The 72,089-nt window shown below is 35.7% G+C and overlaps 4 protein-coding genes across 5 annotated transcripts; 1 reads left to right on the top strand and 3 right to left on the bottom strand.

Annotated features, from left to right (window-relative positions):
* Positions 1-13,063: 13,063 nt before the first annotated feature.
* Positions 13,064-15,494, bottom strand: LOC122596918. The gene is made up of 9 exons (XM_043769562.1): positions 15,363-15,494; positions 15,152-15,278; positions 14,587-14,673; positions 14,422-14,506; positions 14,189-14,321; positions 13,900-14,114; positions 13,497-13,806; positions 13,312-13,389; positions 13,064-13,213 (listed from the first exon to the last, which is right to left on the bottom strand). The coding sequence occupies exons 1-9, from the start codon at positions 15,492-15,494 to the stop codon at positions 13,064-13,066; spliced, it is 1,317 nt and encodes a 438-aa protein (XP_043625497.1).
* A 10,543-nt stretch (positions 15,495-26,037) lies between these two features.
* On the top strand, positions 26,038-29,973 carry LOC122596317 (serine/threonine-protein kinase PBS1). 2 transcript variants are annotated; one of them, XM_043768868.1, is made up of 6 exons: positions 26,038-26,427; positions 27,811-28,058; positions 28,217-28,352; positions 28,792-29,050; positions 29,159-29,291; positions 29,379-29,973. In XM_043768868.1, the coding sequence occupies exons 1-6, from the start codon at positions 26,280-26,282 to the stop codon at positions 29,628-29,630; spliced, it is 1,176 nt and encodes a 391-aa protein (XP_043624803.1). In that variant the 5' UTR covers positions 26,038-26,279; the 3' UTR covers positions 29,631-29,973. The 2 variants fall into 2 exon arrangements, with proteins under 2 accessions (XP_043624803.1, XP_043624804.1); XM_043768869.1 differs by lacking the exon at positions 26,038-26,427 and adding an exon at positions 27,110-27,248.
* Positions 29,974-30,889: 916 nt separating this feature from the next.
* Positions 30,890-34,040, bottom strand: LOC122596318 (WAT1-related protein At1g21890-like). The gene is made up of 7 exons (XM_043768870.1): positions 33,764-34,040; positions 33,534-33,596; positions 33,283-33,399; positions 32,884-33,133; positions 31,855-32,013; positions 31,368-31,519; positions 30,890-31,249 (listed from the first exon to the last, which is right to left on the bottom strand). Exons 1-7 carry the CDS (start codon positions 33,955-33,957, stop codon positions 31,063-31,065), a joined length of 1,122 nt encoding a protein of 373 aa, XP_043624805.1. The 5' UTR covers positions 33,958-34,040; the 3' UTR covers positions 30,890-31,062.
* Positions 34,041-63,718: 29,678 nt separating this feature from the next.
* LOC122596157 (protein phosphatase methylesterase 1) lies at positions 63,719-70,249 on the bottom strand. The gene is made up of 13 exons (XM_043768687.1): positions 70,064-70,249; positions 69,860-69,944; positions 69,300-69,370; positions 68,993-69,107; positions 68,792-68,871; positions 68,615-68,699; positions 68,455-68,535; positions 66,325-66,419; positions 66,046-66,096; positions 64,974-65,054; positions 64,430-64,502; positions 64,265-64,342; positions 63,719-64,092 (listed from the first exon to the last, which is right to left on the bottom strand). The coding sequence occupies exons 1-13, from the start codon at positions 70,180-70,182 to the stop codon at positions 64,054-64,056; spliced, it is 1,053 nt and encodes a 350-aa protein (XP_043624622.1). The 5' UTR covers positions 70,183-70,249; the 3' UTR covers positions 63,719-64,053.
* Positions 70,250-72,089: the final 1,840 nt, after the last annotated feature.

Here is a 72,089-nt window from a genome sequence, read left to right on the forward strand (position 1 = left end):
AAACATGTGATTCTCATTAGCAAGACGTTTAGTAAGGTCAATTGCATGAAACTCGTGATAAATACCACTAAGTTCCCATAAATGTTTCAAACAATACGCTATTGAGTCAACTAGTTCCGACATTTTATTTGGCTCAATTATTATAACCACACCCTTCTAGGGCGACAATATATAAGTAGCATTACATCATCAACCTCAAACTAAAAAAAGAATTATCCTTTGGCTTCCATTATAATTTATAGGACTTATTACTTAACTATCTCACACTTCTTGCCACGCAAATGGAGATTAACTTTTCTCCTCCTATAATGTTTCAAATGGTGCACATTGGACTTTCATAGTACTAGATTTACTACAAATGACAAGTGAAAATCTGAGCTATCTTAAATTTTATGACATAGTCTACTAACATGCTTTTAAGTGTCTGTATTGTATGCTCACATTGACCATCTATCCATAATAAAATGTTGTATACGTGCCTATACTCCTTCCTAGCACTTGTTCCAATGTTTTCTCAAAATCGTGAAATAAATCAGCTATATTAGTTAAGAGTATTTAATACAGAAATTTCATGTTTCACTACCATCTCACTGTTATATAATCATTGTGAATCATTCCATCTTGCAACCTCCACGAATTTATCTAGGTGCATCGACTTTGCCCCATCATGTTCATGACTCAAACCTGTCGAGGTCAAACTTCTTACTATATACTCTACACGTCATGCTCAATAATGTGGCAATTAGAGAATCCATTCTTATTCATAAGGAAACGTACTCTTTCTTGTCAAGGGTCACTCTCGGAAACTTTGCGTTCAACCATTTTTTTCTTAGCAACTCTAACGTCTTTCTCTAATTAAGTTTATACTTTTCTCTCGACTTAGTATAAGTCAAGCTATCGTCAACGAAAACTATGGAACTTCTCTTACAAACGGGATCCCTAAGGTCTGTGAAACTTGTAGGATTGTTCGTCAATTCGGTAACTAATCGAGGACTCAAGGTGAACCTAACGCGCTCTAAAAGCCTTATGTGATGTATCTTTCTCGCCGGCTCTCGGTCGTTGTAATTCGGATGCATGATCTATTTTATCGAAGAGCATGTGCACCTTCGACTGTCGAATAAGAAATCTAATCTAGACATCAGGTAACGTCACTTGATCATTATCATGTTGGGTTTACAACAGTGGGTGCTCATATTAAAGGTTCCGGTCCTTGCATCCCGGCAGCTAGTAGATGGTAGGATATATTGGCCACCAGTATCACATCAGGTAATATAATAGTACGAAATTCTACTCGTCGTGACGGGGTAACTCTTTTGCATCGTGAGTAAGTTCATGGGAGAATCATGAGCAATCAGAATATTTTACTAGCTCTATCAATTGCACTCTTCAGATGTTGTTCAAATGACTTAGACTACAGCTCTAGGTCTTTACCTAATCACCATTTTTGTTTTTGAAGGGTTCAAAGAATCTTAGCATTGTATACTGTCGTCGTGTCTGCTATAGATAATCAATCCAATTATGTAACGTCCTTAAGATGTCTATCCCAAAAATGAACGAACCTATAGGAGATGTATGGTCGCTCAATAGTCAAGATACATCCTTGCTCAAATACATCAAATTCTATGACTCACCTATTTCCATTTCGAGTTTTATAAAAATTGATCAAGTATCAAGTTCAATAAAGGCACCATTAGCCATTTTAATTGTTACAACAACTACCCAAGTATAAAATTTTCACAAATAGCTTAAGTTTCAAGTTCGACAAACTCGTCATTTTCAACCTAAGTCTTATATCGAGTATTTTAAGTAACTATGTTTCACATTTAGTTCAAAAATTAAGTTAAAAGAAAGCAAAATCACCTACTAAGGCGAATAAAATTGTAGCGAAGTAGTCGTTGAAAAAGAATACATTAGACACTACTCTAAGATCGTTTGCAGCCTCCACATCTTCCAGGGAGAAGACATTCATCAGCGTAGGTTGGTTTCTCAGTGGCTCACCAAAACCTTTCCAATTCTAGCTCACACGGTGTTTTAATCACCATTGCACATACTAGTTTACTGCTTAGTTTCCCAATTTTTATTATTTATTTATTAAATTTTATCCCACCCGCGTTCTCTGATAAATCACAAGTTGTTTAGTATTAGTTACCAAATTTGAGCTCCTTATAAATAAATCTTCACTCAGTTGAAGGTATCATAAGTTTTAAGTAGTCATACTAACTGAAGATAATGATTTTCTGCCCTACTTTGGTCAATATTACGCTCATGACGAACTCATTTTAAATCACGTGGAGTCTCGTTTACAGCCTTTGGAATGGTGACAGTGTTTTTAGCATATTGCGTCACTTGGACCTGGAGAAATCAACCAAAGAAATGTACTCCTCGATCCTCTTCGGTGCAAACGTCACTCATATGATGTCGATTGGTCTAGCTCATCAAAACAGCTCATATACTCCATGCGCTCAGTTGTCTCAACTCTAACTCTACTGCAACCTTCTAGTGTCTATTAGTTTGAGTGTTGTTGCTCATCGCAGTTGAACTTGTTCCACAAGGATCAACATCGGTACAGGGAAAGTTCGTGTCATCATTGTAGCCATCTTTTGACTTAAGTGATTTGTTTCTCTCGCCAGTCTCCTCAATGTCTCTAGCCCTATCCCTTGGACCACTACGTCTGTTCAATTTATTTGGTTACATTGGTTTTCTTCCTTAGCATTGCTTCTAATTCCGGCTGTGAATTATATATAGGGGCGTGCGATTCCAACGTTAAGATAGAAGACTAGTAGAATGTCTCTGCGTCTTGCGTGTTGTAAATTTTTTTTATTTTTTTTTCAAGCATCGTATACTTCTGTCAATTTCTTACCATACGCGCACTCTAGATTTTCACTCGTATTAACTTCTTACAATTCTACTCATTCATGCATTTAAAACAATACGCAAGTTTAAGAAGTCATGTATCACAATAGTAGTTAAACAATATCATCAAAGTCAATCATGCAGTACAAAGTAATATCCAAATTAAACATTTCATTAATCACAACAAACGGGCAAGTCAAATCTGACCCCAACATCCAACCCACCATCCATGTATGTATATAGGGTGTACCAGCGGCTAACCCTCCACATGTCCAGTAAATTAGATGCATCGATCAAATTTTGACAGCTGAAGTGTGGTCCGAATCTAACACCTACATCCGAGGCACTAATGGTGTATGTATACAGGGTTTACCAGCGGCTAACCCTCCACACCCTTAGTACATCTAATGCAAGGTCGAGACTTGATCCTGATATGCCCTCAAGGTATTGGCAAGGTATGTATACAGGGTGTACCAGCGGCTAACCCCCCGCCTAACCAACACCCATTAAGCATACCAGGGTACCTACCACACTTTAACCATAGGGGCACGTTCAATGTTGCCAACAACTCCATAGGCACATATACCACACGAAAAAAGTTGATCAGGCTATTCTGTGATGATATATCGCCATACTTTGTCGCTAACAACTCTTCATTTCGCTGGGGACATAAGAATAGTAATAACAAACAATCTCCAACATCTCCTACTCAAGATTAAGTCACAATTGCAAACGGCACAAGCACTAGTACGAACTCACCACAATTAGAATATGTATCCTTGACTCCTAAGTGGCTAAGTAGCGTGGTACTAAGTATACAAAATCATGATCTCTTGATATATAACATTTCTCCGGGTATCCAATCATGTCAACTAATTTCCACATATAACAAGCTTGATTACCACATAAAGATTGCACAAATAGAATGTACACATAATACCTATTATGTATGCTACATGAGGTTCTTAGGTTATAGTCTAGGCAAATCCACCTAATTCTCTATAACCACGGCTCTGATACCAATCTGTCACACCCCGACTAGGGCGAAAAACTCGGGATGCGACGCATAGTACACGCGTCATGGATGTTACATTGAGTGACTAAAAGAATGCTCAAAATAACTCACATTTCATTTAAGATCAAACATAAATGTACAACATAGAATCAATATCCAACAAGCATAAATAAACTCCCGCGCAGGGGAAAGATCACTTAGGCATAATGCCATAGTCTAAGCATAACGCAACATTAATCATCACATAAGATATGCAACTCTAAATCCTAGTCTGAGTCTGCTAAAGGCCACCATGCTATCCTCCTTAGCCACTTCTAACTTGGTTAACTTGCACACCTGAAAGGATACTAAAAATCGTCAACACAAAGGTTGGTGAGTTCGTAAGTTTGTAATCATGCTTCTTTACTTGAAAACGTTTGTTTGAATTAGTTTGTGCCGTTAAGTATGAATACGAGAGTAACAATGTATGGATACGTATGAGTTGCACAAAGTCATATCATATAGTACCAAAGTATATACATTTTACTATAAAAACGATTTGTATCCTTTCATACCCATGAAAACATGTGAAAAGGGGATTATGAAACTCACCTGACAAGCTGAACAAGTACAAATGACCTAGCACAATGATCTTGAACACGGGCAATCAATGTCAATGAACAATAAGCACTCGAACAATCCAAATGTCACGCACTGTCACAAATCGCACAATAAGTACTAGAACTCCGATGTACATGTCTATGTCCTATACTAGTGTCTTAAGAAATGCCATTAAATTTTATATGTCCAAAAGTCATTTTACTAGTTGGTTTAATAATTCTTTATGACTTCAATTTAGCTAACTAATTTAAGTCGAATGGTCATCATTAATTAATTATGACTAATGACTAATCATATGTTTAATAATGTTTTTCCCCATCATTAAGAAATTATAGTTTAGTGATTTGATAAATTTGATGTCCACGTGAACATGAAATGGAATGATATGTCTCAACCGTCATATTGAATCAACGATGTTGGGCTGTAACTTTTGATGTACTTATTTAATTACCATGACCTTAAAGATGTAGTATAGTATAACATTAAATGGGTGGCGGCTGGTACTTGGCCAAATACAACCCCAACTTAAATTTTTCAATTACGGCCTCATTTTCAAAAGACCAATTACGACCCCATCTATAAAATACGACCTCCTTCAATCTGACTCATAAATTGTGACCTCATTAATTATGACTTCAAAATACGAGGCTGTATTCCTAGCCAAAATACGACCCTATCGAGCTGTACACATTTCAAATTATTTTTACTACCTCACAAAATAAAATTTACTACCCCAATTTATTTACGACCTCGTAAATCAGTTTGTGACCTCAAAATGTTTGCTACCTCATATTCAGATCTGGAATTTGTCATTTACGACCCCGATGACTTTTCACCCAAAAATCAAGTATTTGACATCTAACTCAAGATTTAGCTTGTGTTTTGTTACACTTGAAATGAGATTTAGGAGTGAATTAGCATGTTCAGTAAGTAGAGGGACTAAAAGTGTCAAAAAGAGGATTAGATTGAAAGTTTGTTACGAACGGTTGTTACCCGCTTCCTTTATATTGTAATATTGTTGTAATAATATGGATAGTTATGAAATAAACAACAAATTCTCATCTTCTCTGAGTTTTCTTCTATCATTTTGGTATCAGAGATACCAGATTCCTCGGATAGCTTCGATTCCGATCATCTTCCCCGGCGAGTCACCACTCTCCGGCGAATTAGGGTTTTAATTTTTCCAATTAATTCAATAGAAGTTGGGGAAATTAAATGGGAACACGCAATCAAACACAAGAAATGGAGAAATTAGCAAAAGTTAACGAAAGATTGAACAAAGAAATATCTACAACGCAAAATGAGATGATTTCTTTGAGATCAACCGTTCAGACCCTGTTAGCACAAATGGCGGAAATGGAGAAACAGCGACCAACAACAATTGTGAGAACAGAGGGAGGAGAAAGATTCAGCAACAATCGTTTAGCAAAACTTGAATTTCCACGATTTGAGGGGGACGATGTAGAAGGGTGGTTATACAAATGCGATCATTTTTTCTCAATTGATGACACACCATAAAATAGGAAAGTGAGATATGCTGCAATTCATATGGATGGAAGGGCTCTTTCTTGGCATCAGGCTTACATCAAATCGAGTGGGAAAGCCATGGATCAAATCCAATGGGATGAATATTCAAGATCCATCATGGCCAGATTTGCAGATTCATCCATGGAGGATGCCATGGGGGCTTTGAAGGCATTGACCCAAACAGGGGAATTAGAGGTATATTCTGATTAATTTGATAGATTACTTAATAAGGTGAATCTTTGTGAAGAGTACACTATTAGTTTGTACATAGAGGGTTTAAAACCTGAAATTAAATGTCCACTTAAAATGTTCCAACCAAAGACATTGAAAGATACTTATTCTTTGGCAAAATTGCAAAACCAATCTAATAAGTTGTTGCATCCAACTGTGGGGGTGGGAACTAGTAGCGATGGAAGTTATAAGGGATCTGGGATGAAAACTGGTCAATGGACCAATGCTGCTAAACAACCTTTATTGGCTACATCAATAAAACTCCTTCTAATGCTTTGGTCCCAAGAAGAGTTAATACCAAGTTTATGGAGGACAAGAGAGCCAAGAATGAGTGTTTTTATTGTGATGAAAAATTCACTGCTGGTCACACTAAGGTGTGTAAAGGAAGAAATCAGTAGTTTATAATTGAAGTAGAAGAAGAGGAGGAAGTTGATGAAAATTCAGTAATTGATAGTACCATGGTGACAGCAATAGGTCATAATGTTGGTACAATGGGTCAACGCAGTGGATCTGTGGTATAGAGGGAACCACAAATCAGTTTAAATGCATTAATGGGCATGCCTTCCTATTCTACTATGCAAATAGTTGGCACCATAGGAACTAGGAAGTTGCATATTTTGGTAAATAGTGGGTCTACCCATAATTTCATAAGTAAAGATTTGGGAAATAAACTGAAGTGTGCACTATTAGACATTCCACACGTCAGAGTAGCAGTTGCAGATGGAAATAATATGAACAATGGTTCTTTGTGCAAAGATTTCAAGTGGTTGAAGCAAGGGAATTGGTTTGAGGCTGATATGTTATTATTGGATCTGAACAACTATGATATAGTATTGGGAGTGCAGTGGTTCAAGCACATTGTGTTTTATGGAACTTTGACCATGAAATTCAGCATTAATGGTCAAAATTTTGAGTTGAAAGGAATTTCTCAAAATGGGGTCAGTCTGTGTTCTATGGAAAAACTCTCTAATATGTTGAATACTAGAGGAAATGTGGTTCAAGCACATATGTATGCTTTGACAAATACAAACAGTGAGTCTACTACGTATCAACCAATATTGCAGGGTGGGGGCAATAATGTGCAATTAGAGGCATTATTAGAAAAATATAAGGATATATTTGAGCTTCCATCAGGGTTACCACCAAAGAGGCAGTGTGATCACAAAATTGAGTTGAAAGATGAAAAGGTCAACCTTAACCTCAAACCTTATAGATACCCAAGTGCACAAAAGGACATTATTGAGAAGATGACACAGGATTTATTGGATTCAGGAGTTATAAGGCATAGTAATAGTGCATTTGCAGCTCCAGTAGTTTTGGTAAAAAAGAAGGATGGTTCTTGGCGTATGTGTGTGGACTATAGGAAATTGAATGATGCTACCAAGAAGGATGTTTTTCTAATACCTCTGATTGAAGAGTTACTGGATGAACTGCAGGGTGCTGAATTTTTTTCTAAATTGGATCTTAGGTTAGGATATCACTAAGTTAGGATGTTTGAAGGTGATGTTCATAAGACTGCATTTAAAACACATATGGGTCATTATGAATTTTTGGTGCTCCCTTTCGGCCTTACAAATGCACCAGCCACTTTTCAAGCACTCATGAATGCCACCTTTAGAGAGGTCCTGAGGAAATCCACATTGGTATTTTTGATGATATACTAGTATATAGCAGCAGTTGGGATCAGCATCTGCAAGATTTGGAAAGGGTTTTGAATTTAATGAGGCTTAATAATTTGAAAGCTAAGAAATTAAAATGTTCTTTTGGTAGTACTCAAGTGGAATATTTAGGGCATGTCATTGACAAACAGGGGGTGTCAACTGATCCATCAAAGATTGCAGCCATACAAGATTGGCCAATACCAACCAATGTCAAACAGTTAAGAGGATTTTTAGGATTGGCTGGCTACTACAAGAGATTCATCAGGCATTTTGGAGTTTTAGCTAAACCCTTACATGAGTTGCTAAAAAAAGAAGGGTTTAAATGGTCTACAGAAGCACAACATCCTTTTGAACTCTTAAAGCAGGCACTGAGCAGGTCCTCCAGTTTTGAGTTTGCCTGATTTTTCCAAGACATTTGTTATTTAAACAGATGCATCATCAAAGGGCATGGGAGCAGTTCTAATGCATGATAACTATCCACTAGCTTTTATCAGTAAGGCACTTTCTACTAGGCAACAAAATTGGTCTGTTTATGAGAAAGAACTGTTGGCAATAATAATGGCAGTGAAGCAGTGGCACCACTATTTAGCTGCAAAACACTTCATCATAAAGACTGACCATCAGAGCTTGAAGTACTTGTTAGATCAGAAAGTTGTTACACCTTTGCAGCAAAAATGGTTATGCAAGTTGATGGGGTATAGCTATGAGATTTGTTACAAACAAGGCAAAGAAAATATAGTTGCTGATGCCTTATCCAGGGTGCAGGGTTTGGCATTACTGCAAATGGGGGTAAGTACAATTAATTCTGCTTTATTGCAGAAAATTAAGGAGGCCTGGCAAAATGATTCAGTCACTAAAGATTTGATTTCTTCTTTGGAAAGGGGTGATATAGTCCCTAACAAATCTTGGGATGGAGAATTGCTCAAAAGGAAATCTAAATTACTCATACCCAATGATCAGTCTCTCAGAAAAGAAATTTTACAACTAGTACATGTTTCTGTAGTTGGGGGACATTCAGGCATCACACCAACTCTAATCAGGTTGAAGGAGATGTTCTACTAGAAAGGGTGTCACAAAGATGTACAACAATTTGTCAGGGAATGCTCAACTTGTCAAAGATCAAAGTATGAAAGGGTATCCTACCCTGGTTTATTGCAGCCACTACCAGTTCCCAAATCAGTTTTTACTGATATTTCCATGGATTTCATATCTGGCCTTCCTAAGGTACAAGGGAAAGATACTATTTTGGTGGTGGTTGACAGATTAACAAAATTTGGTCATTTTTTGGTCTTAAGTCATCCTTTTTCTGCTATGACTATGGCAAAAATATTTCTAGACAATGTCTTCAAAATTCATGGTAATCCTGTTACCATAGTCTCAGACAGAGATCCTATTTTCTTAAGCACATTTTGGCAAGAATTTATGAGATTACAAAGAGTGCAGTTGGTAATGTCATGTGCTTATCACCCTCAGTCTGATGGGCAAACAGAGGTATTAAACAGATGCCTGGAATCATACTTGAGAAACATGTGCTTGGATGCTCCTTTATCTTGGGTTAATTGGGTACCATTGGCTCAATGGTGGTACAATACCTCATGGCACTCCAGCATTAAAATGTCACCTTTTGAAGCCTTATTTGGTATTAAACCGCAACTGCACATTCCATTTATACCAAGTGATACTGCAATTGCAGCAGTGGAGGACTTGCACAGAGAAAGGGAAGCCATGATCAACAAGCTTAGAAATAACTTGGAATGCTCAAGAAACAGGATGAAGTAGTTTGAAGACAACAATAGGTCTAAAAGGGAATTTGCAGTGGGTGAATGGGTTTATGTAAAACTTCATCCTTTTGCTCAACAATCATTAAAAGTTCACCATAACAGGAAGCTCAGTCCTAAGTACTTTGGCCCATTTTTGGTGATTAAAAGAATAGGAGTTGTTGCTTATCAATTGGACCTACCTGATGAAGCCCAAATCCACCATACTCCATGTATCACTTCTTAAGAAGGCTTTGGGTCCTCTCCCTACTCCTCAACCATTGCCAATGGGATACAGATTCACATTACAACCAAGAGCTGTTTTAGATAAGAAGGTGGAAAAAAGGAATGGAAAAATGGTCATGAAGGTCTTAGTTCATTGGGATGGATTGGATGTTTCAGAAGCCTCCTAGGAGTTTTTGACTGATATGAAATTAAGGTTTCCTGGTTTTCATTTTTGAGGTCAAAAATCATTTAAAGAGGGGAGTAATTTTTACACTTGAAATGAGATTTAGGAGTGAATTAGCATGTTCAGCAAGCAAAGGAACTAAAAGTATCAAAAAGAGGATTAGATTGAAAGTTTGTTATGAACGGTTGTTACCCGCTTCCTTTATATTGTAATATTGTTGTAATAATATGGATAGTTATGAAATAAACAACAAATTCTCGTATTCTCTGAGTTTTCTTCTATCATGTTTGAGTTGTAAAATGTATAGATCTAGTTTATAAACATAAACTTGAGAATTTGACATATATTATTTACCCAAAACCATTTTATTTCCTTATTTTCAAGATTAAAGCTTATAAAAAAAAAACTTTAGATACAAAACATAAACGGGATTTAAAGCCAAGAACTTGCGATTTGGCCAAGAACTTGCGATTTGACCATGAAAATTAGTAGCAAAACCAATTTGGAGTATGGATCTAGTGTAGATCTTGATTTTGGTACAAAAACGTAAGTGGGTTTTCTAGAGAGAGAGAGAAAAAAACGAGCTAGAGAGAGAAAGTGGGCTAGCAAAATAGTTTGAAGAGAGAAAATGGAACTTTTTAGTGAGAGAGTGTGAGGTGGAAAAATGATAAGGGAAATGGGTTGATGGAAGGGTTTTGTCTACCCATAACACTCTCGCGAGACTACCGTCTTTTTCCGAATAACTATGTCATTTAACTAAAACTTTTAACTCGTGATTAAATAAAATATTTCATTGTCATAATAAATCATAATTTTGAATTACGATTGTAAGTCCCAACTCAATAGATGGTACTCTACTGGAGACACCTCTATGTCAATAGTGAAGTTTCTTTAAAATACGTTCACTGAATCTGGACAAGACCAGTTACAGTGAACAGTATACCAGGTTAATCTGGAAGGTTTACTTATTAATGTGACAATGTAAATAAGTAAATACAATGCAATAAATAATTAACTAGTAAAGTAAATGATGAGATAATATGTATTTTTCATGCGTATTTTATTTATTGATTATAAACAAAACTAGAGTTTTATCCCGCGGAAAACGCGGGTATGTTTTTAAAAATCGATTTTAGTAAGTTGATACAAAAATATAATTGAGAAAATAAAATAATTAGTTTAGAAGTTTAATATATTAAATAAAAACCAATTAATAAGACATATGAATAAATAGTTAGTAAATAGGGTAAACTAATGTATATCCATCATTAATACAAATGTATTTTAAGTTTTGTATTATTAAATATCTCTTATATATTTATTTAGATAAAAAAAAATGATTTTTATTAAATATACTACCACTCCTCCATAAAGAGAATTGATATTCGTACCATAGATTTTGATTAAGTTATCGTACTGTACAAATGAAACAACACACTGTACAAATAAATAATGCATGTATATTGTAGATCTATCAAATTAGATGGTACTAATATCATTTCCCCTACCTCAATCCTTTAACTACACTAGGGGTGTTTGGTAGGAGTGAAACAAAGAGAATGGAAATGTAATAGAGAATGAATATAGTGGGAAAGATAATCGATTCCGTCGTTTGGTACAAACAGAGAATGAATATATAAAAAATACTAAATTTTAAATAATAATCAAATTTAATACATATAACAACACTAAAACAAAAAAAAATTAAAAAATTTCCATTCCCATCAATTCTCTACATTTCATAGAGAATTGAGGGAATGGAATCGATTCCCTATTCTCGATTCTCTTTCTCATTCTCCATTACAACCAAACATGAGAAGTGTTTCTTATTCCATTTCCACCCTTTCCATTCCATTGTACCAAACACCCCTAAAACTCCTATCCTTTAAATACACTAAAACTACTGTTGTTTAATTTATTTATTTTTAAAGAGAACGCCCACCCTTTCCCCCAATATTTATGCTTCAAATAATTTCCATTCACATTTCCATTGTACCAAAGATAATCCATGTATGATGGTCGCAAGGATGGAGATCAAAGTCATGTTGTTCTAATCACAGACTGGTCAAAGGTTTCCAAGAAAACTGGCTATGTGGGGGGTAATGAACTCCGATTTGAATTAAATGTGGTGCATGAACCTCATGGGCCCAGTGTGGAATTCCATGTGTGTTGAAGCCGTCGATAAGGGAGTTTATGTATCATCCAATTCGTTAGTGTCCTAGGGGGGACTTTCTTTTGGTTACTACTAAACTTTGTATGAATCCATGCTGATTTTGGTATTGTAATATATATATATAGCATGTGTACACCATGTAGTGGTATTTCATAGTCTGCAACAGTTTAATTAGGTTGTATGTTGATGTAATGAATGGTATGTGATGAATCGACTAAGTTAAATCCTTGTATATATAGTACTTGGTATGTGTAGATAATGATCCAACATCCAAATTAGAATTTAGCTTTTTTCTTCTTAGTTAATAAGTAATTCAAATGGTGGTCCAGAAAATCATTTGGATGAGGTATTTTATAAGTATATCTTTTTGATAAACTTTTAACATATACATGTTTTGGTGAACACAAATATAGAGAAGAAAAAACTAAATTTTAATTTGGATTTAACACTTAAATTTCCTTCGTCTTATTCACTAATATATTAGTTTTAAACTACTTTAATCAAGTTAACTGCCAAACAACAACAAAACACAAATGTTTATGTTCTTTTAGATTTAACACTTAACCTTTCTGTTAAAGGTTAAACAGATACATGTTTGAAGTTAAGTGCAAAACAACATAACACAAATCATCACTTGACATAACATAAGTTTAACACATTACATAATTTAACCAACACAACTTCACAATCCGACATTTGGAATAAAAAAACAACAAACTGATAAAGTAGTAGATTCTTCTTTCAAAAGACAATTAACTGCATTCACACTTTCAAAAGACTTTCAACCTTGTTTGTTCAAAATACAATTACCTGCATCCAAATGATTCTTCTTTGTTCCTAGTAAATTTTGGGTCTGCGCATCCTTTTCCCAACCTTGTTTGTTGATTCAACACCGGGAGTTTCATTAGCTCTTTTCTGCAACGGACTGGTCTCACTATCTTTCTCAATCTCGGTGGCCAAAGAATCGCCAGTAACCGAGAATGCATCCTGCAAAGACACCACATAAGAACTATCCACATATTAGCCTATTATATTCAAAATATGGAAACAAACCACCCAACCAAATGAACTATACATCAAATTACCTTTGAATCCGGTGTACCTTGCGACTCCTCACCAAGTTTAACAATTGCTACTTCAGGCATTGCAGGCTCTCCCTGGACCTAAACATGAAAAAGGTATGTTAGAATATATTGATATTAATAAGATGATACTAATGAAATTTAGGTCTATATATGTGACTTGTATTACGATATTATATATTGAGTACCTCATTGTTGTTTTCTGGTTCTGCTAGTTCTTCTAACTCAGCAATGATATCAGGATCATCACACATCTTGATAATAGTATAAGTACTGCCCTTGTGTTTCAGATTGTATTTGTCAATCTTGATCTTACATGCCACTTTCACATTTAAGAGCCCTTCAAGTTCACGAGGGTAAGACTCATCATATTTGTTGTTCAATTGCCTTTGACGAATATCATTTGCACTTAACCCAAGCAACTTTTGGACATCTCTGTCCCACATGACAAAGGATGCACTGTCGGTGCTGTCTTGGACTCTCATGGTAACTCTGAACCTAAAGTTGGTATAAAAGAATATAAACAACATGTCAGATGGTTAATAAATACTTGATAAAATTATGACTATCTCGGTGTTTGAGCAGTATTACTTGGGTACAACTTCTGTTGCAATTGCTTTTTTTCGATACCATAGACTGTCAGCTGGAGCACTAATCAGCTCATCAGTGAGTTCATTTTCATCTGCAACTTCCAAGTACTCCGTCTTGGTAATCACTTTCTTACCATCTTTGCGGCAGCCAATAAAAAACCATCCAAACTCTTGCTCAAGCATAACGATTGTGGCCACCACAACAAAGTCTCCAGTCTATGAAGTAAAGTATTATCTAAACAATAATATGGAGTATGGTTAAAAGTTTACAGATAATGAAAAAGATTTACCTCTTCAGAATCTCTCACTTCATCCAATTGTTTCTTATCGGTATTTAGGATAAACTCTAAGCGATTTGGGTAAACAGTCTGTGAAGCTAAAGTTGTATGGGAAACTTCATTAACTCCTTCCTTAAGTATCAACCTATGCATGTTTGAACCAAAAAAATAAAAAAATTATCAAATGTATATTAACTCCTTCCTTAAACATCTATACGAATATTTATGCAGGAACATTGTCATACCTCCTCCTAAAGTCATTAGCCTCTTGGATATCTTCATTTATAAAAATTCTTGTACCAAATTTATCAGTTTTAACTGTCAAGTTTTCTGAATGACCAACACCAACAAAATTAATGACTTTCCATTGATGTAATTAGAAACAGTATACTTAGATAATTTCAGCTTACCCTTCCATTCATTAATGAGAGCATGTTGCATGATGGCAATCACATGCTCTTCAGATTTGTTCTGCTCCAGAAACGCATTAAACTGAACTGCATAATCATTCCACAAAGTGCAACGCTGGGTTCTACCATTGTAAAAATATAAATTAACTTATTATTGCAACTAAATTAACTAATTCATTAAATATTACCAATGATAGTATATAAATGTAAAAAAACATTAGATCTAAGCACTATGTATATGACAGGTACAGGGACATTCAATAACACCCTATGTTGCATTATAATAAAGTTATGATTTTTTCATCATTTATAGCAACTGACACATTGAATAACAGATGTATGCATCTAAAACACATGTAGTACTAATCTTGTACTGAACTTGATCAGCTGACAAACAACCAAATCTAACATAAACAGTTCCATAAAAAGAATTCTACTATAAGATAGACAATCCCTCCAGATTGAACTAAACTTACTCCAAATCTTTCAACTCCATGTTGAACCTCTTAGTTGTTTGACAACTTACACAACCAATGACATCTATGGAAATTCAATAAAAAAAAACTTTCAGGGAAGGGGTCATCGTTTTTTCCAACACCAAATCTCTTGATAATTACATCAGCATCTTCCTTGATTAGTTCATCAAACATAGGAACCAAGTCCTTCTTGACAGTACATTGAATCTTTGCACCCTAACCAAAAACATAAAAAATACGACTTAGATATACATGTAAATCTTTGCACCCTAACAAAAAAAATAAAAAAATATAACTTACCTTTTCATCAACCAACACCATCTCAAGCCTTTGAATTTGATTAATCCATCGGCGGATTATCTTAACTTTCATGTTTATGAAATCCTTTGATGCATCTAGTTGCTCCACAAGAGTTATTTTGTTGGTGGTCATCGACAGTGATATTAAAGACCAAAGAGAAAAATATATATGGATTATGTTTTTGTGTATGGAAATTGCTTTGGTGGTCAAGTTTATGGTATTCTCTTTCTTGATTAGGTCAATTGTAGATCTCAAGATTATAAACAGTGGTGTCAAATCCCCCTTGAGATTAACGATGCTCTGTATGTCCTTTTCGTATACATATATATATATATACATATATACATATATATGTCTATATGTGTATGTAGGCATATATAGATACATTTAATGCTTGAGAGACAACCACCATAATCAGAAAAGCGTACCTCCATCCAATTTCTTTTTAATTTTTAATTAATTAATCTAAATTAACTTTATATTTGATTCAAACACAAACAAATGACACACTCACATAAAATTCAAATTTCGCGCCTACATTAGTTAGTGACCTGCATGTACCCACCCCCTGCAAACTCTGCAACCCTCCTCCCGCCCAAATATATACACATATTATACACATATATATATTATATATATATATTATACACACATATACACACACACTTATACACCGTTAAAAACACACCAAAATCATCAGCAAGTGCGTCATACATCCAATGTGGCGAAGCTCATTGCTTGACAACTCAGCTTTTTCGTATACCGGTGCAACCCTCCTTTAGTATGTAAAGAGGGATACAAAGGTTGATGCGGAACCAAGATATTACAAGTATGTAAATATCCTAACAACCTATGAAATACAATTGATATAAACTTGGAAATCCTCTTTGTCAATCGAAACACTTAGAGTTGTGAAATGTTCCTTTTCTGCGATTAAGAGAATTTTGCACAAACACACCAAAGTATTGCAGACTAAATTTGCAAAGATATGTAATTGTGTTGTGCAATGGCCTCTATTTAGAGGCAAAGGTTGGCATTGGGAATGTCAACTTTGCCGTACAAATTTGGTTGAGAGCATTTAAGGAAGTGTAAACTTTTCCTTGAAAATGCTTGATAAAGTATGATAGAGAGTATACTTTATCCAACCTGCTTTATGTACTTTGTACTTTATACAAGGATAATATCCATTATCCGGGTAATAGTACAAAAGCAATAAAGGCCTTTTCCTCGTAATCAGTGTAAAGTTTTGTAAAGGCATTTACACTTTATCTCTCCAGTTCTTGATCTCGTCAGATTGCCACTAGGCTTCGCTGCCATGGTCAATCTCTTTCTTCCATTTTATGTCTTTGACTTCAACTGGACCGTCTTCAGGTTTGTGTCAGATCTTCAACTAGAGGAGGTCGCCAGTTGCATAAACTGTACATTGCAACTGGACCTCTCATATTTCTGGACAAATCTTATTATCTCCAGGCGCAACTGGAGACTGGTTAGTTTTTCTAAAACTGGACCTAACAAATTCTCCCTATTTGTCCATAAATATGCACAAGTCTTTTCAAGTTTTGTATCTATACAAGTATTAACTTGAAAGGACTTGGTTTGACAAAATCTATCTAATTTTCTAAGGCATTTTTATAAATCATCAAATGCCTTAGGTTATTCTTTTGACTTGTTAAATTTTATCACTTATCTACTTGTGGATTACTATCTAGAAACTTGTATATACATAGAGAAAATATTACAGGTAAGTTACGAGAATGCAAATAAAAATACAAGCAGATAAAACAAGAAGTAGAACTTAAACAGATGGCCCTTCGCCAGTTCTCCTTCTTTTGGTCAACGAACCAATAGGCTGACCATCTTCAGGGTCAATGTGTAGCCTTTCTTCCAATTGTTCTTCATGCTCAATCTTGTGCTTCAGTAGGCTCAACCATACTTTCTCAAACCTATTTTTTGTTGGCTTTTGTTCCAAAATATTAACCATCTCCACACATTCAGAAATTCCATATCCAAGTACCAAAGCATTTTCAGTTTTCATCAGAGGACCTCTGGTGTAACTGACTGACAGATGAAAGGTTTTGGTACCTGGCCGGATGGTCACATCAACTCCATTGATCTTCCCAACGTGGTTCCTCTTGCTCATGATTGATTGATAATAGGCTATTGCATCAGATTCATTTTCGATCTTGGGGGTAGCAGATCCAAGATATTGCACAGCAGCCTTAATATCTTAATTTGTAATCTCACCAGTTGGTTCGATCCAGGTTTTCAGGTTGGCATCCCTGGGCAATGGCTTTGGCTTGGATTGTGAGGGCCTCTTTGGTGGATTCAACACCCTTCTAACAACTTTGTTCACATTATCAATTCTCTTCTGAATCCCACCAGCCCGAATCTCCTTTATCTTTTCAACTGTACTATTCAAGGTCTTGGCATCAAATTCAGCTTCATTTTCTGGATATACTTTGTCAATTTGCATATTCAACATTTCATTAAGTGCGCCATTGATCCTTTGGTCATGCTTGATTTTTTGATATTGCTCCAGTGTGATGTCCAACAAACCGGCATCATTGGCATCTAAGGCACCCAAGTCAGAAATCTGGGCCCTTACGAGTCTTTGATTTTGTTTATCAATTTTTCTTTGTTCTCTACATTGCTCGCCCATCCTTGCCAGTCTTTTACTCTCTGATGTAGACACTGGTGGCAATATATCAACATTGCCAGTTTCAATCAGACCTTCAGTACCAGTCTTCTTGGCAGATTCATCAGATACTTGCCTTTTACCCTTATCAATGTTCCCCCTGGGATCAACAACCTCATCAAACTTTTCAATAACATGCTGACTAGCATCAGTACCAGCAGCTTCAACATTCTCACCAGCCATACTCACTTGCAATTGGCTACATGAGCTTTCAAGAATGATTGTTCTTGGTGCAACGACCAGACCTTTTTCCCCCTTGGCAGCATCTAGACCCTTTCGGATTGCATCCCAATTAACTTTGTTGGATGGCAATCAGTCTAGAGGTTGCCACGACTGATTGTCCTTGCACTACTTGAAGATAGAACACATCATCCTGAAGGACCTCCACAGATGATTTACCTCTTGGGACTGGGCCAACACATTATCACAAGTTTGAACTTGCCCAGTCTTCAGTTCTTGTAACAGCTTCAAGTCATCTGGTGAGAGGCCAACATTCACTATTTCCTTAACCACTTCCTTGTCCTTTCCCTTTTTAACTTCAGTGGTCAATTTATTCAATGCCTCTGTATGAGAAGATACCTTGACAGCTAGATCGTCTAGACTTCCCTTTAACAGATCAACCTATGTAGTTATTGGAGTCAGATCAACTGAAGGAGGAGCAATCTTGGTGATCTCAAACATCACCCTTTTAACCAGTTCTTCTTCCCTCTCTGCCAGTGTATCTTGAATTTGTTGACCAACTGAATTCGATAACTGCTGCCCAAGCTCAGTCACATTAAGGCCAGGTTTTTTAACTAACACTTTCACCTGCCTCTCTAACTCATTCAGTTTTGCCTTTGATGTTCTAACAGTTGTGCCACGCAGATTGGAGATAGATGATGTAACCTTGGATTGAGTTAGGTCAAAGGCTTCCTTCAGTGTTATTGCCAGATTATTGCAGCCAGTGATCAACTCGTTGAGCTTCTTTACCACCAAGTCTTCATTTGTTGTGAACTTATTGATGCCCAGATCAACCACTTTAACATTGGTCATGTGTTCCTTGTGGTATTTGGACAAAGACTTGGTGTTGTCGTCAATCGTCTTTTGAACACCATCCACCCTATCAATAAGGTTTTTGATGTCGGTAGTGAAGGAGTCAAATTGACTGTCCAGTGACGGAGGGGAAAGTGTCACTGGACCAGCAGTAAATGCAACTGTAGTAACTGGAGGAGGTAAGTGTAAAGATACCTCCTCAACAGGTTGTCTAGAGGCCAAAGAGATAAAACCAATGGTTAGTAAAGGAAAAGAAGTGGAGGAAACAATGTGTTGATCATGCTGAGAATGCTCAGGTGTGACCAACGGTGGCGGTGGTGGTGGCATATGTCTATTTCTAGACATGAATGGAGATATTATTGAAGATGGAGCATATGTGGGATTTAGTTGAATAGAGGGTGAAACTGAAATTGGAACATCTGGAAGGCTAACAAGAGATGAGGGTCTTGATCTTGTACAAAAGGTTCAAGAATCTCATTGTCAGATGCAGTTTCCTCATAATCCGAAGACTCTATTGGAATATCCTTATCATTAACATTCATGTCTAGATCCATGAATGTAATCGAGGGCTGAGTAGTGGGCTCAGACTCCTGACGTACTTGGTCAGTTTCCTGAAGAGTAGCGTCAGTTTGCGGATCATCAACTACTAAAGTAGTTTCACCTTGATAGAGGTCACTGGAGTTGCCTCAGTTATGATTGCTCTATCCTCAACCATAACATCACTGGCCGCGCAGAGTGTGGAATCTCGACCTCTGGTGGTGACTTACCAAAAGCTTCGTTGATTCGTGCAAGAGTGTCAGAAATTTGGCTATTGACATCTTGTGCTGACACAAACTCTATTCTGGGTTGGGTTGACCTAGTTATATCTTCACCACTTCCTCCTACAGAAACTGCGGAAGTGGTTGCCTGCGGTGTTCCTATTTGACTTTCCCCAATTACCTGTTGGAAGGCAACTGGAGGGCTAGTTGGGTTGGTTTGATCAGTGGCTCGTGCTGATTTAGACCTTGGACGAGTGTTACGAGCCCTTTGAGGAACTGGAATACCTGTTGGGAGGCTTCCAGTTGGGTTAATGGAAACTGTTTGACTGGAACTGTCGGGGATAGACTGCTGTTCAGGCCCAAGAACTATCATAGTGCCAGAGGACGAACCGGTGGGTCCCTCAATCTGTTCCACAAACAGTAAGCCATTTCTGCCTGTGAGGAGTTAATCTGGTCAAGTCCACCAGAACTCCCACCCATGCTCTCCACCAGATGGACCATGAAGTACTTCCAAGATGGTGTAAGTCCCTTCATAGTCATGGCTCCCTTCGTCTTAAGGACTCCATTATCCAAACACTCCGTATGTCCCATCTCATAGAGCGTTTGACGAAAATTATTGCTCTGGTGAGGGATGACTATAAAAGACTCTCCAGGTCTTAGATAGTTGAGATGTAGGGCATCCCTTAAAGTTTCTGCAGTGATGGTACACCTGACTGTGCCATTTTTGAGAGTGAAGGAGATGGCCGAACAGTCTTCATTATTAGCAACAATGTACCAAAATTCACAAAGGTAATCATGGTATAATTTACCAGGACTTGCAGAAAATTGTGGGCCGATAGGACATTCCTTCAAAAAACTTTGGATCTGCCCAATGAGAGTATCGGACCCCTGAGTTCCTTGTAAACTGGCCATCGGATTATTGGGATTAAGCTTGATGAGCGCAATGTTACCAGGAGCACCAGATACCTGGCGGACACCTGGTGAAGGGACATAAGCTCTTTTCAAGAGATTAATGCCACGAGATCTGGATGATTTTGGTGCCATTTTAGTATGAAGTAAAAGTGAAATTGAGAATTTAGGAATTAGGGTTCTTGACTTATGAAGCAGAGAGAGAAAGGAAGCGATTTTGATGATTGGGGAGTAAATGAAGGAATGTGAAAAGAAAGTAAATGTGTTTGGGAGTAAATGAGGATATTTATAGTGAAATGAATTCCAAAAGTAAATGTCCCAAAAGATATTTTATTGACAAAATAGAAATTGATTTGACACTTTGATGAAAAATAATTTGAATTTTAAAAATGAAATATTTTTCACTGCGCAGCATTAAATGCTACGACGGCATAACTTCCCACGCGCCCACTATCTTTTTACAATCCCCATAAAAAGTGTTACCTTTTTACAAAAATGACTTTGACACGTCAGCTGACGGTTACAACTTAATAAAAACACTCAAGTGTAAGACGTGTCACAAATATTGACCAAGTAAAACATAACGTTATGAAATCTGGTTGACCACCAGTTTTAAGACAAGACCAAACAAGTAACTGGAGGGTTTTTCAGATACTAGTTTCAACTGGAGAGATTTTCCAGTTGCATTTTTCAAAATAAAACGAATTTTAATTAGAAAAATATTTTGAGTCTTTCCCTCTAAAAATGAGATTCATTTGATCAAGGACTGGTTTTTTAGTACATTAAGGCGTTCAATCTCCAACCAATCAAGGATCACCTGGACCATCTTCAACTGGAGGGTCTCTCCAGTTTAATAAGGATTTAACATACCTAGTTCGCTGATGAGATGTTTAAAAGTTTTCTCATCAAGAGGTTTTGTAAAAACATCAGCTAACTGTTTATCAGTGGGGATGAAATGAATTTCAATGTTTCCATTCATAACATGATCACGGATGAAGTGATACCTGATATCAATATGCTTTGTCTTCGAGTGCATCACCGGATTGTGAGATATAGCAATTGCACTAGTATTGTCACAGAATATTGGAGTTCTTTTGTACTTTAGATCGTAATAAAGTAACTGGTTTTTGATCAAGAGAATCTGGGCACAACAACTGGCCGCAGATTTGTACTCTGCTTTTGCAATGGACAGAGAGACTGATGTCTGCTTCTTACTGGTCCAACTTACCAGTTTTCCTCCAAGAAAGTGACAACCACCAGTTGTTGATTTCCTATCTATCTTACAACCTGCATGATCTGAATCTGAATAATTCATTAGATCTAACCCCGAGCCTTTGGGATACCAAAGACCAAGGCTAGGACACCCTTTCAGGTATTTGAAGATGCGCTTGACAGCGTGCAAATGTAATTCTTTTAAGTTAGCCTGAAATCTGGCACACAAACATGTTGCAAACATTATATCTGGTCGACTAGCAGTTAAATACATCAGTGAACCAACCATTCCACGATATACCTTTTGGTCCACAGATTTGCCATTTGGGTCAGAGTCCAAATTTAATGGTGCTGAAATGGGTGTGGATTTTGATGGGATTGACTCATATTAACAAATATCTGACATATTTTTCTTTGTTAATGAAAATACCATCCATGGTTTGTTTTATTTGCAAACCTAAGAAAAATGTTAATTCACCCATTAAACTCATCTCATATTCTTGAGACATAAATTTTGAAAACCTTTTACACACACCATCATCAGTTGACCCAAATATAATGTTATCAACATAAATTTATACCAATAAGATATTACCTTTTTCCTTCAAAATAAATAAGGTATTATCTATTTCACCTCTTTGAAAGCCATTTTTGAAAAGATGTTTGGTCAAAGTATCATACCAGGTTCATGGGGCTTGTCTAAGACCATACAATGCTTTGTTTAGTCTATAGACCCAATGTGGATGCTTTTCATCGATGAAACCTGGTGTCTGTTGAACATACACTTCTTCTTCCAAAGTTCCATTTAGGAACGCACTTTTGACATCCATCTGGAAACCTGGTGTAAGTACCAGTTAAACTTTCATTGGGCAATGCAAAGAAAGATTCATACTTCTTGTTCAAGGCAACCTTTCTGGTGGACAACGTATCAGTTCCTCCTTCAAACTGGAGAATTAATTCATCCCACATAGACTTGGCACTGGGAAATAACATAAGTGTTGGAATTAATTCTTCAAGGACATCGCCAAGGATCATGTTTTTTAGTCTGGTGTCCAAGTCAACCAGTCTGCGATCCTCATCAGACCAATGGTCTTCAGGATTCTCCCTAGTACCTCTTCTACCAGTTGGGTCAAGAAGAGGACTAATACCACTGGACATAGGATTTTCAACATATACCTATCAATCCCACCAAAATGCAATAGCATTCTAGTCTTCCATGTGCCAAAGGTCTCACTGTTACCATCGAATTTGGGAAGAGGAGTGTTAGAATAATGCACATGGACGTGGTTGGGAGTAGGAGGTGCAGGAGGAGGAGGGTTATTGTTCACAAAATTTTCATTAATAGGAGGGGTTTGATTAGTTTCAAAGTTAGGACCAGAACCATCTCCACTTCCAGTAGCAGCAATCGAAGCAGATCTAGGTTATAGAATTGTTAATTCAACCTTTGTGCTCTAATACCACTTGTAAGTCCCAACTCAATAGATGGTACTCTACTGGAAACACCTCTATGTCAATAGTGAAGTTTCTTTGCAATACGTTCACTGAATCTGGACAAGACTAGTTACAGTGAACAGTATACTAGGTTAATCTAGAAGGTTTACTTATTAATGTGACAATGTAAATAAGTAAATACAATGCAATAAATAATTAACTAGTAAAGTAAATGATGAGATAATATGTATTTTTCATGCGTATTTTATCTATTGATTATAAACAAAATACAATGGTTGATGCGGAACCAAGATATTACAAGTATATAAATATCCTAACAACCTATAAAATACAATTGATATAAACTTGGAAATCCTCTTTGTCAATCGAAACACTTAGAGTTGTGAAATGTTCCTTTTTGCGATTGAGAGAATATTGCACAAGCACACCAAAGTATTGCAGAGTAAACTTGCAAAGATATGTAATTATGTTGTGCAATGGCCTCTATTTATAGGCAAAGGTTGGCATTGGGAATGTCAACTTTGCCGTACAAATATGGTTGAGAGCATTTAAGGAAGTGTAAACTTTTCCTTGAAAATGCTTGATAAAGTATGATAGAGAGTATACTTTATGCAACCTGCTTTATGTACTTTGTGCTTTATACAAGGATAATATCCATTATCTGGGTAATAGTACATAAAGCAATAAAGGTTTTTTCCTAGTAATCAGTGTAAAGCTTTGTAAAGACATTTACACTGAATCTCTCCAGTTCTTGATCTGGTCAGATTGCCACTGGGCTTTGCTGCCATGGTCAATCTCTTTCTTCCATTTGATGTCTTTGACTTTAATTGGACCGTCTTCAGGTTTATGTCAGATCTTCAACTGGAGGAGGTCGCCAGTTGCATAAACTGTACATTGCAACTAGACCTCTCATATTTCTGGACAAATCTTATTGTCTCCAGGCGCAACTGGAGACTGGTCAGTTTTTCTAAAACTGGACCTAACAACGATTCTAACGACTAGTTACATGCTAAATTTTAATATTATTTATTATTATTATTATTATTATTATTATTATTATTTATTTATTTATATATTTTATTTCCATTAATCTTACTTTAAGGCATTTTCATTTTATTGGAATTTTTACTAGACAACTAGTATTCTTTTGATGTCGAAGTCTCGCACCCAATCTCTAAATACTAAATGTACTAGAGTCCCAATAAACATAAGTCCCTTTATTTGTACTTAACGTCTTACAAACGTATATGTCCATACTCTTCACTAAACAAGACTTAATTACATATAAGTCATCAAGAATCAAGATTTTCCAAAGGTTTCATTTTAACTAAGTAAATAATCATAAAATGACGCCAAGATCACATCACGGGTGTTACAGACATGGTCTTGCCTTTTATACTATACTATAAAGGGTTCGATCCACTGCCCATAAAATTTGTAGTAGTCGTGAATTAGGCAAAACTTGTTTATAGATCTTAAACTCGATTTTTGCACATCACATGCCTCGGACGTGCCATAGGTTGGAAAAAACTACTCAAGGAATCTTGACTTTTTAATTATTAATTAAATATAGATGTAGAATAGGGATGAGCACCGGGTCACGGGTTCGATTTGATTGCACTGTCGGGTTACAAATTGGGTCGGGCCAGGCCAGATTTTGACACGTGATGAACAAATTTCCTTTAAACCCGAAAACCAAACCAAATTCGGTTTTGTGTTAAAAGAAGAAGGAGGGGTCAAGGTAAAATAACGATAGGGGTGAATGGATTTAATAGAAGTTATGCTACTTAGAAGAAAAACAATCAAAGTTAACAATTAGTATAAAAATGTCATTAAAGGATCATGATATATAGGCCTAAATAATATGAAAATATGTCTAAATATAAGATAATAATAATGAGTGATATAGATTAGGAGGAAAAAAACACACGATAAATGTACTAAATTTGTAATTAACCTTTTAAAAAACCAATAGATAGGAGTAAGGCGGTATTTGTGACTCAAAACCCGTGGAAACACACCCGACTAGATGGACAAACCTTACGGCTGTACATCAATGTCGTTAAGAAATGACAAGCCAATCCCAGAGTAATCCGCATGTTCAAGACAAATGGGGCGAGTCAGACCTCCCGTATTACTCTTCACATCTATGACCATGTTGCAATGAGCCACCCGAGCAACCACATCTACGCATCCGCCGAGCAAGGGCAAGTACGGGTTAAGCTTATCACTTTCATCTACTTTACGAGCTCGATTTCACACCTCATATTGTTTAGGTGTTCATATTACCTAAACAATATCACATATACATCTTAACGTTTGGGCTCTTAAACGTCCACATGTCATGGCAACTTAACAAGTCTAGTGAACTACATGAACAAGCCATATAATCATGCACATTTCATTTATTATCACATATCTATACATCTCAAGACATTACATAATATTTCATAACAATATATATCATTGGGATAACATTTCAGGCTTTAATATGCATCTAAATAGCCCAAATCACCTCCCGTATAATCCCGAATACTCGTAAACAAACAAGATAACATTTGAGAAGTTATTATATAAAAATCGATTTGTTAAACTCTCAGCGTGTTAAGTATATTAGGAGTAAGGCGGAAACCTTGGAACCACCGGAAATATTTTGATTCCCGCTCCTGTAGACAGCAGCAAAAACGAGGCTTGTAAATACTCTGTTTGTCTGTGTTTTTTTTTGTTTTTTTTTTTCTTCACATCATATCGGTCCCTGCCTGGCTTTCATTTTGGTTTGTAGTACAATCCCTATATAAATGTATTATTATCAATTAGTGTTTTAGGGTTTGAGAAATACGAATCCCCATTTCTCATGTAATGATGGACAACTACAAGAACAAGGAGGAGAGAACATCACTTTTAATAATAATGGCATTTGCTTGTTTTGCTGTTGCTTTATTGCTCCTTGCCTTCAGTTACTACTGCTATTTACGCAACAAACTACTTTCCAGTTTCAATTCCAAAGGTAGTATATTTTACTATTACTACTACACTATCCCCTTTTCTTCTTCTTCTTCTTTTTTTTTTTTTTTCACTTTACTTGCTGCTTTACTTATTTATGTGTGGTGGCATTATGGGTGAAAATACTTAGAGGTCTGGAGTTCAAATCTTATGAGCAATAAAATATATCCCTTGTGCCCACGGAGTGATTATGTCGGGCTGCTCGTAAAGCGAGTGATTGACATGGGATTGGTCAGCTCGCATAGCGGGTCGGGTACTTAAGTTAACCAAATATGGCCACAGGAATACGGTTTAAGCCGGAACCAAAGGCTTGGCTTTTCCCGGGTAGTTTATCTATGCACCCCATTTCTTTTATATGTACTTATCATTAGATTGATAGCTAACTTTATTGGTCTAATGTCTAAACAATGGTGTTAATTTCTTAGGGAAAATTTCCAAAAAAGTATTTATTTACTTAAATTTGCCAATAAGGGATTAAGGTGAATGTTAAACAGGATTAAAAATATAATTTTTGCCAGAAAAAATGTAACGTTATTTCGATAGTTTTTGTTTAAAGGTAACATAATACTCATAATCTTTTTAATAAAAAATCTAGAATTTCCCAATTAAAAAAGTAAAAGTAAAAGTAACTCCCAATGCCGTCTTCCACGGGTTTTGGGTCCCAATACCGTCTTCAACGATGTATGGGGGAGGTTGAGATGTAGACAGCCTTACCCCTACCAAAGGTAGAGAGGCTGCTTCCAACCTTGTTGGGCATGAGGGTCGAACCCCTGAGGCAAGGACTCCAACCACTGATGTTGGATTGGATCAACTGTTCTACCAAAGGTAGAGTTTCCTAATTGAGGAACCAAATTTAGTGTTTAAAACAGAAAACATTGGGGTGCGTTTAGTTGCGGAAAATTTTCCATTTCTAGAAAATTTTGAAAACGTGTTCAAAATTAGAAATTGCTATTTTCATTTTACATATTAGAAAACATACTCAAATATACTTGGTTAGTTAGGGGTTGGGGGTTGGGCGACGGGGGCGAGGGGTCACAAGGGCTAGGGGCCAGGGGCGTAGGGAGAAAATTAATATAGTTTGCGGTTTCCAAAATTTAGAAAAATGGAAAATTAAAAGTGGAAAACAATAAAGAAAAAAAGTGTTTTCAAATTTTTCATAGAAGAGTGATTAACAATGTTTTTTGTATTATTGGAAAACTTTTTTGGAAAACTATTATTTGATCACCTTTTCTAATTTTCATGTTTTCTTGAAAACAAAACTGGAAAACAAAGGGTGTCTTCTCTAACTATACACCCCCTTACCTTTTTCCTTAATTTATGTTTTTAGGCTCCATTTTTTTTTAGGAATTTCCCTATATGTTACATTCTTTCTTATTGTTTTGAATAGAAGGGAGAATTGAATCTGAAGAAAAAGGCAACTCAAAAACTGAAGCTGTTATTGTTGAAAAAGGAGTTGTTCAAGTGTTCACCTTCAAGCAGCTACATTCTGCAACTGGTGGGTTTGGTAAATCTAATGTAATTGGACAGGGTGGTTTTGGATTGGTATATCGAGGTGTGCTTCCAGGCGGGAGAAAGATTGCTGTGAAACTCATGGACCAACCTGGAAGGCAAGGAGAAGAGGAATTCCAAGTTGAGGTTTACTTCATTCCCGTTTTCCCATTTAGGTTTAATCATCTAAAACAGACAAATGATCTTTTATACTAACAACAAATAGAAGCTTTAACTTACTTGGATTGATTTGTTTTCCAAAGCCAGAGTTTTTAGAGCTTTTCCTTATTTAATTGGTTTGTCAGGTGGAAATGCTGAGTAGGTTGCGTTCACCATATTTACTTGCTTTGATTGGTTACTGTTCTGAGACTCACCACAGGGTGTTGGTGTATGATTTTATGGCTAATGGTGGCCTTCAAGAACATTTGTATCCAATCAGAGGTATGTATATGATACCATCTCTATTCTAATCTAACAGAGATATATTATAAAGTATATATTTTTTATACATATTAACTAGATAAAGGTTTGTTATAGATAGCTATTAGGTATTTTTAATCTCATTTAGTTTCCCTATATAGTTATATTAGTGATAGCTTGCTAATGTCGCAAAACGGAAAATGAAGGGAAATCTTAACTCGGATTTGAGACCAAAAGTTGAATTGTATCAATGAACTGCATATCTTTTCATTATCAATATTGGTACTTCTAATGAAAATGCAAAGACTATCTTTCCTATGTTTCATTGCAAGTGACATGTTCAATTTATAATATTTTTGCAAATGAATTGGTAGGTTGTAAGTCATTAGTTTACTTTCTGTTACAAAAACGGGACACTTTTCTTGATGATGGTCTGTTTTTCTTTACTTTATAAACTCAGGCTCGAACGCGGTTCCTTCAGATTTGGAGTGGGAAATGCGGTTGAGAATAGCTCTAGAAGCAGCAAAAGGTTTGGAGTATCTCCATGAACACGTTACCCCTCCAGTGATTCACAGAGATTTCAAAAGCAGCAACATCCTTCTGGACAAAGGTTTCCATGCCAAGGTTTCTGATTTTGGGTTGGCCAAGCTTGGATCATACAGAGCTGGTGGCCATGTTTCCACTCGAGTTCTTGGCACTCAAGGATATGTTGCACCCGAGTAAGAACTAATACATCTAACTGATTATGACTTACAACCTTCATTAAACATCTTTTTAGTAAGCACCGTTGATCTTTATAAACAATTTTGGTTTACTAATTGTTCAAGGTATGCTCTCACTGGGCATCTGACTACAAAATCCGACGTGTATAGCTATGGGGTTGTCCTTCTTGAGTTGCTAACTGGTAGAGTTCCGGTTGATTCAAAGAGATCTCCTGGAGAAGCTGTTCTTGTATCTTGGGTGAGCTGCTTATTTTAGTTTTATGTTCTATTCCATTTGCTGTATAAGATTTCTCTGAGCTCTTATTAGTATTGATTTGTGGAACAGGCTCTGCCCCATCTGACAGATCGAGAGAGAGTCGTGGATATTATGGATCCAGCTCTCGAAGGTCAATATACAATGAAGGAAATTGTTCAGGTGGCAGCAATAGCAGCAATGTGTGTTCAGTCAGAGGCAGATTATAGGCCATTAATGGCAGATGTTGTTCAATCTCTAGTCCCTCTGGTGAAGCCTCAAAGGCGATCTTCCAAGGTAAGCAGCTGTTCTAGCTTCAGTGCTACCCAGTCTCCTAGGATTTAAGAAGCTGTTCTAGGTTAGTATTGACAGTCCCTAAGCCTAGTTTCAAGTTACATGTGGATTTAATTTTGGGCTTTGTTCTTTCGTAATGAGCTAGTGATGGACTTTAGGAATGGGCTTCATGAAAAAGTCAGACCTGCTTTAGAAATTAATGTTAAATGTATGATTTATTGGTTATAATAACCTTTACTTCATCACTTGCTTTCCTTCAGAGCATCCCATAGTGAACAGGTGCTCTGCTCACCACCACTATAGAAATGTTCAATCAAAACCTTTATGCGTGGCAATTTCAGTCAGTTTGTCATTGACTTATGAATGAAATGATTCGAGCTTTGTTTTACAGTCAGATAATATATAGGCAAATTGCTGAAATAGCTAAGCCAAAATCCAACTTAACTGTCTGCAGTGAACTAACAAATTGATCTAGCACTCAGAACTCAACGAGTTCGAACACAGAGTCTGTTCACCCAAGAAATTTTAATTTCGTTGACTGGATCAGTTACTCATTGATCGTATTCCTGACGATAAATGCTCTAACAGTTTCTTTGTCTTAAATACAAATATACAATGTGAGCGATACATTTACTTTTCTTCCAAGATCGTCTTAGATAGGCAAAAGTGTCTGTAAAGATCGGACGATCGGCTTATAGCAGTTGTTGGAGATACCCTTGGCTTCAATAGCTTAATGCCTTTAGAGTTGATTCTGTTTCAATTTAAGTTTCCCATGCCTATAGGTTTTCATTTGGCTTCAATATGTTTTAATTAGGCTACCGAGTTGCATAAACATATTTCACTGTACCGATCTTTTGGCCTCTATGTGAACTAATTCCCATGTCGGAACCTGTGTGCTCTTCATGCTTCTTGTGAGATAGATAAAAATGGTGTGCCTTCTTTTCCAGCAAAATCTTCTTTAATGGCTGTCATAGTGTCATTATCATTTTCTATAATTGATGTTTTAATCTCCGAATTTACTACTTTCTGGAACAACCACATCGGATTCTTCTGCTGATTTCTTCTACAAACAATCCAAATCTGATTTATGTTCGTTTACAACCCCACTATTAAGGTATATTCAATCATCAGCACCATAGATACTAGTAATAACTGGGCATATTGTCTGTTCGTTCAATTCTGATTAGAAGTTAAGGTTAGAACATAGACATCATGTAAGTATGAATGATTGTTATTCTGATGTCTATTTGTTTGACACCGGTCACGATAAATGTACATGGAATTATTTATACGGAGAAGCATGGTTAAAAGATCAAAAACTGGGGTTGTCAGGCAACATTTTCATAATATCTTGGAAAACGAGGGTTTTTCTTTTTCACATTCTTAACGTGTGATCTCATCAGAAAAATGAAGAGATATATAAAGTAACACTTGGATTACATTCGATGATCTATATATAAAGGCCGCAGAGAGAGATTCACAGTTACAGGACTTGCGGAAGAATTGTATCCTGTATTGTGACCTTCGTAGGTGCATCTAATGTGTTGGCTTGCTTGTTGACAATAGGCAATTCTTGAGTTGCTCCTTTATCAGATGTTAATAGATAATCTTTGCTTTTACCCCATACCACGGAGTAAAGACCCATCACTATGATGACAGCTCCTAGCAAACTGCACATCAAATTATCATATATGTAATTGGCTAATAAGTTGTCTTTACTAGAATAAGTGTCTAGAACTTGTGTTATTTGATTTGGAGGTGAACTTATGGGTATAGTTAGGAGTGTACCTTCCAAGGTGGACTTGCTCTGACAACACAATGGCACCAAGAACAGCGGTTATGATCATGCATAGTGGGCTGAATGCAGTAACGAAAACTGGGCCACGCATCCTATTTACGACACCTTGAACATAGTATGCAATCCCAGAGCAGACTACCCCCTAACAGTTGGTGGTATATTTATTAGGATCAATTATCATGCAGTTAAATTAAACGTTAAATATTTGCCAAAACCACTTTCGGTTACCAAAATTCATAGGTATTATGGATGCATATATATATGTAGCTAGTAATATAATAATTATATATAATAATATTAATAATAATAATAATAATAATAATAATAATAATAACAACAACAACAACAACAACAACAACAATAACAATAACAATAACAATAACAATAACAATAACAAAAATAATAATAATAATAATAATAATAATAATAATAATAATAATAATATATAATATAATAAGTTGAAATGAATGAACTTACAGAGTAAACAGAAGCAAGAAGCCTAGAATCAAAGCCAAGCGCCCATGCTTTTGGATCACGCTCCATGATCATTGCTATAATCCCACCTTCCACTGTACCCGCTATGCATATCAGTGATGCCAGACTTAACTCCGCCGGATACTCTTTTACCGTCATTGACTGCATGTCGTACGCAATTATTATGTATATCTATATATAACTATATATATACCAACGTACACATTCCAGCATTCATAACACTAACATTAGATATATTTAAGTGGACACATTATGTTATCTTTTGAGCACAATGCTTCTTTTTTCTTTTGGTGTGGGTGGTTACATAACTTTTCTTTTTTTCTTTTTCTCCCCCCCTTATTATCACTAGGATTTTGTTATTCGGGTTGTCTTAAAGGTTCATATGAGAATCGTTCACATATTGAATATAGGTAGTGTTAAGTATAGATGATCGAGAACCATTTCGCGTGGAAACATGTCAAATGCTCTAGGTTTGAGTTTATCAATACTATCTGCGCTCACAACACATTAAGAATTATGTTTCTGTTATATTATCAACTTTATACAGTTCGAATAGAAAAAGTATCAGATACGTACACTTAATTATACAGTATATGTATCTTTGTTTTGATAATTGTCTATATTTAACGTACTCAAATTAAATAAGAACATATTAATATACTTTGTAGAGTTTTACTAGTATATATATGTATATATCCACTAATATTGAATTTTTTACTATTATATCATGAGCATATATGATGATTATTCAATTTACAAGTAATTGTATACACATACAATTAGTTAAGGTAAAAAACGATGACGTTAGCCAACTTGGTTGACTTTGGTGTATTTAGAAATGGTGGAATGTTTCACCGTTCAAAAAAAGTTAAGGTAGAATACCGGAATCAGGTTTCTATATTGTTTTTTTTTTTTATCTTAAACCGGAACTGAGACAAGCTTGCTAATGAGCTACCGGAGATTGGCTTGCTGTGAATATAGTCGTGAAAATTAAAGCCGAATGTTAGATACCTGAAGAATGAAGTAGCCGGCCCAACAGCATGTACAAATTAGAATCATAATAGTTCCGGCAAGCCAATGTTGTCCGGAAGCAGTATGAGCAGCAGCCGTGTGCGTGGTTGAAGCTCCGTGATGAGAGTACCATAGTATATCAACTATCGGGCCTTTATACAAAGTCATCACCATTGCTCCTGTTACCGTAATCACCGTTCCAAGTATTTTGGCTTGGCTATGTATAACTTTTAGATTCACCTTTTCCAGCCTGGATTTTTAATTGGATCACATATATATTCATTTAATTAACTATAGGTACTATCAGGTTAATCTAGCATATATGAAAAGTTAATCTCAAACAGACACCAGTATGTTTGAAATGATTAATTATCAGGAACAAAATAATTAAGTTGTTACCTGAAAACTAGTGCCATTACAAAGGTGAGAGCAGGAAGGACGTTGACGATTGCAGATGCATACGTTGCAGACGTGATGGACATCCCCAAGAAGTACAAGTTTTGGTCTATCACTGGTCTGAAAAGGAAAGGAAATTAAACAAAATACATGAAGTCTGTTGCTACATAAGTTATTGACATATTGGTATATATTCTCTATACGTATGTAGTTTAAATAAGTCTAAATTGTATAGAATTTTAAAGAAAAATTACTCTAGCAAACCAAGAAGAAGAACTTTAAGGAACACCGAACGCGTCATCTTTGGCCTTATTTTCCTGCAAAAAATAGAGCAAACAATTAATTTATACTCATGGTTAAGCATGATATATATGTGTACGCATGTGGATGTACATATATTTCCTAAAGCATATGTGCATCTGCATGAGCATGAGATACAGTGCTTAGCCATGGGATAACCTACAACGTACAGAAGCAGACTAACCTCTCAAAAGCTAGCGCAAAAGGAGCAATGACAAGAGTAGCGGTGGCATGACGATAGACAACAAAAATCCAGTGACTAAGTCCACGTTTCATGCCGATCATGGATAAGATGTACATTCCAGCATAACCAAACTGAAGAGCCACCATGGCTACGTATGGTTTTGCCGAGTTTAAGGCTGCTGTTAGCACACCCATTTCTGTAAGTATCTAGCTAGCTCTGTGGATAGTTAAGCTCGACTAGATATATATATATATATATATATTCCTCTAGTGGATATTATATGAGTTGGTACTACTTGAATGGAGAGCAAGGTGGTGTTTATATACACAGGGCTTAGTAGAGGAAAATTTAAACACTGATACATCCAGTGAGGCCGGTGGGAACACAATATTTTCCACGTACACAAATGTATGCTTGTAGTAAGGGAAAGCACTCACTTTGATTCTTTCATTAGAATATTCCTTCACCCATTGTTTGAATCTATATATAACTTACGGCCTTATTTAGAATATATACACTAAGCTAGTGATAACTATTAATATCTATACAAATTAACGATATTAATATCTATACACTAAGCTAGTGATAACTATTAATATCTATACAAATTAACGATATTAAATGACAAATTACCATGCAATACATTGTATATGCGTATATAATAATAATATAGGGATTATAGGCTTTAGTGCATGCATGCATATCATGTTTGGCTTTTATTTATAACTTTTTTAAAAGTTGGCTATAATTCTGCAACCATTCATTAGTGAAAGAGTCTTCTTCTAGTCTTGCTTTGACACCATTCTCCAAGATTATGATAGATACTTAGGGAGTTTATATTTACACTAAAGAATTTTTTAGATTAATATTTGTGTTTTAAACTTAGCAAAACTCGTTGTTCAAGAAAACATTTTGCAAAACCAGCATTTACAAGTTTTAGAGAAATATATCGATGCTTTTGTTTTTTTATTTTTAAAAAACTATGATTTTGCAAATAGACTCATTCTTTATTTGCACTTGAATCAAACAATACATTATAAAGAGAAGAATTAATAGTAAGACTAAAAGTACCATTGATAGTGGCAACTCTGAAGATTTAATGTCCCGGTTGAACAGAGACAAAAATACTCTAACTAAAAGTTTTTATAAATATAGTTAATTACTTAAATGGTACCTAACGTTTGCGCGATATTGTTGGTTTGAAACATTTCTTTTCGAAATTACGCGGATCATACATGACGTTTCTAAAACTCCACTCGAACCATACTGGAACCAAACGTTGTTGATGGGAGTTAAACCACCCCCCCCCTGCCAGTGACTTGCACGTGAGGGGTAAAAATGTAATATCCCGTTTCTTAATCACTTAAATGGTACTTAATGTTTGCACGATATTGCTGATTTCACACCTAATGTTTAGTTGTTAATTTTTTTTAATTTTTTTGTATTTCTTTTATTTTGAAATGTGAATTTCGCTTTAAGCCAATGTTTTAAAAACCAGTATTTTAGTCATACCGGTGTGGAAAAGTTTTTGGTATTATAGGTATTACTCGACATACTGGCTGGTACGACTATTTTTTATTTATTTTATTTTATTTTTATAAAAATTCTCCAAAATGTGTCACAATTTAACGAAAATAGTCAAAATGCACTTATAATCCACTCAAAAATAATACCAAATAGGTATTTCAAAACAAAATATAAGTTTTATAGTTCACAAAAATAATTTAAAAAAAAATTCAAATTTTCTTTTTTGATAATATCGGAAATACCGCAACGGTAATACTGGAAAATGCTAGGAATACCAGAAAAATTCCAGCCGGTATTTAAAATATTGTTTTAAGCTTCGTGTCGTGATTCGACAGCAAGATGTCTAGCATACATTGTCGTTAGTTAGAAAGACAACATATGTTAGACTTATCACGACACGAAATTTCAAGCGAAATTCACCTTTAAAAACATTAACAAAAAATAATAAAAAAAAATTAATAACTAAACATTAGGTGTGACACCAACAATATCGTACAAACATTAGGTACCATTTAAGTATTTAAGAAACACAATATTACATTTTTACTCCTCACGTGCAAGTCACATGGGGGGAGGGGGTGTTTAACAGCCATCAAACGGCGTTTAGTTCTAGTATGGTCAGAGTGGAGTTTTGGAAACGTTTGGTATGATCCGCGTAATTTCGAAAGGAAAGGTATCAAACCAGCAATATCGTGCAAACGTTAGGTAACTTTTAAGTAATTAACTCTTATAAATAATACTTTTATAACAATAAAACTATATAATTTATGTACTTAATGTTACAACCACTGGTGTAAACCCTAGTGGCTAGAGATATTATCTGAATCTACTATGTGGGTCCCGGAGGTGAGTTAACCCAAGGTCTCGGGTTTGAGCCGTGGGGTTCGCCTCTCAAACGAATTTTTCATGGGTAGGGGTTGGAGGGCCAGAAATTTCTGGTTAAATTTGCCTCCAACAGGTCTGAATCGAAACTCACTTTGCAAAAGAATGTATGTATATATATATATATACATACACATATGATATCTTAGTTCATAGCAATTTGGTTCATTAGTTATTCCCAGTTTAATATAATTTGCAAAATTATGTCCCCTACGAATATATGCCTTGGCCGGGACTCGGATTCTCCCCCTTCCAGGCCTCCCCTTACGATTAACTACCTTAGAAATCCTCACAAGCCTCCATAGTAGTCATCCTAAAAGCACGAGCCTTCTCCTTAGGCATGTCATTCTTACACTTATAACAATAAGCATCATCAGTACAATCCTTAGACAAATGACGTGTAGAACCACACTATAACACCCGTCGTTTAGAAAACCTGAATTTTCATAAAATTTCGCCAAAAGGCGTTAAAAACTAGCGGAAGCATTAAAAGAAAAGTTCACAATTCCAACCGGAATTGTCATTTATTAAAAATGGTATTACTAAATCCGTAATCATAACAAGGCATAAAGAAAGCGTGAGGGCACCAACATAAATGTCATATCAAGTCTTACATAAGTTCGTCTTGTAAAATCCAAGACATAAAAGCTTCATAATAAATGTCATAAATAATGTCTAAGTGATGAGGTCTCTTATGGGTTGCTAAACATCCAAAAGCATCTACCCCGCCTCATTAGCATCCTTACTTCAAACCTGTTTATCCTAAAGGCACAACATTTTCAAGAAACAAGTGTTAGCTAAGTAAGAATACATGTAATTCATAAAGCATTTTCCGATTTTATTTTCATAAAACATATTCATTTCATTACATACACTAGGCTCTCCTAATCAAATTAAGAGTTCGCTTTGCCAGCTGTTCGAGGAGTTGGCCAGATACGGATCGAAGCCCTGCCTCGAAAAAGTCAGGACTTTTGGGCAGATTCCAATATCCAACCCATCTCTTTCTGCCGATTCACCGGGTTGTCGGAATCTCTTGTTCGATCAGGACCAGGAGTCCCATTCATTCGTTTATGGGAGCGACTCTTTGTTCCCATTCTACATACACATCATCATGTTAGGAATCATTGTCCTAATTGTGCATATCATCGTTCACTTTCACTTTTCATTTTATCTTTTCACTTTACACTTTACACTTTTGGTGACAATCGTCACCAATCACATGGGGCGATGGGGGTTTTGTGTAGGCGGTCTAAGACCTGACAGGGAATCTCACACCCGACATGATGGGTATTGCCTACTGGCAGTCCATCGGTGTCGTTAAAGAAACGCAAAGCTAATCCCGGTGTATACCGTTTATGCTCAAACACATTGGTGGTAAGTTACTCCACCCAAATACACTCAAACACGTACTCTTCGTCGCAAGGAGCCACTCAAGCAACGACATGGAACGCTATCCCATGGGGAGATAATGCGGGTTAAGCTTAACACTTTTTTAACACCTTGCTCGAGCTTACACTTTATCCTTAGTTTAGGTGTTTACTTTTCCTAAACTAACACTTTATCACTTATATGTTTGGGCCCTTAAACGTGCACATGTCATGGCATACCTAGTAAATCTAGTGTGTTAGGTGTACAAGTCATGTGTTCAACTCAAATCACATTTCATAGCATTTCATAACATTTCATGATCTCATGATAGCATTACAAACTACATTGCGTGAATACATAGCCCATATAGCCTCCCGCATAATCCCGAGTACCCATAAGCGATACAAGATATCATTGGGAAAGTTATCATATGAAAACCATGCTATGTTGTACCTTAGAGCGTGATAAATCATGTATCTTACCTTGAGAAAGAGCGCAACAAGTGATAACGTAAGTTACCGAGCTTTGCAAGTATTCCCGACTACCTATAGACATTAAACGATAATTAATAAACTAAACACCTACTTACTTATGATCATTACCAAGCTTAGATGCTTAAATACTTCCCATGTCAATGCTTGATTCAACGAAGATCCAACCATTAGGTTAAAGTTCACAAAACTCGACGAAACTTGACCTTCAATCATTATTTCGATCATTTTGACACTTTTAGTTTTGATTCATCTTTAAAGGACATTACCATTGGATAATAGACGCTCTCACGATTTCGTGGATAACTTATTTGTCAAAAAAGAACTTACGGTTTAAAGTTATGACTATTTCAAAAGCTGAGTAGTTTGCGTTCTGGACTTGGAATGGGACATGAACACTATGGTCAGGACATGACCTCTGACCAAAAACCCATATTTTGCCATCTCTTTAATTCATATGTGACATGACTACTTGTGTCTTTACTTAATTTTGCACGTTTGTCGCTCCAAAACAAATCCAAACACCACCTAATCGACCCTAAACCTTATGAACGACTTTTAACCTTTAAAATTCATCATTTTAAGGCTCTAATGATGCCATGAAAACATCCATTAGCATCCAATTGATTTGAAATACAATAACAATCGTTTTAGGTCACCGAATCGATCAAAACACACATTTTCAACATCAATCGACCCTTTAAAGACCTAGATTAGTTACCAAATGGATTATATGATTGAAAAGACATAAAATCATTGTTGTTATATTGTTGGGTTTATGAAGATTTGACAATACAACCCAATTTAGAAGGCTGTTACCGTAGGCCTTAATTGGTTAATGCGGAAGCTGCCTCTTAGTTTACTTAGGCCCAGTTTAGTTTCTCTTGGGCATCAAGTCATTAACCCTAATCTATCTATTATAAATATATTTTCTTGTACTTGTAATTCCTTATCACGAGTGTTGAGAGGCAAATTGCTTTAATAAAACTATTCTAGTTGCAGCTCGTGGATTAGCTAACACAGTTTAGTGTGAGATACCACGTTAAATCCTCGTGTCCTTCTTTCTTGTTATTTTCTGGTTCTTGTGTTTGTCTGTGTGCAGTTTCATTCCTAACATTATACTTCTATTACTTGGAGATTACAAAAAGGATGCAACAGGCTTGGTCAAACACACCTGAAACAACATGTTTGAATGATTTTCGTAAGGGAATTGTTTGGAAATGAAGGGGGTGGTTAGGGTTGGAGGAGAAGATGATAATATCAGTAATTAGTAGAAGCTAATGACATGCTCCTAGACCCTAATCTCATTTTTGAGTTTCCGCATATGTCAAAACTAGTCCCTAGACTTCCTTATGGCTCACATTAGACTAAAATCACCTATTGGGACTACTTACAAAACATCAAACACTTCAAGAACCTCTAAAGGAATTTAAAATATACCTTAAACACATTAACACATCAATCATTAAGGCCTTAAAACCTCACACATAAAGCATATTAATCACACATATGCATTAAATCTCCTAGAGACTTGACAGGTCAACTGTTAATTAAAAACTTTGGGATGTTACACACACTTTATGGCAACAATGTGTCATGGTAGTGCATGGTCTACTGTGCCTCGACTTACAACGATCACACCATGGCACAATCTTCTTATCCTCATTCCCCCTAAAAGCGGATCCACCTTTAGACTTCTTTCACGAACCATAAAACTCGTCACTCTTCAATTAGAACTTGTGCTACCATCCTTCTAAGCCTGAAAGTGAAAAATCACTTTTTGAAAATATACTTAAGAAAGAAGGAGAAAGAAAAAAGTGAAAGCTAAGAGGAGAGCTAGTAGAAAGCTCCAAGAAGACAAAGAAAATTAGGAAATAATGGATGAAGATCTTTTTTCCTTACATGATAAATTCAACAGAGAATAAAATGAAGCTTAAAACAAAATTAATGCATAATTGTCCCTCGCCAGAGCAAGAAAACAAGGAAAAGAAAAGGACCTTCTTAAGTCAAGCAAGAGCAGAACTAAAATATCCCCAAAGACAAAGGTAGCTCAATCAAAAACAATTAGTCAAGCTGAGAAGAAGCTGGAGGAGTTTGTAAAGAGAAGATTGTTGAAGGAGGAGATAATTGATGTCAAGTTGAGAAAAGAATGGGTGAATCTGTTGCTGAAGAAAGTATTGGGATAGTAGATTTGTTTAGGCTAGGAATGATACGCTAAATGTGGTGGAGTGTTACAACATCCTAATCCAATCTATGCCAAGCAACTATGGGGTAGTGACTGGGGACTTGTCCAAAAAGTTTGGAAGAATGAAAAAACAATTGGTATTGAAAACCAATTTTGAAAGAAAATTGGATATGATGAAGTTACTCTAACCCACATGGGAGATATTGATATTGGACTTCATTGGGCTTCAGACTTACATCAAGTGCCGAACGTTAACCTATATGCAATTAGATTAGCTTGTCTTCAAGCTGGAGAAAGAAGCAAGGACTTAGTTATGACACTAGTTTTTCAAATGGTAAGTTATGGATGATTTAATGATAAGTTATGTTGTGTCATATTTATGGCATAAGGAGTCATGACTATGAAAATTTTAACTATCCAAAATCTCACCAATCACATTTTTCTAACTCATTTTATCCCTCCAATCATCCAACCAACCCCCTAACCCATTTTATTGGCATTCATGATTTTTCCAATCCTGTCAATTTATTTTTCTTTTTTATTTAATTTAATCAAACAATTTAATAAAACAATATAAATAAAACAAAAAATCATTCATTACATAAACTACTAAAATAAGTCACTGTTTGTTACATGCTTAAACAAATTAAACGTCGAGTAACTAGATAATTGAATAACAAAGAAATCACTTATCAAACTCACATTCATACTTCGCGCGATCAAGTGTTTTTGGTTAAGCATCCACGCTAACATTTTTGGACCCGTGATGTGAGCGTGTAGGGCGTTGAAGAACTTGAAACACTCCTCGTGGTCTTCTCCCTTTAATGCTCAAGTTGTGCATCAATGGAGGGGGAATTGTGTGAATGACGAGACCGGCCTAACCTAAAGCGGGTTCTCCTCCCCTTTAATGCTCAAGTTGTGCGTCCTAGAGTGCTCGAGTTTTTGCATTAACTTCATCCAAAACACTCTTTTTCCCATTCTTGGACGAGTAGGTGTTGTATCCTCGTTCAAATTCGGCTACACAATTGCATCGATGTCCTACGAGACGACTCATAATTTTTCCCCCTTTGATGACTTTCTCCACTTATTTGGACAAATTGTGCCACCCAATTCATTTGTGAAGTGGTCCAAAATTCGTTGCCAAAACCTATCCCATCCTTGTTCATTACCGACTTGTTTACATGTTGATATGAACACACGCTTTAACCGACGCCACCTCTTCCTTCGACATCCATTTTTTTTATCCGCTCGTTTTGAGAATTTCTTTGTTGGAACATTTTCTTCAACAACGTTTTCTTGAACTACATTTTATCAAAAATATTGCAATTACAAACCTATAAATAATATAAACATACAAAATATATAACATATAACAATTATAAACATACAAATATATAAAATATAACAATTATAAACGTATAAATAACATAAACATTCAAATATATAACATATAACAATTATAAACATATAAGCCATATAAACATTCAAATATATAACATATATGAGTAGCAATTATAAACATATAATTGTATAAACCTACAAATATAACATGTATGTATCAATTATAAACATATAAATAATATAAACATTCAAATATATAAAATTAAAGGTATAGAATTATAGTTTTATACCAAATGGATCTTGTTGTGTTTCAAGTCATCATCAGTCGATAATCGGCTCCGGATCTCGGTAGTTTGCGAATGTAACACCCCAAGATTTTAAGGTAAAAGAAATTAACCCATTTTCATAGTTTTGACATTAAATTAATTTCCTATTATTTTATTTAGACATGAGGTTAATTTAGTTGGAACTTTAGCGGATAGCGGGTAAAATACCCACAAAAAGTGGGGTGGGTCGTGGCAGCTCCAAAGAGTGCCAGCCCTCCACCTTGTTGATGAATCACTCTTCCACTCTATTTCTTTCTTCTTCCATTATTTCTTTGATGCAATTCCTCTTGTTCTTTCCAAAATCAAGCTAAAATCCTTCAAATTCAAGGAAGAATTTATAGTATTAATCATCACCAACATATAATCTTCATTCAATAATTCAAAAGTTAGGGTTTGTGGGTCTTGGTAGTGGTGGCCGAAAATTGAGAGGAAAAGGGGAAGGAATTGTGAATTTAAAACCCTAATCTATTATCTTCCTTCGTTGAGGTATTGATTTCCCCTACTTTAGTTCTATCCTTTTTGTGAAATTAGGGTTCTTGGAGTGAACCAATTTGGGGGTTTTACTAGGAAATGAATTATGGTTAATTTTTCCCAATTCCTTAGTTAACATAGTTGTCATTGAGTTATATAATGTGTTTGATTTTGAAATAGATGACTTAATGTGATAAATTGAGTTTGTAAGAAAGATGAATGTTACTAGTTATTGAAATGTGGATGAAAATGGTATGATTAATGTTGTTATAGATGAAAGTAACTCAATGACAAATGGGTTGGGTTTTGGGTTTAGAAAGGCTAGTGATTGAGTATGACTAAGTTGAGCTAGTCAAGTTGTGAATGTAAGTTTATGCACTTTTATGATATGATTATAGGTTGAAGCTTGTTTGTGCTTTTCGTTTTAGCGTTGTTGTCCCTTTTTGCGGAGGAGGTGAGTATATTTGCATACCCTTATGTATATGTTAGATCAATTAACCACGCATGTTGAAGCCTTTTGTCCATGGTGGTGTCGACCACCATGTTGAAGTTTATTTGTCTATGTGTGGTAATTGATGCGGCGTTAGCCCATATGGGGCATAGTATTTGTTGAGGCCTAAGAACCTCCGGGGCCTAAGAACCCCGATAATTGGTCTTTTGAGGCCTAAGAACCTCCGGTGGCCTAAGAACCCCGATAGATGATCATGATTATGTTGTTTAGCTTATATGGATCCATATATGTGATGTTAGTGTGCAAGGTGAATATGTAAATGTGACATGACAATGTCATAGGTTACATGTGAAAGTCCTTGTACTTTGCCCTCCTTCGTATTCGTAAATGTATGCTAGTATATTCACTAAGCCTTTGCTTATATTTTAGTTGTTTACTCTTTTATAGGTAGTTCCGGAAAAAGGAACTAGTGTGGTTGATTTGAAAGATTTGATAGAGCTTGAAGTTGAATTTTGCAAGACTATAAGGTATTAGGTCATTCATGGATGAATGGCTAGCTTTGTTTTTTAGAGGTTTAGAAGTCCCTCTCATTTTGGCTCTTGATACATTTCGTTTTGATGGTCTTGTTTTTGTTAAAATGTGTAAATGGGCAGGTGCAAGTTTCAGCAAATTGTGAAGTTGTATTTGGACGAAAATAGCGTCAAATGGGTAAACGACCCATTTATGGTGTTCATGAGTTTTGAAACTAGACTAAGTTGTAAATATGTCTATAACGTGTTTATAATGTTGTTGGCAATCTCTGAAATGTGTTTTGTAAAGTTCGTTTTGAAATTTGAAGGCCACAAGTTCGATTTAGTGTCAAAAATGTTTTAGGGTTGCTGATATGATGCCCACTGCGGCGCAGTGGGGTGATTTTACCCGTTGCGGCGCAGTGGTTTCCCTCGTCCAGAATTTGTGTTCTTCCCTCTGCGGCGCAGTGGGAGGGTGTCAAGCCCACTGCGGCATAGTGGGGCTTTGTTCCTTTCTTTGCCGAGGCTTTCCACTGCGGCGCAGTGGGGAGTGCTCGACCCATTGCGGCGCAGTGGGGTGTACAAAAAAAAAATTTCTAGCGAAGGAATCAAACGATTACATATCTATCCTGGTCGTTTGGTGCACAACATATTGGTTTGGATGTATTGCGAGGGAACGGGAGAAGGATAATACACTGGTTGAGAGGTCGGTGAATCGAGAATATACTATGTGTTGAATGATTAAACGAGGGGTATTTCGTTGTTGAACTTGCAATTGCCTTTGAACTTGAGGTCGATATACATCTCATCCCCTCCCTCGTGAGCCGCTAGTTACCTTTTTCTCTCTCCTTAGATCCATGGAATGTGAAAGTATAATATGTGGTGTATGAAAACAGTATAGATTTGGTTGTAATTTGTTTTGGTAAAAAAGTTGTGTATTTATAGGTGAAAATTTAAGGGAATTTTTATATAATATATACAGGAAAAGTGAATAACACCTAAGCTTTGGTATGGAATACCTCACATAATAATGTTATATATATATATATATATATAGGAGATGGTAATATAAGATTATTAGCTAACTAAACTTAGGTGTGGACACTCACATATTAGTTTTTTACTTCATAAAATTCATTAGGCTCAAGCATTTATTTATTAATAAAAATATATTAAAAGTTGTATGAGAAGGGTTCCACACCTAAGCTTCAGTGTCGGACAGCCTTATATTCACTTTTCCTCTGTATATAAGCCCAATGTTCCAATTTTAACGGTCATATGACCTTAAATGGTCAAATCATATGCAGCCCATTTCCAGCCTTACACGGCTTCCAAACCCGTTGTCATCCAACCCGTTGAGAACCTGCATCACTGACGGCAATGTTTTCCAGCGGGCTAGTTCAAGGCACTGGATCGAACCCCGCCTTGACTCCCAAAGGCCTATTCCTTGTTAAAATATGAATAAGAAGATTGTATATCCCTTACAATAAAAATAATAGTAAATCAGGCTTTTAATACAGTAGAATGACCCCACAAAGGATGTAGATTGGAATATCTTGCGTTGGGTTGAATTACTCATGTGGGTACACGCAGGAAAAAGGTTTTAGAAATTAGAATATATAACCTTTGAGACTAACAAAAGGTTTTAGAAATTAGAATATATAACCTTTGAGACTAACATCAAAAAGAATATGACAGACAGTTATGCAAAACAAATGGAGTGAATTCTATTTCACTCAAACATCTGCCAATGTTGTTACATAAGAAAATACGAACAATACGTTTGTATATATTGTACTAAATAAATTTGAAGTTTTCTTTTGTGATAATAGGAAAATGGATCTTTTATCATTTAATTATGAGTTAGTATGGCAAGTAAATATGGTCCATATTATATGGACTTTCGAATAATAAATATTGCAAGAAAATAACGTAGTCTTTTGAATCATCTTTAGTTTGTGTTAATTAACGAAGAAGGTTCTAGACTACTGCCATATAGTGGATTTGGGAATTAAGCATCTTATACTTAGATTTATTAATATGTATTTATGTCTGCAATTTAATGTCAAGCTCTTTGTGGGAATGGTTTCGAATGCCTTTACTGTTGAGGTGATATTTCAAGCTATGATCAGTCCTGATTTTACAAGAGAACCACATTTTACTTTCTAGGCAGATACAAGACCGAATATTTTGCAATATTATTTAGATATCTCCCTATTTAACCAGGTGATACTCATGTAATGAATTAAATAAACTTTTTTTAGCCCTATTTCTATAATTTTTTTAAACAACAAATTTCATTAAATCAATTCAAGAACATGCAGTATAATACTATCTCGAATTAGGGATGACACCCATGTCCATGTTTAAACTTGAACTATCGATAAAAAAGAAGAAAAAGAAAAAGCATCAGCTCCTTCCATTGACAAGTATCAGCTCTTTGGCTTCATTGTACCCTATCAATCGGCAAGCATCGGCACTTTGCATCGGCTATATATATCGAGGGCCAAACTATCGGCCAAACTAGGTTGATCCTTATGAACGTTGAAAGCGTGCTATGTGATCGTTTTTTTTAAGGGACAAGGGTGAAGTCGACATTTTGCATCGGCTCATTCCATTGACAAGCATATGCTCTTTGGCTTCATTGTACCCTATCCATCAGCAAGCATCGACACTTTGCATCGGTTATATATATCGGCTATACTATGTTGATCCTTGTGAACTTTAAAAGCGTACTATGTGACCTTTTTTTTTCTGTTGGAGTGTCAATCTTGTCTTTGACCGGAAACCTAATTTCTTTTTTTGTAGAACGGCTATATATATATATATTAAAATAAAATGACATCTAGCGAATCACTAGACGTCAAAACAAGTTACAAATACAATTACAATATCTAGGAAACTCGACAGGATAATAAACTCCTAGACACCTAACGACATCACAACAAACATGCCCAGATTACAGAATAAGGAGAGGGTTTTGAAACCACTCGTCACGTGACAAAAGAATTTTTCTATATCTGCTCGTAGCCCAAACGTATGATTGCACCACAATTGTATCGAATAAAAGGTCAGATCGATTTCGCCTGGTTAAAAAAACAATATCATTACGATATTTCCATATGAACCAAACAAATACTACTTGTTTTTGATTTTTAATTTGGGGGTTTTTGATTTTGAGGCAAATACTACTGTCTTTCTTGGCTTGTATATTGCCGGGATCGATGCTGGAAACGACTTGTCGATGCTCCTAACGTACTGCACCATCTAAAACCTATTTTTGGAATTTCTTTTCGTCGCTAATCATGGTTGTTCACTTTTACGGCGACCCCTTTTGGGGTTTCTGTCTTACTGTTGTTGCTTTTCCGGTGACCTCTATTTTGGGGTCACTGGTTGCCGTTGCTGCATGTTGTCCGGCTACCCCTTTTTGGGGTTGTTGCTTCGGTTTTCCAATGACCCCATTTTGGGGTTTCTGGTTGATTCGGTTTTCCGGTAAGCCCATTTTGAGTTTTCCGGTTAAGTGTTGCTGCTTATGCTTATGATTATATGTATATTTATCTTATATATTGTCGTTAATTGCATGTTTAAGATTAGCTTGGTAGTGTTAACCTAGCGGTTGCATTGCCAGGATTTTTTTCCATGGTAGTGTTGTCGTCTTTTATTCCACTAAAGCAATATGTGACCGAAAAAGTAGTTTTATGTCGGTGATGATACGTTGAACAATTAGGTTGCCAGTGTTACATTAAATGGGTGATGATGATACAAAATGTTTGTAAAAATGGGACTCGGATGATCCATGGCGTATCTTGGCGGGGTAAACCTTCAGGTTGGCAGCCATGGCGTCTTCGACTTCCGAATTCCCGACCCCCAACTTCTGAGCCCAAGTAGTTTATTTTTTTTATAAAAAATTGGTCCCTTTTCTAATATCCGAAAACCGATTATTTTCTTACATTAGCATTTTGGCAACTATCGACAAGAATTGGTTTACTACACCTTTTGTTTTCACAAGTTTTGACAAAAAAAAACAACATGCCACATGGTGCGTTCTTATCCGTTGTTTCAATTTTGTTAGTGCATGTTTCTCGGTGACAAAAGCATTTTAGATGTGTTACATATATTTTCATATATATCCAACTCTTGTAATTTATCTTGTAAATACCGTTTGTCAATAATATTACCTTGTCATACATTGTTGATCATATTGGGATCCATTTATGTTTATGTGTTCGTTTATTATTTGTACTTTGCAGGTTCTAGACATAACATGTAAAGAGTCATTAAGTTAATATTGTCTCTGCGTTTTACAGCATTTGAAATATTAACTAAAAGTACTTCCAAAGGGAAGTTAAGATAATTGTGTTTCTGCGTATTAACAGCAGGAGAAACAGTATCTTAGATATATACTTCCAATAGGTAATATTGACGACATTGTTGCTGCGTATTTACAGCAGTAGAAGAACGTTGTCACAGCTAATGTTATTTCTGCGTTTATTTACAGCAGTAGAAACATTGGCCGAGTTAATGTCAGTTCTGCGTCTTGACAGCAGTAAAGACATTAACTCAAATATTCCTAAGTGTTATTTGAGTGATTCTCGGGAACGAGCAATTAGTTACTTGTGGAGAGAACACTCAAAAGGTCATTTGTGGGTTCTTGGGAACGAGCAAAAGTTTGCTTGTGGAAAGAACACTCAAATCGCTTGAGAGTTTCTGTGGAAACAAGCAAAAGTATACTTGTACACAAGAACTCTCAAACAAGGCCAAAACCCTAATGGGCTTGACATGAGAACACTCAAATCCAATGGATTTGAGAGTTTTTGTCACTTGCCTATAAATAAAGGGTGTGTGTTTGCGTGTTTTAACAAGAGTGTATAGAGAGAAACGAGCAAAACCTAGAGAGAGAAAACCAAGAACACGCATGGTTTGATCTTGGGGGTTATCGACTCACGCACGAACGGCAAACACACACCCGGTTTGGACGGCTTGTAGACTTAGGTTACCACGTTGGTTGGTAAAGTTTGTCCGAAGAGCCGTTTCACTATATAACCAAATACGGGTGTTTATATTCACACAAATATAATATATATATATATATATATATATATATATCATAAAAGGTAGATATAGTAACCGTGGGTTATCTTTAGGAATTCCGCACCTCGACATATCCTTAAGTCAATCTCGGTTCAGTATGACCCGCGGCACTTACAACTGGTATCAGAGCCATTGGTTATCAACAACCTTGGTTCGAGATTTATCACGGTTTGGATATCCCGCTTTTGCGTGTTCTTAGGTGGAGAAGATTTTTCAGGCGCATTTTTGGAATAAAGGTTCAAACTTGACGCCAAAATAAGACATATCTCATTCCTAAGATCATTTTCTCAAGTTTTCATTGATCAAGGAACAATATTAGGTTCAAGATCTAAGAAATTGTGAGAAAATTGGTGTTTGCGTGTTGCTAGTACTGTATTTTTTGTGCGTTTCTGGTACTGTACGTCGTGCGTGTTTCGTTAAAAACAAGGCAATTTGTGTGTTTCTTGGTTTGCTTGTTCCATTTGAGAGTTCTTGAGGCTTTGAGAGTTCTTGTGGATTTGAGAGTTCTTGAGGTTTTGAGAGTTCTTGAGGACTTACGTGTTCTTGTGGTTTGCGCGTTTAGTGCACTTTTATGTGTTTCATTTGCGTGTTCTTGTGTATTTACGTGTTCTCAGTTTGAACATTATACACAATGGCCGCAAATTATCTTAACCAATTAATACTTATGGACCATGAGACTGGTAAGGGTAATTCACCACCCAAGCTAATGATCATTTGGAAAGGTCGATTCGAATCCTTTACGCAATTCACGAACATTAGATAGTGGACTTGTATGACTAAAGGATATAGTGCCCCGACATATGAGGACAGTGGTGTTAACAAAGTATATGCTTACCAAGACATGACTAAATCTAATAAAAAATTATATGAGGCAGAAAAAAAGGCACTATCATGTTTAAAAATGTCATTGCCACAAGAAATATTACATTTACTTAATGGATTCAATACATCAAAAGAACTTTGGTTAGCATAAAAAAATCATTGTGAAGGCGATGAAACACATAAAAAGAATTGTAGAGACCTTCTAAAGCATCAGTATAATGTATTTAATGGGTTAAGAAGTGAAAACTTAGATCAACTAATTACAAGGTACTATCTTTTGTTAGCAGAGTTGCAAGCATTTGAAGTTACTTACTATGAGGAAGAAAAAGTCGAGAAATTTTTGAGTTCCTTGCTGGAAAAGTGGAGCAATTATATTACCACTTTGCAGGAAAAAGCAGATTTCTCTGATATGTCTTCGACTCAGATAGTTGAAACTAAAAAGGAGGGAAGCTGGATATAATAATGCTCATATTCCCGAGCTTTATTACGGTAGACCTTCGATCAATGTAAGTCCAGGTTCCCCTGAAGGAAGCACAAGGGCATTCCTGAATGAAGATGTTGACTTACAAAAGATCTCATTTGACTCTGAAGGGAACATATGTCTTGTTTCATGTCAGAGCGACAATGTAGGAAATCGTGGATATCCTGCCTCCAGTGCTAGTTCCACTGTGCCTATAAGTGTCAAATTTGCGGAAAGTCCTTCTCCGTTCTTGTGTCATTTGTGACATCATATGAACAGTTTATCCAAGGAAAGGTTCAAGATTCGAGTCTTATAGAGGAAGACTATGAGCAGATTGATCCTTTTGACTTAGAAGAGATGGATCTGCAATGGCAAATGGCTATGCTAACTCTTCGAGCTAAACGGTTCTTGTCAAGAACAGGGCGAAAGGTCGTGGGTTCCAAGCTTGGCTTTGATAAGTCAAAGATAAAGTGTTACAATTGCGAAGGCTTTGGACACTTTGCTAGGGAATGCCAGAGACCTAAGAAGGATGATAGGTCTATTGTGACTCGTCAGAACTTGAACCAAGGTGGAATGCCAGAGACCTAAGAAGGATGATAGGTCTATTATGATATCCTAAAGTCAGACGGGGAACATTTTTATGATCCTTGTCCCACTCATGTCATACATCATGCATTTGACTAACACTCAAAGGATTTTGACTAAGATGTTTAATGTGGGAACCATCCATTACATATTCCAAGAATATAACCAATCACTCACATTTGTCTTAGTTTAATTATATTCCCATATAATTAATCGACAATGGACAATTTAGAATATTTAATAAAATATTCAAGGATTAAGCATGCAAATATAGGACACAATGTAATATTGAATGAAATCAAACATATCAAGTACTTTATTTCATTATGGAAAATATAAATTGTTTAACATCCCTTATCCAAATACCGAAACAACAGATTTACATGAAATAACTAGCTAATTTAAGACCTCTGCCCTTGGCATGCCTTTCAAGCTTGGGCCTAGCCAAATCTTTTGTGAAAGGATCAGCTAAGTTAAAATTTGTGTGAACTTTGAGTAATTTGATTTCCCCTAGTTCGATCTGCTCACGAACATAGTAATATCGTTTAGCATAATGTCTGGCATCTTTCTGAACTCCGGGTTCGTTGGCAATGATTAATGTACCAGTATTAACACAGTACATATCATTGGGTAAGTCACTCGAGGGGATCACGTCAAGCCCGCTAGTGAACTTCCTTATCCAGACTGCTTCCATTGCGGCTTCTGAGGCGGCAATGTACTCAGACTCTGTTGTAGATACGGCAACTGTGGTTTTTAGCTCATAGCATTCCACTGTGCCTTCATTTAAACAATGAAGACGTATCCCGACTGATATTTTGAATCACATTTATCAGTCTAAAATCCAACATCACAATATCTATTCACTTTGAATTCTGGATCAGGATTTCTTCCATACACCAAGAATAACTCTTTAGTAGCACACATGTACTTAAGAATATTCTTTACAGCAATTCAATGATCCTATCCAGGATTTTGCTGATAGTGGCTAACTATATTTTGCACGAACGCAATATCAGGTCTAGTGCGTCTTATCGCATACATAATAGATCCTACAGCCGAAGCATATGGTATTTTTCGCATACGTTCCACCTCATTAGGTGTAGAAGCACTGTTCTTGCTAGATAAGTTAAGTCCTTGCATGAGTGTAAACCCACACTTAGAATGCTTCAAGATTCTTATCAATATAAGCACTTTGACTTAATCTAAACAACCGCTTTGATCTATCTCAGTAGATCTTGATTCCAATAATAAATGCCACTTCTCCTAAATCTTTCATGGCAAAACACTTTCCAAGATGGGATTTAACATCTAGCAACATTGGAATGTGTTTTCCTATGATTAATATGTCATCGACATATAAGACAAGGAAAGTAACATTACTCCCACTAGCTTTGCGATATACACATGGCTCATCGGGATTTTGAACAAAACCAAACTTTTTGATTTCTTCATCAAACCGTTTATTCCAACTTCTTGATGCTTGCTTTAGTCCATAAATGGACCTTTGAAGTTTGCATACTTTGTTGGGATGTTTTGGATCAATAAAACCTTCCGGTTGATCCATATAGACTTCTTCATCCAAGTAACCATTTAAAAAGGTAGTCTTAACATCCATTTGCCATATCTCAAAATCATAGTACGCTCTAATGTCCGCGACTAGAGAAAAGGTTTCATCATAATCAACACCGAAACATTGAGTATAACCTTTCGCCACGAGACGAGCTTTATAGGTGTGTACATTTCCATCCATGTCAGTCTTCTTCTTGAAGATCCACTTACACCCAACAGTTTGAGCATTTTGTGGAAGATCAACCAAGCTCCAGACTTGATTGTCTTTCATGGATTTCATTTCCACCTTCGTAGCTTCAAGTCATTTGTCAGATTCCGGATCTGATAATGCAGCTTTGAAATTCGGAGGCTCATCGAGACCTCCAACGACGTCTTCTTCTACCATTAGACATAGTCTTTCGGTAGGACGTCTTGTCCTTTCAGACCTACGAAGTGGAATCGCTTCATTATCATCGACTTGAGGTTCATCGCTTTGAACATTCGCCCCCCCTCCCCAAGTTGATGATTGCTAGTATCTTCAGAAGGTGACACATCTTCCTCTTGAGTCTCATCAAGTTCTACAACCCTCCCACTGTTCTCTTCAACTAACTTCTTTTCAAAGAATTCAGCATATCGAGCAACACGAACAGTGTTTTTGGCGGGATCATAGAAGTCGTAACCCATCGTTTCCTTAGGGTATCCGACAAAGATGCACTTAGTAGTTCTGGGTTCAAGTTTGTCAGGCGTATCGCGCTTCACAAGTGCCTCACATCCCAGACTCTCAAGTAAGACAAATTAGGGACATCACCATGCCATAATTCGTACGGTGTCTTGTCAACCTTCTTGGTTGGAACCATATTGAGAATGCGTACAGCAGTCTCTAGAGCATAATCCCAAAACAAAAATGGGAGAGTTGTACGGGTCATCATTGATCTTACCATGTCTAACAAGGTTCGATTTCTCCTTTCAGACACTCCATTATGCTGAGGAGTATATGGAGGAGTAAGTTGTTGGACAATTCCACATGCTTTTAGATAATCCTTAAACTCTTGACTTAAGTATTCACCACCTCGATCCGAACGAAGAATCTTGATGGTTTTACCGAGTTGATTTTCTACTTCATTTTTAAATTCTTTGAATGTTTCAAAGACTTCATGTTTATGTTTAAGCAAGTAAACATAACCATAACGACTAAAATTATTCATAGAATGATGAAGTAGCTAGCATTTTTCCTTGACATATGTCTAAATGGGCCACATACATCGAAATGTATTAGTCCAAGTAGTTCCTTAATCCTCTCCGGTTTTATGCGGAAAAGATATACTTGTCATCTTTCCAAAATTACAAGATATGCATTTGTCAAATGATTCATCATTTGATTGTAAGATCCCTTCACGTTGAAGTTTTTCAATGCTTTTCTTGCTAACGGTAATTCGTAAGACACGCATTTATCAAACGATTCATCATTTGATTTGTAAGATCTCTTCACATTGAAGACTTTTAATGCGTTTCTTGCTAATGATAATGCCAAAGACACGCATTTATCAAATGATTCATCATTTGATTAGTAAGATATCTTCACATGGAAGTCTTTTAAATGCGTTTCTTGACAAAATTAAACAAGATGACCATGTCAAAGATAGAGTCCAAGTTAACTTGACTCTTTTGCTATTGAATTATCATTTGAATCTCATCAACATTTATAATCCAGTTAAGAAGATACTTGAAGAACTGGTTAAACCAACTTGCTTCTTCTTCTTGTTCAACTCAGCTAGATACTTAGGACAATTCCTCTTCCAGTGTCTCACTATAGCATAGTGATGACAAGCCTAGTCTTTAGCCGTATGCTCCTTTTTCCAAAGGGTCTTTTAAGGTTTTGAGACTAAACACTTTGTTTTCTCTTACCTAAGTTCTTGCCTTTAGCTTTACGGTTGTTTTGCTTTCTAAACCATTCCCCCCTTGATCATAAGAACTTGAGGTATCTCAGATTTCTTGAAAGGTTTTCTTCATACTCAATCAACTTGATATGAAGTCCAACTATTCAAATCTGCAATTATCTCTTATACCAATAAGAATTGACAGAAGATACACATAGTTTAATCCTTTCCATAATGCTCAAAGTGACTCTTCATCTTGAGTACATGAGCATTTACCGGTTTCCCATACTCGTGTTCAAGTTATGGAGTAACTCAATTAGCTAAAGTAATTCAACTCCAACTTGTTTTCCATACATAGACTTGAGTTATTTGATCATATCACACGGATTTTGCAATCCGGATTGCTTTTTGAAGCTCAGGAGACATGCTTCTAGCATCAAATAAGCAACCTTAATAATTTGAGTGTGTTTGGTACACCTCGAATTAGGTCTTGTAATTAAATTGCTCAAAAGATTAAGTGAAATACTTAAGGTTTCGATCAAAATAGGTCAAGCGGAGTCACTAAGTTGATGTACTTGATAGATATTTTGATTTGCAATTTACTTGAAAATAATTGAGTCCAAGATACTTAATGTGTGAGATAACATGATAAAGACTTAAATTCTAATCTTAATTGGGAGAATCAGTCACGAACTATTTGTTATATATCGGTTTGTATTTACAAGTTCAATTATTTACCATTGGGATGAATACATGTGTTGTATAAATCTCATGAGTTTGCTGATGTGGTCATAGAATCATTTATCTTAAATGGATGTGTGTCAACTGTTAAGATAAAGAGTCTCAAAAGTGTATGAAAATTGGGTCTATCCAGTCCGGAATGGAGAAAACTCAAGCTTAAAATGGAAGCAGAATATACTTACACGTCAACAACTCGACAAAATTCAAACGGAGACAAAGATATAGATGGAGAGATTGTTTATCGTGTTATTCAATCTTATGTCTTTATTTTTGTTGTATTTGAATTTATTTAGCAGCATTGATTGTGTTCAATGTTTGTTAATGTCAAATACTTAACAATGATTCTTTGTAATTCATTAGTTAGTGACATATCGGGTCTTAATTTAATGATCGTACATTGTAAGTTTCTTTAAGTTGTGACATTTATCGAGAATTTCTTTAATGAGAAAAATACGTTAAATTATAATACAAAAAGTGTTTGTATTTGGCTTTATCGTGTTCTCTAAAGAATTCTTTTCGTTAATCATATCGGATTCAAGAAAAATTCTCGGTGAATTTTCAAAGTGTTAATCAAGTTTGTGAAGGTTGACTTTATTGAAAGTCAAGGTTTACATGAATCGAAAAATAAGTTTAACTTTATATGCAAGTTGTACCAATCGTATGCATAATTTCACATAATGGGTTAAGTATGCATATTGTAGTTAAGTGGGTATAAGTTTACGTGTTTTACTTTGGACTTAATATGCACATTTTCCAACAGGGTTGAATTTGCGTGTTCTGGTAAAGTAAAAGTGCAATTGCGAGTTTAACTTATTAAGGCCTCATATGCGTGTTTAGCCAAGTGGACATCATATGCGTGTTTTGCAAAGAGGGCTAAATATGCGCATTTGTCAAGTGGGCTTACTTTGCGTGTTTCATGATGGGCCGAATATGCGTGTTCTGGCACATTGGGCCGGATATGGGTGTTTCAGTGCCTCTTAGGGTTTGGGTGTTTTTGTGGATATAAAAAGAAACTCGTACGCATGTAATGATTTACTTAAAATCATTTGCGTGTTTCTTAAAGCTCTCCATTTGCACGTTCCTTGTTCGAGCACTGTTCACACTCTTCAATTCATAAGACTTGATCTATACGTGTTTTAGACACAAGAAACACTATCCTTAACACTCATTGAGCAAAGATGGCTGAGAGAAGTTCCATAATAATCATAACTACTTGATTAACTTGGATGTCAACCAGGAGAATGCGGCTGAGTTTGTTCAGATTTTGGAGTTCTTTCAACGATCCAGAATCAGAAGGGTTCTCACTGCAAACCCGTGATTAGATTGACGTATCTTCGTCAATTTTAGGCATCTGCTAGATGCATTGCTGGTGACAATGAGAGGATTGAAGCTACGATGAATAATCAGGTCATCCAGTTTACTCCTCAAGATTTGATCTAGATACTTGGTTTGGGTACCGAAGCCCAAGAGGGAGGAGCCAATGGTCCCATCACATACCCACTGGCACTAAGATATGGAGTTTACAGAAGAATGGGTTATGTTGGGGATTCAAACCAAAATACCTTCACGAAGAACTGTATTCACAGGAAATGGAAGTTCTTCAGTCATGTGGTGATGGTTGCTCTTAGCAACAGGAATTCATGGTACGACAAGTTAAATGTCGAGACCTAGTCTCAAGTTGTCTCCCTTGTGCTGAACAAGCCGTATAGCTTTTTTCGTTTCTTCTTCAGCTAGATTAGAAGGCAAATTGGTGCAACTGCCAACGAGCGTTTCTTAATGTATCCTCGGTTTATCATGATGATCATCAACACTCGTTTGCCCAATCTACCACAGGTGGGTCCGGTTGAGCACGTAGTACGTCGAATCGTATATTCAGTGATAGTTATAAGTATAGAGGTTCACTCCCACCTCCAACTCGACCGACAGACAGACAGACATCTGTTTGGTGCAGTCATCAATCCAGCATATGTTGCTCCGGATAATGATGGATTTGCCCATGATGGGTTTGATGTTGAAGGAAATGTTGATGCAGCTCCACAGCAAGTTCCTCAACCACCACCTGCAACACACCAAGTACAACAACAACAACCTCTAGTGCAACAACCCCCAGTAAATGCTGAAGCAGTCGATGACTTGTTCTTTCAAATAGAACAAGGTCAAGCTAATGCTGAAGAGGCTGTGGAGGTTGCACAACAAATGTTGGATCCTGACGATGACACTCGTGCTGATCTAGAGGCAGAGATCAACGAGATGTTCGAGGATCACAAAGTCGATGATGAGGCAAGTAGTGATCCTCATGCCACTAAGAGCAGTACAGAGGACAGCTCCAGTGATGATGATGATGGTCAAGAGGACCCTCAAGAACGAGCACACAGGCTTTTGCGAGAAAAGCGTGCTGCTCAATCTGAAAAGGAACTAAAGGCTGATGCAGATTTCCAGCCTGAGGAGGAAGATGAAGAAGATAGTTCGCCTCTACAGCCCAGGAGGAGAAAAAGGGTTGATGAAGGCACATCTGGCACTCAGAAGTCTCCAAGACTTAGTGCAATGATGAGTGTGGCAGTTGAAGAGGGACAAGGGCTTGTGTTTGAGCATGTGCAGAGAGATACTGAGGAAGTAACTGCTAGACCTAGGGGAGTAGATAAGGGGTTGATGATGAGGCCACCGGTAGAGCCAACAAGTACAAGAATCAGACTATCAGCTACGGGGTCTGCATTCACATCTTTCACCAGTGATGCCATTACATCAGTTCCACTTAGCACTATTACACTTCCGGTTGTTGGAACTTCTACAATCCAATAACTACATGCATCCACAATCAGACAACCGGAGTCAAGACCGACTGTACCACCAACTATCCCTCCTCGACCATCGGTGATTTTTTCCCAACCAGGAAGCTCCAGAACTGACGATGATACTATTTCAGAGTTGGTGAAGTAAGTGGCTAAGATGAGAGCTTTGGTTGCTGGCTTGACAAAAAATCTGTCAAGCAGGAAGAATCACATCGTCAAGAGCTTGAAGAGCTGATAGGGCTCAATCTAATCTAAGACAACCAAGCACCTGAAACAGATTGCCGAAAGATTGGAAAATCATAATGAATTTATAAAGAGCCAGACTGCGGGTTTGACAAGCTTCGATGACGACTATGACCAGCTGAATGAGATTATTGAAAATCTTAAGTCTTAGGGGGAGATACAGCCAACCTGCAAGGATGATGCCCTTAGGAGGGAAAGTAAAGAGGACGAGGGAGATGATCCTAGAAGACAAAGAGAGACTACAAGATTTTCAATGGGCACGAGGACTGCTATATCTCAGGGGAGCAAAGCCAGCCTGGTGCTACTGGTACCTCTGGAGCCCCCACAGCTGAAGACAAAGGGAAAGCACCTGCCAATGCTGGTCCCTCACCAACTGGAGATCTAAGAGTTGGTGACCGGGAACGATCAACTGGAGATGAAGGAGTTGGTCATTAGAATGTTCTACCTTTCTCTGGAGATGATGTTCTATCATTCGACTCTTCTGGCACTTTGATTCTAAAGAACGAGATCTTTACAAAGTTCGGACATGATGACGTGGCATATCAAAATGCAATGGCTGACATGATTAAGCCAAAGGATCCTGGATCTAGAGCTGATCAAGAAAGAGCTCGTAGATTTGTTGCAAGCAGAAGCAAGGAATCACTGACAGAGTCTGACTCAGGTTTTGAGAAAGAGACTCACATCAAGAAGAAAAAGAAGAGCAGAAAAAAGTAGACAACTTCTGAAGTTCTTAAAGAGGGTTTTTGGCCAGCATTTAGGATGACAAACGAAGACTTGAAGGTCACATCTAGATGCTAATGTCAAGGGGGAGACTGTTAGGGTATGTTTCTCGGTGACAAAAGCATTCTAGATGTGTTACATATATTTTCATATATATCCAAGTTTTGTAATTTATCTTATTATTACCGTTTGTCAATAATATTACCTTGGCATATATTGTTGATCATATTGGGATCCATTTATGTTTATGTGTTTGTTTATTATTTGTATTTTGCAGGTTCTAGACATAACATGTAAAGAGTCATTAAGTTAATATTGTTTCTGCATTTTACAGCAGCTGAAATATTAACTTAATGTACTTCCAAAGGGAAGTTAAGATAATTGTGTTTCTCTGTATTAACAGCAGGAGAAACAGTATCTTAAATATATACTTCCAATAGGTAATATTGACGACGTTGTTGCTGTGTATTTACAGCAGTAGAAGAACTTTGTCACAGCTAATGTTGTTTCTGTGTATATTTACAGCAGTAGAAACATGGCTTAGTTAATGTCGGTTCTGCGTCTTGACAACAGTAAAGACATTAACTCAAATATTCCTAAGTGTTATTTGTGTGATTTTCGGGAACGAGCAATTAGTTGCTTGTGGAGAGAACACTCAAAAGGTCATTTGAGGGTTCTTGGAAACGAGCAAAAGTTTGCTTGTGGAAAGAACACTCAAATGGTCATTTGAGAGTTTCTGAGGAACAAGCAAAAGTTTGCTTGTTGATAAGAACTCTCAAATGGTTTGAGAATTTATGTGGAAACAAGTAAAAGTATGCTTGTACACAAGAACTCTCACATAAGGCCAAAACCCTAATGGGCTTGACATGAGAACACTCAAATCCAATGGATTTGAGAGTTTTTGTCACTTGCCTATAGATAGAGGGTGTGTGTATGCTTGTTTTAACAAAAGTGTAGGTGAGAAACGAGCAAAACCTAGAGAGAGAAAACCAAGAACACGCATGGTTTGATCTTGTGGGTTATCGACTCACGCACGAACCGCAAACTCACACCCGGTTTGGACGGCTTATAGACTTAGGTTACCACGTTGGTTGGTAAAGCTTGTCCGGAGAGTCGTTTCACTATATAACCAAATAAGGGTGTTTATATTCAAGCAAAAAGATATATACATATATATATGGTAACACTCCGGTGAGAACAGTCTTAAAATAAGAACAGTGAGAACACTTAAAAACCATCATTTTGATGCATTAAAAGTCCATTAAACTAACATAGTGAAGAACTAATTATCATCATTTAAGTGTTTAACAACATATTGATCCGTCAAAATCGAAAAAATCACGTTTTTTGGTGGATGTATCATTTTGAAGAATATGCATCCAAGATGGATGCACAAAACAAAAAACATGATTTTTTTGATTTTGACAGGCCAATGTGTTACTATACACTTAAATAATGATAATTAGTTATGCACTATGTTAGTTTTATGGACTTTTAATGCATCAAAATGATGTTTTTTAAGTGTTCCTCACCGTTCTTATTTTAAGACTGTAACTGTGGGTTATCTCGAGGAATTCCGCACCACGGCATATCTTTAAGTCAATCTTGGTTCAGTAAGAGCCGGGAAACTTACAAATTTGCCAAAACTTGTCAAATTGCCAATGTTTGATACTGCACTAATATCAAAAATCTACTCGACGCAATTTCATTCACAGTTATCTCATATATGTTATTCAAACGTGACAAGAAATTTGTTGTGTATATTTACATATCACCTTTCTTATCAAAGGGATTCCATCATGAAGGTGAAAAGCAACTTACTCGTCTAGTAGCATCATGATAAAATGAGCCCACAATAAGATTGAAGAGAATCTATGTATGGTTTTTATTTCTCACTAAATTTGTGTAGGAGAATCTAGGTAGCAAATTAAATAACTGGTACAAGAATTTTGATTCAGGTGGATCTCCCCATTGGAGGAATCTCTTTTTAAGAGTACTGTCATGGTAAGTGAAATTATTTGGTTCGTTTGATATCCAAAGTGGGGGGATTTTGATAATGACCACCAAATCATGATGGGCTTAAGTGACATATGATGTAATTGTAGGGTAGTGTTTTGTAGTGTTTGTGAGGAGTACTGAAACTGATTGTGGGTGGTATGAACCTTTGTACAAATAATTGCATACTACTTTCTGATTTGGATATTCACCTATCATAATTTTATTGCTATAAGTTTTAGTGGAGTGACGTGTCTTCTTATTAATCTCCATAACTTAGAGCAAACGTTGGCCTATCTACTAAGCTAGCTTATGTTGTGCACCATATCATACAAAAGTGTTTTTTATTATAATTATTAAACGATTTATGATGTAGATAATATGAGAATTCTAATATTCTTGAAAATCTATCAATGATATACTTGAGTTATTACAATAATATCTCTTCTGTCCATTATTGCCTTATTGGTGTGGAGTTGAAAAAAATTTGGTCTTATTTATATAAATAAGATGGAATGTGTGTGTATTATAGACATAATCTATACTTAATAAAAGTTCATTAAAAAATTCTATCCCTTGTTAAATATTGTTCATTTTGAGATATTTAAATTGTTTAAATTTTTTTAATTATTAAATTACCCTTTTAATTTTTTATCTTATAAAATATCTTTATTAACTCCTATATAAAAAATCTATGTAATAAAGCATCAATACGGATTCATCATTAAATAGGTAGGGGCGTTACCAAAATGGTGGTAAAGGGGGCCAATGCCCCCCTTGAAATTTAAACTTTATCATTAATTTTTAAATTTGTCATGGACTTTTAGTCATGGATTTTAAAATTTTTCTGTAGGATTTTAACATTTTGTTTTTTTTTTAATTTATTTTTTATGGATTTTATAATTTGTCTTCTCTAAAAGTTCTTTTTTTTACCGTCTCTACCTATATATCAATTACTTATACCGTTTGACGTCACCGTCACCAACAGTCACCGCCACCACGGCACCACCATACCGTCGTCGTTATCACCACACCGTCACCACCTTACGTGTGTGTCCCTCTAATATATAGTATATATTGTTGTAACGATCATGCAACCTACATTTATGAAAAATATCCTAGCTAGAAATCAGACATGTAAAAGTATTCAAAGTAATTGAGATATATCACGTTTATTGGTCAATATATATATGTGTAGATGTCACATTTATCAACTAGTGTGGTATTCAATCACACTATTTATATGAAACTTTATATAGGAATTATTGGGATCCTTTTACCCCTAATAACATTTTCTAATCAAATGTTATTTTATCATGATATTAACTAATTAAAAAAATTAAGTGAAAGTATTGATCTCATCACACCCACCAAAAATGATAGATTTGAATATAAGAGAGTTCATCCAACATAACAATATTTGATTGATGAGTATTAAGGATACCGTGATAAGATTTATTTTTTACTCAGTGTTTTTTGTGAAGACGACTGGTAATACAAACATAAAGGAAAGCTTAAAGGCAAAAAAAAAAAAAAAAAAATAGGTCAAGGTTCAAAATTTTGAAAAAATAAAAAACTTTCTAATAAACAATAATAACCAAAGCTAGGAGTTGAAGAGTTAGGAGTTCAGGCTATGAAGCTGGAGCTAGTCAGCTACGAGCTCGAGCTGAAGGTTGACATTGTAGGCCATGGCTTTTTTTTTTTTAATTTCTAATAATCTCTTAAATAGCTTTTGTTTTTAAGTTCTTTGACAGTTTTTCCTTTTAAAAGAAAAAAAAAACAAAATCTTTTCTATCCAAATAAGGTTGTAGTCCTAACTGAATTTAGACAAAGTTTAACTGGTTAGAATATAAAAGTTAATGTAAAATTAAAACTGTAAATGAAATAAAGACTAACAAATATAATAATTATTATAAAAATCAAAAGATTAAATAGAAATCAAAACATATTTTTATCCTATACGATAATCATATGCTTTAAACAATTATACAACATAGAATAATATACTTCCATAGTTATATATGTTTTAGATGAAAAAAACTTGTTATGAATTTATCGCTACATAAAAGATTGATAGTTAGGTAATTTGACTACGACAACATTACTTTTTTCTATCTTGGATGTTTTACCCACTTACATTAGTACCTTGCAAATTCAACCTTGTTATTATCAACAAAAAAAACTTAGAAATTCTTTAACATACTAAAATGCTTGAAATTAATACATAAGGGCTCAAGGAGTCATGTAGTTCAAAAATTCAACTCTCTCAAATCTCACCAATCACATCTCTCCAACTTAGAAATTCTTAAGCATTCATCACTTTTTCAATCCTCCTAAATTTTTTTATTTTCTTTTTCATTTAATTTAATCAAACATTTATAATAAAAACTTAAACATTTTATTAAAATAAACTAAACATTACATAAACATAATCATAATTTAAAAAAAAACATAAACAAAATTTAAAAAAATTATATATTTAATATTTCAAGTTGTTTACTATATATAAATAGCCAAATATATACTATTGTGTGAAATTCATTGATATTTTTAAAGTTATGAAGGAATCTACAAAACAATAAGAAAGATATACAATGAAACACATTAGCCAGAAGCCTAAAACTAACAAGTAGGAAAAAAAAAAAAAATGAAATTAATCTACTGGAGTGGTCATACAAAACCAAGTTCTTTTTATACGGACTCCAAATTTCATTAAATCTAATATTTTATATCTCGTCATCTCCTATATTCTTTCCTCACTATCTTTTTCATCAGTTATCAGACCAAAAAAACCACCATGTTTTCCTTACTGCAAATATAGTTTAAATGGGTTTAATTAATAAAGATTTTTTTTTATAGCTGTTGCATTATTTTCGGGGTGACCCCACTAAATTTGACCGTTGAACAGTCTAAAACCTTGAGCCCTCCTCCAACCCTCCACTGGTTTAAAACCCAGCCAAACCCGGCCCTCCCACGGCCCACTTGATCGGCGGCGGTATGTTTGGGCGGGTTGGCCCAACCCGTTGGCATGCCGCTGTGACTCCGTCTCCCCTAATTATAATGCTTGAAAAGAAAATCTAATAGTACAATAAAATGCTTGAAATTATTAAATTAATATATTATTGACGATCATAAGTCATAACTTATTTAAGGTTTATAAAGGATCTGGATAAAACATGAATAAAACGTGAAACAAACGTTAAAGATAAGGTTCAAGCTCTAAATAATCATTGCTACGACGAAAAGCACAAACTTTTTATGCCAAACTTAACCTAGAAACAAATAAGATTCACGCTTTAAGCAATGATAATAGTGCCGTTCAAAATAAATAAATAAATAATAAAAAAAATTTGGATGATAATATTACTTTCTGAAAATAATCAAGCAATGTTCAGAGTTTTATCAAAGTTTATTTGCCTAATTTAGCCCAAATATTCTAGCCACAAGTGCTTGTAAAATGGCAACTTTTTTGTGTTCATTGAACACTTTCTGATGATTAAACATAGCAATCATACCAATATAATAAAATCATAGAAACCGCAACAATCCCCTATAGAAGGGTCAATTATCAGACTTAAGCAACAAGTTTTGACCGTGCCAGTAGGTTTACATCCAAAATCAGGTACCCGTATGGAACATTTTGACTAATCCATGTTAAACGTAGATTGTACTTGGGATATCGGATATAAAAGTACATCTGTGAGTTTTAACACTACAACACACCAGGTGCCATATTGTAACTTAACAAAAGTTATAGACAAACCCTATAGGCCACTAGCTATAAAATCTCTATATCTCCATACAAGCATCTTGGATCATTCGGTAATTATTTTCCAGGGATTCACCATCTACATATTACTCCATCTGTTCAAGCATGAGGCTGCGATAGCTTGCGGATTCCAGGAATCTTCAGCACATAAACATTAGAACAAATGCATGAATGAGTGGATATGTTAAATATTCATTAAAAAAATGACCCTAATTGCCATATTCACGTTTTATTTCATAACTTCAGGTTCAGAAATCTCTGTAGTAAATTGAAAAGAAAAGAAAATGGTTTGCTGTAAAATATCACCAACCTCGACTCCATGAGGACCTATTCGGTTACGCGAAATGAAATTGAGTATAAGGGATGCAAATTCATCAGGTACATCTTCCTGTGATATTTATAGAATAGAATGTATCATATATTGGTTTCAGCTAAATTGTAAAAGATAACTTATTTAATAAGACCGAATTGCCACCTGTATTGCATGACCGGTATGTCGGACAACCACCATTTGAAACTTACCCTGCATCTGTCCGATTGTGAGAGCCCTGCTACAGTAAAGAAGATATCTTAGTGGAATATAATACCCAGTTTTACCGAATACACTGGAAAGACAAAAGATACCACGTCAAGTTGATTATGGAAAGTAAAATAAAAGCTTTCACTATTTCATGCCTTCAGCATGTAGTGTATGATCATGTTGGATGAAAACAGGCATAACATGCCTTCTTATATGTGTACATACCGTAGTCTTATAGAAGGCAATAAGAGGGTGTGTTAAGATAGCATTTTGTAGCATTTTAAGTGATTGTAGTGTTTACAAGATTCGAATAATCTGAAAGTAATTTAGCGAATCATATGAAAAAGTGATTACTTGCATATCTTTAAATGCAAATGCAGTTTGAAAAAAGGCAGGTTGAGACCATATTAATAAGTGGTTATTCTAGATGCAAAATCTGTTTCACAAAGGCAATCCCAAAAACCCCAAAGGAAATAAACCACTAGGAAGATGCAAAGACCTGTCAAGTCTATCTGTTCCAGCTAACAGCAAGAGCTTCGCGACAGGAGATGATAGGAACTTTTCAGAGAGGCCTTCATACCTGGATATGCAGGAAAATTTGGTTATCATTGTACAATACAAAAAAACAATGAAAAAGGTTGAGGATGTATTTGGTTTGTTAGTTATAACTATACAGTAAAACAAAAATTCCAATGGTCGTAAAAGTTATTTTTTTTTAGTAATGGACATGTTAGTTGGCCTTTTTTTAAGCCCATCCTGTGAATAAAGGAGGGAGCTCTGTTTGCCCTAGCACATACCATCACAATTGAGTGGAAATAGCTAACTATTACTCGCCAGTTACTACATTTTTGTGCACACTTTTTGTAATATGGTATATAAGGGGAGCATCTTATGAATTGTTGTTATGTAAAGGTGATTCATAATCATGTTTAAAGCATTTTCTTGGTAGAACATGGTCTCTAGAGCTGATACAAGCTTTTTGTGACAAAAGGAGCGCTATACAAGGAAGGCATGCGTCTAGAGCTTAGCAACTTGGCTTTTTGACCCTTATCACTTGGGAGCACCTATCGCCTTTTAAAACCAAGGAGACAACATTAAAAAAAAGGTATAAATGGGATTGTTCTGAATGCCAAGTCACTCCTTCCACTCCCATAGTAGTTAAAACATAAATTCAAATTTTCTACACAGGTGTACCACAGTTAATAGCTATGATATATTACCAAAACAAAAGTATACTCCCTCTATTATGAAATAAATAAACTAATGAATCGAATATATGCTATAGTGAGGGTGTTTAACAATAAATAGAAATTTTAAAGTACCCAAGATTTTAACAAAAGACTGGGGATCTTGTAGTTTATATCAATGTTTTCATGATGATTATGAATATCTGTAAACTTGCTTCCCATTAGGTGTTAAGGTGTTGTGGACATATATTCAAGGGTGGAGGGGATTGTAAACATTTGTAAATAGATAACACTCCAAGGTCCAACTGCAACAATGAAAGTATACCAACGAAAATATGGAAATGTCTTTCTACAAATAAAATATCAAGAGATAATGAATTGTACCATCCTCTCCAATACTGTTCTGTTTCCTCCAATCGTGCTCTGTGACGGTAACTGTAAATACAACAACCTATATTACTCAATTTGGGGCAACATTAGCCATTAGGATTCTGGAACCCGATATACACAAGTCAACTGTTAACACAAAAAGACTACAACTAAAGATACTAGAAAATTTATAAGAGAAAGAAGGAAATGATTTAGAAGAATCAAAGCGTGTACGCGATTCAAAAATTAGGAGCGCCAAAGAGATAGAATTTTAAAGACATCCTTAAACCTTACCATTGCTGTGAATCATCATACTTCACAGTCCCGGGAATTGATATTCGAGCGGATTCGATGTTTCCTAAAGATCCAGATCTCACACTCCACTCGATCTACAGGCATTTAGATTTCATGTCATTGTCACATACAAACTTGCTCAATGAGTGCAGTACCAACAATAAAACAGAACAGGAATAACCACCTCAATTGGATGAGGATTACAGAGTACATGATAAGATACACAGATTTTTATAATCATTAATCTAACATTATTATATAAGTCTAAATGGTAATTATTATGTTAACTAATTAGAGGAAAGTCTAGGGAGGAAGTTACTTATGTTGCAGATATAGTTCAGTATAACAGGGCATTAGGGTTGTAAGTTTCCTATGACGAATTTAGTAATTGATTTTAACATCATTGGGAGTGTCAGGTTACCATTTGAAAGTAAACCATGGGAGAGACAATCGACCGTTAATCAGCAATATGTTTAAAAAATTTGTTTGTTAAGATTTGATTATTTCAGCCTGGTCTCATAAAAGCAGCAAAAGGAAAACAATATGCATGAACACAAAGAGAGAACGTTATACGCCCAATTTGTATCGATGACCCCAGTTGAGTCTCATTTCTTATATAGTACGGTTTCATGTATTGCCCACTGCCAACTTTCCGCACAAGATATTGGATCTCGATCATGCCGAGCTTCGAAGCAATAATAACTAGGTTAAAGTTCACGTAGTGATAAAGAATGTCCCAATGAGAATAAGTACTTAAAGCATTTGGTTTGGTTACTAAAAGTCTAACTATACAAGGTAAAAGGGAACATTGTTTTTCTTCTATAGTCTTTCCTCGTATAGATAGAGTATGTTAAGTACAAAATTATGTATAAATGGTAGTAAGAGTATCCTAATGAGCGAGAGCAGTAGACCCTATCACTATTAGATTCACAAGCATCGTCTATAAATTATATATCCATGTTCTACTTGGTTTAAAGTTAGGGTCTTGTATAAATAGTAACTCTACATGGTTTTACATTCAACAAAAATAAATTCAGTTAATAAGAAAACACATGCATACAAGCTAAATAGCTAATGATGCTGAAAATGTAGATTTTATGCTCCTACAGGTCTGGTTAACAACAGATGTATACACTCTTGAATGCACATGTTGTGTAAGAACATTTTTGATCATGATGTGCTTCATATATTTTGACTAGGTGTCAATGTGTCATAGCATATAAAAATCTCACACAAATTCAAACTAAAGTTTAGTAGTCACTCCACAATAAGGACTATGGCTCACTATTTCTAGCAACAAAATGCAAATAATTTCATAGATGTTTAGATGTGTGGGGATTATCATTGAACTTGACCTATTTATCAAATAAACTAATATAATATCTAAAGAATGAAACTCCTCATTGCACTTGCTACTTTGCATCATGTGAATCATGTGAATGAGTAAACCTTGATATGGCAAATCCATCGTAAGTAGTTGTATCTAAATTCCAAGTTAACATGATAAGATAAATCAAGCAAACTGCGTGACAAGATGCATCAAGAATTACAATATATAACACGTGACAATTAAACAAAAGGCTGGTGTATGACGATTGAGCTGTAATGCAAATTAATGCAGCAAAAGGATACTGCTACACCAAAAGGCTTTTTTGCAGATGGAGAAAATCTGTCCTAATAGCACAAAGAAATTAAAGCCCCTTTATAATAATTTGGGGTAGTTTAACAATGGGTCAATAAGTTATGTGTTAGTTTTGTGTACTATATTATAGTGAAATATTATTTAGTTAGGTTCACAAGTGCCCACTGAACTTTTTTTAACAAAATTAACAAAGTCATACACCCTACCCCTCCCTCCTCACATGATCTAATTATTAAAAGTCTAACTTTTACGCAGTCATTTTTGTAATAAGAAAGTATATTGTTTCATGTTTAATGCTTTTGATGACCTCGATACCCCAATCTATAGACAGCAAATGGAAACTATATAGCAATGAATAAAAATCATGATAAAAAAGAATCATTATCTCTATTATTTCTGAATCTGAAGCTACGGAAATGAACTAAAAGCAGTAATTAATCAAACTAGCTCCTGACTAGAGGAAATGAAAGTCAAAAGGCGTATATTACCGCTTTCTCTATACTTGGAAAATGCTGCACCCGATTTGACAGAATCTTCTGCATGTGCATCAATGAAGCCATAGCTGTCCCCTGTAAATGTAAACAAATTTTAATACAGTATGGTTCAAAAGTTGACAAAATTCTATGGAGCTAATTTGAGTCAGAGCACCTCAACAACATCAACAACCACGAGTCCAGCCAGACTATGTAGCATTTTCTTCGCAGCTACATGGACTGCAACGGAACCACCCATACTGCATGCAATTAATGTAATGTAAAGTAAATCATTCTTTTTCTACTGAAATTATAACTGTATGCAATTCATTTTTTTTAATGAATAACAAACCTGTGGCCAACAAGCACAATTGCTGGCGGAGCATCTCCATACATTGTCTTCACAACGGCTTGGACATCGCTACATAGAGTCTGCAGTACCATTCCCACTCAATAATTAGACGATATCAAATGTTGGGAGTTTATAATGGGATGGCCAGATTTTGAAAAAAAAAAGGAACTATTCGGGAATTAAATAATTCAAGGAATAGACCTCAATAGACATGTCAATTTCATTTTCCGTGGATGTTTTCCCGTGTCCTCTTAGGTCCATTGCCACTACTCTTGCTTTCTCCTTGATTATACGAGCTGAAATCGCAAACGAGAGCCTGACAAATAGCAGATTATCACAATTGTTGTACGGTCAAATTAATACAGTCATGATCACATTTGTCAAATATGATGAAGAAAAATTGACTTGTTAGGACTAGTTAGTTAGTTTGCAGACTAAGAAAAAGTGAAATGGAAATAAAAGATGAACGCGGGATTTAAACAAGATAGCGGAAAGTGAGAATAGATACCCAGAATAGCCACCGCCGTGAAGACAAAGAACAACCGGTCCATCTTTTCCTGCAGTATAGATGTGAAAGACCTAAAAATGGGAATGGGAATTGATTAAACAGAGGGAGGGAGGGTGTGGGTGATGCACATATATGATATATATATATATATATAGGGGAAAGATAATTTGAGACCAACTAAAAAAAGTCCAAAAAAGGACCATTGATTTTCGTAACTTACACACCACCATCATCATCTACTACGATATACAAGACTTTTTTGTAAAAACACTAAGACTTTCCAGCGACGGGCCCACCGAAAAATCATGTGTAAGTAACTTACACATGTGTAAGTAAGTTACACATGTGTAATTACACATGTGTAAGTTACTTACACATGATTTGCTGGTGAGCCCGTCACCGGAAAGTCTTAGTGTTTTTACAAAAAAGGCTTGTATATCGTAGTAGATGATGATGGTGTACAAAAATCAATGGTCCTAGCTGGTCCTAAAATAAGAGGTGGTCTCAAAATATCTCAACCCTATATATGTATATGTATATATAAAAGAGAAATATTGTACATCATTTGAGTTAGGAATGGAAACATCATCCTCATTGTCAAAATAGCCATGCCAATCTAAAGGGGAGTACTTCTGTGAAGATGTCCTACAGTAATCCATTTATTTTTATTATTATTATTAGAATTAAAGATACAGTAATAATATAATAATAAATAATATCAAAATGGTGATGATAAATGAAAGAGATGAAAGAAATGGACTGACTGAGTGGGGGGACGGATGGGTTTTGAGGAGAAAGCAGAAGAAGGGGATTGCGATTCCAGTTGATGATCATCTTTCTGATTTTCATTTTGAATTTGAGTTTCCTCCGGAAGCGCTTCCATTTGTTCTTTTGATCTTTTCTTTCTTTCTTTCTTTCTTTCTTTCTTTTACAGCAGCAGTTCTACTTACAGTAATTGGAATCCTTTAATGGGGCGGGTTGTTGATTGGGAGTTGGGATTTGGTTTTTCGGGTCGGATATAATTTAAAATGATTTTTTTCCTTAAAAAAAGAAAATAATTAGGTAACTGCTCAATGCCGCCATCTGCAGGTTTTGAGCCCCAATACCTCGACGGTATATGGGGGAGGTTAAGATGTAGGCAGACCTTGCCTCTATCTAAGTAGAGAGGCTGCTTCCAGTTTTTACCTAAATGGTAGAAAAGGTCCTCCAACCTTTGCATGGGATGAAGATCAAACCCATGACCTCTGTCTCCAGAGGCAAGGGTGTTTACCACTGATCCAACCATGCTGCTTTTTTTTCCCTTCAAAGTTGTGGATTATTTAGAGGCCGGAGGATCTAGCATGTATTGTCCACCTTTAATACTTTATTGGAGGAGAAAATCCTCAACTAAACCTTCCGAAAATACGTCATCTAATTAGGATAAAACCATGCACCTTTAGCAAGACTCGATCCCATATCTTACATTACTGGGAGACTTTGTGAGATTCCTTGCATCGCTGAGCTAATTGGTTGTTCGTATTTAAAATGATTAACTATTGAAAAGTACAGTTATGCTTATATTCACATGCTTACAATGAAGCGTGTTCAAAACTATCGGTATTCGAACCCATTATTCAAAAAATCAAAAATCCGATCCAATTTTATCCGAAATTTCGGATTGGCATAGTGATTTATAAAAGTATTGAATATTTCGGATATCCAAAAACCTTATTTTTAATTTTTTTTTTTAATACTATACGTTTAATATCCGAAACTATCTGAAAAACCTATAATCAATATCCGAATATATATATATATATATATAAAAAAAAGTTCGGATATATTGTATAGTTCGGATATTCTAAAAGTTTGAATATCCGAACTTCGGATATCAGGATTTTCAAGATATCCGACTTTGAACACCCTTACTTTCAACACTTACAAAGACATACAATATTATATATATATATATATATATATATATATATATATGAGAAAAGTGAATTTAAGGCTGACCGGCACCTAAGCTTAGATGTGGAACCCCTCGCATACTAATATTTTAGTATTTCTTGTTTAATGAATAAATGTTTAAACCCCATTAATTTTATGGTTTAAAAAATTAGTATATTAGTGTTCCAAACCTAAACATAGATACTCAACAACCATATATTATCATCCCCTATATGTTATATATACCGTTTCAAGTTTAAAACATTAAATAAGTGGTAACTTAAGTTTAAAAAGAATGGGGATATTGTTTTAAGGTTATTTGGTATAGGTTTCAGGTTATATTATATATATTATATATATTATATTATATTATATTATATTATATATTATATGAATGGAGATACACTTATGAATAGTGCATGTTCCATTCATTTTGTGCCACATGGCACTATTCATCTCATGCCACATGGAGCTGCTTGACTGGTACCATATGATGAGTTATTATTCGTCTACGATACATCCTAAATCACTAATCGGATTTTGCCATATTGGGATTTAAAACACGGGTTACTTATTGATTTTTTGTCACACTTATTACCTTTTTGAGTTTTCAACCAATTGTAACATCCTAAACTTTTTGATCTTTGACCTCGACTTTGTCGTTAGTCAGTCGGCAACTTCTATCAGTTGACCGTTAGTTGATCTTTGACGCCGTTAGTTTCTTTAATTGCTAGGCGATTAATTTGTTGTTAAACGATGATTAATGTGCCTATATGTGAATAAGTTATTGAGTTATGTGATGCTAATATGGTGTGTCGGTTCACCATTATGTGCCTAAGACGTTAATTAATCATCCGTTAG

Source organism: Erigeron canadensis, chromosome 4, assembly GCF_010389155.1.
Source record: "Erigeron canadensis isolate Cc75 chromosome 4, C_canadensis_v1, whole genome shotgun sequence".
Classification (NCBI taxonomy): Eukaryota; Viridiplantae; Streptophyta; class Magnoliopsida; order Asterales; family Asteraceae; genus Erigeron; species Erigeron canadensis.

Excerpts from the sequence above, each read along its gene's own strand:
- LOC122596918 (XM_043769562.1), bottom strand. The coding sequence starts at position 15,494 with ATGACCACCAACAAAATAACTCTTGTGGAGCAACTAGATGCATCAAAG. Across the intron at positions 15,279-15,362 it reads TGGTGTTGGTTGATGAAAAG|GGTGCAAAGATTCAATGTAC; the intron begins GTAAGTTATATT and ends GTTTTTGGTTAG. Across the intron at positions 13,214-13,311 it reads AAGGTACACCGGATTCAAAG|GATGCATTCTCGGTTACTGG; the intron begins GTAATTTGATGT and ends GTGTCTTTGCAG.
- LOC122596317 (XM_043768868.1), top strand. The coding sequence starts at position 26,280 with ATGATGGACAACTACAAGAACAAGGAGGAGAGAACATCACTTTTAATA. Across the intron at positions 28,059-28,216 it reads AAGAGGAATTCCAAGTTGAG|GTGGAAATGCTGAGTAGGTT; the intron begins GTTTACTTCATT and ends TTGGTTTGTCAG. Across the intron at positions 29,292-29,378 it reads AAGCTGTTCTTGTATCTTGG|GCTCTGCCCCATCTGACAGA; the intron begins GTGAGCTGCTTA and ends TTTGTGGAACAG.
- LOC122596318 (XM_043768870.1), bottom strand. The coding sequence starts at position 33,957 with ATGGGTGTGCTAACAGCAGCCTTAAACTCGGCAAAACCATACGTAGCC. Across the intron at positions 33,597-33,763 it reads TTTGCGCTAGCTTTTGAGAG|GAAAATAAGGCCAAAGATGA; the intron begins GTTAGTCTGCTT and ends TATTTTTTGCAG. Across the intron at positions 33,400-33,533 it reads CTTCTTCTTGGTTTGCTAGA|ACCAGTGATAGACCAAAACT; the intron begins GTAATTTTTCTT and ends TTTCCTTTTCAG.
- LOC122596157 (XM_043768687.1), bottom strand. The coding sequence starts at position 70,182 with ATGGAAGCGCTTCCGGAGGAAACTCAAATTCAAAATGAAAATCAGAAA. Across the intron at positions 68,700-68,791 it reads ATTGTGCTTGTTGGCCACAG|TATGGGTGGTTCCGTTGCAG; the intron begins GTTTGTTATTCA and ends AATTGCATGCAG. Across the intron at positions 68,536-68,614 it reads TGGTTGTTGATGTTGTTGAG|GGGACAGCTATGGCTTCATT; the intron begins GTGCTCTGACTC and ends TTACATTTACAG.